Source organism: Pelophylax lessonae, assembly GCF_965119305.1.
Source record: "Pelophylax lessonae genome assembly, chromosome: 12".
Classification (NCBI taxonomy): Eukaryota; Metazoa; Chordata; class Amphibia; order Anura; family Ranidae; genus Pelophylax; species Pelophylax lessonae.
Genome location: NC_138779.1, coordinates 215,697,836 through 215,769,924, shown reverse-complemented (window position 1 = coordinate 215,769,924; position 72,089 = coordinate 215,697,836). Strand labels below are relative to the sequence as shown.

Below are 72,089 nucleotides of genomic sequence, written 5' to 3'. Positions count from 1 at the left end.
GCACAGGGATGGTGGGAACCCCTCATAATGGGCACAGCAGGTGTACAGACCCAGGAACTCAGCACAGGGATGGTGGGAACCCCTCATAATGGGCAAAGCAGGTGTACAGACCCGGGAACTCAGCACAGGGATGGTGGGAACCCCTAATAATGGGCACAGCAGGTGTACAGACCCGGGAACTCAGCACAGGGATGGTGGGAACCCCTCATAATGGGCACAGCAGGTGTACAGACCCGGGAACTCAGCACAGGAATGGTGGGAACCCCTCATAATGGGCACAGCAGGTGTACAAACCCAGGAACTCAGCACAGGGATGGTGGGAACCCCTCATAATGGGCACAGCAGGTGTACAGACCCAGGAACTCAGCACAGGGATGGTGGGAACCCCTCATAATGGGCAAAGCAGGTGTACAGACCCGGGAACTCAGCACAGGGATGGTGGGAACCCCTAATAATGGGCACAGCAGGTGTACAGACCCGGGAACTCAGCACAGGGATGGTGGGAACCCCTAATAATGGGCACAGCAGGTGTACAGACCCGGGAACTCAGCACAGGGATGGTGGGAACCCCTCATAATGGGCACAGCAGGTGTACAGACCCAGGAACTAAGCTCAGGGATGGTGGGATACCCTCATAATGGGCACAGCAGGTGTACAGACCCAGGAACTCAGCTCAGGGATGATGGGATACCCTCATAATGGGCACAGCAGGTGTACAGACCCGGAAAATCAGTGCACAGATGGAGGGAACCCCTTATTTTGGACACAGTGGATGGGTTGACCTGGGAACTCAGCAGAGGAAAGGTGGGACTCCTTTATTATGGGGACAGCAGGTGTACAGACCCAGAAATGGAGTCCATGGATGGTGGGAACCCCTCATAATGGGCACAGCAGGTGTACAGATTCAGGAACTGAGCCCAGGCATGGTGGGAACCCCTCATAAGTACACAGTAGGCATGCAGACGTAGAAACTCAGCACAGGAATGGTGGGAACCCCTCATAGTGGGCACAGTGGGTGTACAGACCCGGGGACTCAGCACAGGGATGGTGGGAACCCCTCTTAATGGGCACAGCAGGTGTACAGACCCAGGAACTCAGCATAGGGATGGTGGGAACCCACTCATAATGGGCACAGAAGGTGTACAGACCCGGGAACTCAGCACAGGGATGGTGGGAACCCCTCATAATGGGCACAGCAGGTGTACAGACCCCAGAAATCAGCACATGGATAGTGGGAACCCCTCATAATGGCCACAGTAGCTATACAGACCTTGACAACTCAGCCTTGGGATGATGGGAACCCAGATGCCTAATGTAGAGATCTCACCAATATAGTCTCCGAGAGATGGAAGAGACTGTCTGCGGATTTAAATCTCTACCGTACACTAAATTACGGCAATATCAAAATTGGGTAAAGTGAGCCTCTAATATCAAAGCAAACCTATCCCTACTATTTACAGTACATCTAGAAATAGATTTAAATTTAATTACTATAGTATGTAGTGTTTATTTCTAGTCAGCAGGTGGAGCTATAGTGTCCTTTTCACATGTTTACAGGCCCTCCTCAGTCCTTTGATGTAAAAAAAAAACCTCTGAATGAGGCAGTGACTCCTCCCCATCTCTCCTCCTTTTTGCTGCAAGGATCCACCTGAGGTTTCAATAAGAGACAGGCTGTCTGAAAGGAGGCGATTACTGCTGTGCTGTTTCTTTAACTATACTATAACCACTTCCGGACCGCCTGCCGCATACATACTGCGACAGGGCAGCCAGGCTGTGCAAAATCACGTCCATGTATGTGATTTTGTGCTCGAGATTTTGGGGCACGCATGCACTGCTTGAAACAGCGGACACAGCGAAAGCCGATCCTTCGACGGAATGGATGATAAGTGGAGGAAGGTGGGGGGGAGGGGTAATAAATGGGGGAATGTGGAGGGAGAGAAGGGGTGATAGTGGGGGAAGGTGGGGGGAGAGAAGGGGTGATAAGTGGAGGAAGGTGGGGGGAGGGGTAATAAATGGAGGAATGTGGAGGGAGAGAAGGGGTGATAAGTGAGTGAAGGTGGAGGGAGAGAAGGGGTGATAAGTGGGGGAAGGTGGGGGGAGAGAAGGGGTGATAAGTGGAGGAAGGTGGGGGGAGGGGTAATCAATGGGGGAATGTGGAGGGAGAGAAGGAGTGATAAGTGGGGGAAGGTGGAGGGAGAGAAGGGTTGATAAGTGGGGGAAGGTGGAGGGAGAGAAGGGGTAATCAATGGGGGAATGTGGAGGGAGAGAAGGGGTGATAAGTAAGTGAAGGTGGAGGGAGAGAAGGGGTGATAAGTGAGTGAAGATGGAGGGAGAGAAGGGGTGATAAGTGGGGGAAGGTGGAGGGAGAGAATGGGTGATAAGTGGGGGAAGGTGGAGGGAGAGAAGGGGTGATAAGTGGAGGAAGGTGGGGGGAGGGGTAATCAATGGGGGAATGTGGAGGGAGAGAAGGGGTGATAAGTGGGGGAAGGTGGAGGGAGAGAAGGGGTGATAAGTGGGGGAAGGTGGAGGGAGAGAAGGGGTGATAAGTGGGGGAAGGTGGAGGGAGAGAAGGGGTGATAAGTGGGGGAAGGTGGAGGGAGAGAAGGGGTGATAAGTGGGGGAAGGTGGAGGGAGAGAAGGGGTGATAAGTAAGTGAAGGTGGAGGGAGAGAAGGGGTGATAAATGGGGGAAGGTGGAGGGAGAGAAGGGGTGATAAGTGGGGGAAGGCAGGGAAAGGGGTTGATAAGCGTCCTTTGTGTTCCCGATTCTCTCAGTAGAAGATGGAAAATCTGACTTATGGGGACACTTGGCTTTTTGCATTCACAGAACTTTCACATCTCTACCGGGGTGACTCGAGGATATCATTGCGTCCCAGAAGTCCCGGCCAAGTCATTTCATAAATAACATCGGAACTCTGGGAAGTATTTCCAGGATTTTCTACAACAAAGCCAAGAGGATTCTGGGAACGCGCAGCCCATCCAGTCTCACGCCTCCCATTTGTACCAGAGATTTATTGCCGATTCTTCCATATTACTTCTAATAGACCACTCCACCCAAAAGTGATAATTTGGTTATAAGTGGAGCTCATTGGGCTGAGTCCATCCCTGCAACATTGATATCTTCCTGTCATCAATTCTGACTCTTGGGTGTATCGGGTGTTATCTAGCCCTTTCTTCCCCAGCCTGGCAATCCCTGGCTCCGCTCCTTTTCTTTCATTGGATTTCAGTGCTTTCAATCATGGAGGCTCAGCATCTCATGTGGGCGTTACCTAGGATGGTGTGCTCCAGACTGACACCCACCCACCAAGGCTTTTTTACATTTGCATAGCTCCTCCCTCAGGACTGAGGGCTCTGCAGAGGATGTATTAAGCACCCTTCCGGCCCCTCCCATCTGCCTGCATTGCATAGAGAAGCACAGAGAAGAGAGAGGAAAGAGAAGGAGAAGCAGCAGGTTGAACTCATCACTCTTCTCCTTATCCTTGTTGTTCTGCAGGAGAGCTGATTGGCTCCTAGGTACCCATCAGTACAGCTTGGTCCCCCCCCCTGCCCCGCCCCCAACTAATGATTAGACAGTGAAGGAGAAGCAGCAGGCTGAACTCATCACTCTCCTCCTCCTCCTTGTTGTTGGAACATGTGGTCTGCAGGACACCTGATTGGCTCCTAGCTGCCCATCCCTCTTCCAGTCTAAGCTCTACTGTACAGCAGAATACAAATGGCTGAGACCAAAGCAGATTACATGAACCTAAAACCCCCTTTAATTCATTTTAAAGCATTAAGTGTCGAACATTTTATAACTGACCGGCGTTCTGTTTAAAAAATTTGAGGGCGCCGCAAGACCCGGGCCGGCGTCCAAAAATAGCATTTGTTATTTATTAAATTTATTTTTTAGCTTTAGTAGCTTTAGATGTTTTTTTTTTATTAATTCCGGTTATGGAGTCGGGAATTTTGTGTTCGCAGATCTTTTATATAATAATATTCTGTATATAAATATTCTGTGTCTAAATCCGGGACACGTCGTATCTCTGAAATGCGGCCGTTATTTTGGCGAAGTGTTATTTGGACGTACGGGGCGAAGGTTTCCCATGTATTCAAAAAGTTTTGTTTTTCATTTCTCTAGCGCCGGCCGCTGACGTCCTCCTTTTGTAAGACGCCGCAGTGTCATGTGTTTGGATTCACGCTGACGGGGAAAATGGACCGACGCCAGGCGGACGGAATCCAGGACAAAAAAAAAGCTAAAGATTACCTTTAATGGGCAAAAAAAAAAAAAAAGGCTAGCTGCATCATCAGAGAAGGCAGCCAGCAGAACATTTTTTTATTTTTTATTTTGGATAGAATGCGGAAGGGTTGGAATCTCAAGTTTTTAAAGCTGTCTTTGTTCCCACTGAGAAGATTTTTCCTCGCATCCTGTCCCAGTGACACCATTCCCTCTTTCTCTGTGCCCCAAGTGAAGAGATTTCCCCCACTTCCTGGGTGACCACTAGAGGGAGCATGCACATTATCTGTGCCCCAAGTGAAGGGATTTCCCCCACTTCCTGGGTGACCACTAGAGGGAGCATGCACATTATCTGTGCCCCAAGTGAAGGGATTTCCCCCACTTCCTGGGTGACCACTAGAGGGAGCATGCACATTATCTGTGCCCCAAGTGAAGGGATTTCCCCCACTTCCTGGGTGACCACTAGAGGGAGCAGGCACATTATCTGTGCCCAAAGTAAAGATATTTCCCCCAATTCCTGGGTGACCATTAGAGGGAGCAGGCACATTTCTCTGTATCAGAGATACAGTAGCCAGAATAAGTGACAGCTGGCAAAATTAAAAGGTGAAAATATTCAGGATCTGTGGCTTAGTCAGTTAAACACAGGCTGACAACCAGCATGCAGGCAAGAAAAATAATGCAATCTTTTCTAGGCCAATTGATCATATTATCTGGCATATAGTTGGCCACTAGAGGGAGCATGCACATTATCTGTACCCCAAGTAAAGTTATTTCCCGCACTTCCCGGATGACCACTAGAGGGAGCATGCAAATTTCTCGGTATCAGAGATATAGTAGCCAGAATAAGTGACAGCTGGCAATATTAAAAGGTGAAAATATTCAGGATCTGTGGCTTAGTCCGTTAAACACAGACTGACAACGAGCATGCAGACAAGAAAAATAATGCAATCCATTCTTAGGACTTTTCTTTGATCATAACACCTGGCATATAGTTGGCCACTAGAGGGAGCATGCACATTATCTGTGCCCCAAGTAAAGAGATTTCCCCCACTTACTGGGTGACCACTAGAGGGAGCATGCACATTATCTGTGCCCCAAGTTAAGAGATTTCCCCCACTTCCTGGGTGACCACTAGAGGGAGCATGCACATTTCTCTGTATCAGAGATACAGTAGCCAGAATAAGTGACAGCTGGCAAAATTTAAAGGTGAAAATATTTAGGATCTGTGGCTTAGTCAGTTAAACACAGGCTGACAACCAGCATGCAGGCAAGAAAAATAATGCAATTTATTCTTAGGACTTTTCTTAGATCATATTACCTGGCCTATAGTTGGCCACTAGAGGGAGCATGTTCATTATCTGTGCCCCAAGTAAAATTATTCCCCCCACTTCCTGGGTGACCACTAGAGGGAGCATGCACATTATCTGTGCCCCAAGTGAAGGGATTTCCCCCACTTCCTGGGTGACCACTAGAGGGAGCATGCACATTATCTGTGCCCCAAGTGAAGGGATTTCCCCCACTTCCTGGGTGACCACTAGAGGGGGCATGCACATTATCTGTGCCCCAAGTGAAGGGTTTTACCCCACTTCCTGGGTGACCACTAGAGGGAGCATGCACATTATCTGTGCCCCAAGTGAAGAGATTTCCCCCACTTCCTGGGTGACCACTAGAGGGAGCATGCACATTATCTGTGCCCCAAGTGAAGGGATTTCCCCCACTTCCTGGGTGACCACTAGAGGGAGCATGCACATTATCTGTGCCCCAAGTGAAGAGATTTCCCTCACTTCCTGGATGACCACTAGAGGGAGTATGCACATTTCTCTGTATCAGAGATACAGTAGTCAGAATAAGTGACAGCTGGCAAAATTTAAAGGTGAAAATATTTAGGATCTGTGGCTTAGTCAGTTAAACACAGGCTGACAACCAGCATGCAGGCAAGAAAAATAATGCAATTTATTCTTAGGACTTTTCTTAGATCATATTACCTGGCATATAGTTGGCCACTAGAGGGAGCATGTTCATTATCTGTGCCCCAAGTAAAATTATTCCCCCCCACTTCCTGGGTGACCACTAGAGGGAGCATGCACATTATCTGTGCCCCAAGTGAAGGGATTTCCCCCACTTCCTGGGTGACCACTAGAGGGAGCATGCACATTATCTGTGCCCCAAGTGAAGGGTTTTACCCCACTTCCTGGGTGACCACTAGAGGGAGCATGCACATTATCTGTGCCCCAAGTGAAGAAATTTCCCCCACTTCCTGGGTGACCACTAGAGGGAGCATGCACATTATCTGTGCCCCAAGTGAAGAGATTTCCCTCACTTCCTGGATGACCACTAGAGGGAGTATGCACATTTCTCTGTATCAGAGATACAGTAGTCAGAATAAGTGACAGCTGGCAAAATTTAAAGGTGAAAATATTTAGGATCTGTGGCTTAGTCAGTTAAACACAGGCTGACAACCAGCATGCAGGCAAGAAAAATAATGCAATTTATTCTTAGGACTTTTCTTAGATCATATTACCTGGCATATAGTTGGCCACTAGAGGGAGCATGTTCATTATCTGTGCCCCAAGTAAAATTATTCCCCCCACTTCCTGGGTGACCACTAGAGGGAGCATGCACATTATCTGTGCCCCAAGTGAAGAGATTTCCCTCACTTCCTGGATGACCACTAGAGGGAGTATGCACATTATCTGTGCCCCAAGTGAAGGGTTTTACCCCACTTCCTGGGTGACCACTAGAGGGAGCATGCACATTATCTGTGCCCCAAGTGAAGAGATTTCCCCCACTTCCTGGGTGACCACTAGAGGGAGCATGCACATTATCTGTGCCCCAAGTGAAGGGATTACCCCCACTTCCTGGGTGACCACTAGAGGGAGCATGCACATTATCTGTGCCCCAAGTAAAGAGATTTCCCCCCACTTCCTGGATGACCACTAGAGGGAGCAAGCACATTTTTGTATCAGATACAGTAACCATAATAATTAACAGCAAACAAAATTGAAATGTCAAAATATTTTGGAGATGTGGTTTAGTTAGTTATACACAGGCTGCCAGCAAGCATGCAGGCATGAAAAAATGCTATCTATTTTAGGCAAATAGGACCTTTTTTGATCATATTACCTGGCATATAGTTGGCCACTAGAGGGAGCATGCACATTTCTCTGTAGAAAATACAGAAACCAGAATAAGTAAGAACAAGCAGTATTTAAATGTCAAAATGTTCTAGACCTGTTGCTCAGTCAGGTATGCACAGGCTGCCTGCAAGCATGCAGGAATGAAAAAAAATGCAATCTATTCTAGGCCAATAGGATGTTTTTTTTAATAGTATTATCTTGTATGTAGATGGCCACTAGAGGGAGCATGCACATTTCTCTGTATCAAATGTAGTAACCAGAATAAGTAACAGCAAGCAGAATGTAAATGTGAAACTACTACAGACCCGTGGCTTAGTCAGTTTAACACAGGCTGACAACCAGCATGCTGGCAGGGAAAAAAAAATGAATCTATTCTAGGCCAATAGGACTTTTTTTTTTTTTTTAAATAATGTTACCTTGTAAAAAGATGGCCACTAGAGGGAGCATGCACATTTCTCTGTATCAAATGTAGTAACCAGAATAAGTAACAGCAAGCAGAATCTAAATGTGAACATATTCTAGACCTATGGCTTAGTTAGTTAAATACAGGCTGACAACCAGCATGCCGGCATGAAAAATAATGGAATTTATTCTAGGCCAATAGGAAGCATGCACATTTCTCTTTGGCAAATGCAGTAACCAGAATAAGGAACAGCAAGAAAAATTAGGGAGATGTGGTTTAGTATCAGTTGGACACAGTGTCAGACCTGTGTAACAAAATAATGCAATCTAATCTAGGCCAATAGAATGTTTTTCACTCACATTACCTTGTATGTATGTATATAGATATGTGGCTTAGTCAGTTACACACAGGTTGCCTTCAAGCATGCAGACATCAGAAAGAATGCAATTTATTGTAGACCAATAGGACTTTTTTCTTATATTACCTTCCATACAGATGGCCATTGGAGGGAGAATAGACATTTCTCTCTATCAAATACAGTAAGCAGAATAAGTAAAAGCAAGAAGAATCTAATTGTAAAACTGTTCTAGACCTGTAGCTTAGTCAGTTACACACAGGCTGCCTGCAAGCATGCCGGCATGAAAAAAAATGGAATCTATTCTAGGCCAATAGGATGGTTTTCAATCAAATTAAATTGTATGTATGTATATGGACTTGTGGCTTAGTCAGTTATACACAGGTTGCCTGCAAGCAGGCTGACATCAGAAAGAATGCAATTTATTGTAGACCAATAGGACTTTTTTCTTATATTACCTTGCATACAGATGGCCATTGGAGGGAGAATATACATTTCTCTCTTGTCAAATACAGTAAGCAGAATAAGTAAAAGCAAGAAGAATCTAATTGTGAAACTATTCTAGACCTGTAGCTTAGTCAGTCACACACAGGCTGCCTGTAAGCATGCTGGCATGAAAAAAAATGGAGTCTATTCTAGGCCAATAGGATGGTTTTCAATCAAATTAAATTGTATGTACTGTACGTATATGGACTTGTGGCTTAGTCAGTTATACACAGGTTGCCTGCAAGCATGCTGACATCAAAAAGAATGCAACTTATTCTACACCCATGGACTTTTTTCACTTGCAATCTTTTTAGGCCAATAGAACTTTTTCCAGTAACCAAAATAAGTAACCATAAACAAAATTATAACTCAAACATATTCTGAAAAAAAAAAAAAGTAAATGTTACAATATTACAACAATGTACCGAAAATAACTCAGTCTTTAATTACTGCTGCCAGCATTCCAGTGATGAGACGCCTCCTATTTGAAGGCTGCTATTTCACCAGGTCATAGACCTTGTTGAGCCCCCAATATTCCACTCGTCTTCTCACACGCTGCAGGGGGGGTTGTAGAGTCTCCGCAGCGCCAAGTCCGTTAAGCGCCTCCTCCGTGGCCTCAGGGACCCGTGGCTGGGAAAGGCTGCTGATGGAACTCCAAGATACTGGAAGTATGTGGAGGGTGGCTGGCGGGGGAGGGGGTGGGGAACCTTTTTTTAATTTCTTCGAACCAATAAAATGTTAATTCTGCACAGCTGCTGAGAATCAGCCTTTCTTTCTGTAACGCATTCTCCTCCACTACAAAAATAAACACACATACAAATATTTGTCTTTAAAATAAATGTTTTTTTTTTTAATCCCACGCAATATAAATTTGGATCCCACTTTCGGTCCTTGCCCCTCGTTTTAATGACGAAGTGCAATGCAGTTAGAACTTATTCTGAGTAATTGTTGGGTTAACCAATTAAGGACCAGGCGTTTTCTGGCAATTTTTGTTTACAAGTGAAAATCTGTATTTTTTCCTAGAAAGTTACTTATAACTCCCAAACAGTATTTATTTATCAGAGACCCTAGAGAATAAAATGGCATTTGTTGCAATTTTTTTTATGTCACAGCGGTTTTTCAAAAGCAATTTTGTTTGCAAAAAATAGACATTAATGAATTTTAAAGCAAAAAAAAAAACACAATATGTAACCCAAGTTTTTGGTAAAATATAAAAGATGATGTTACGCCGACTAAATAGACACCTAACATGTCACACTTTAAAATTGCGCACACTAGTGTAATGGTGACAAAATATGATACTTTAAAATCTCCAAAGGCACTTTAAACATTTTTACAGGTTACCTGTACCTGTGTTTGGGGGGGGGGGGGGGAGTAAAACAACCCCTTACACTGCTTCTAAAAGCAACCAAGCAGTTAATCAGTCGCTCAGATCGCTTTCTTGAGAAAGAATCGCCAGCAATAAATAGAAAAATGTCAGCGTTATGGCTGATAGCTTCAGCTATAACTCCAGTAAACCAGTTCAAAATATATATATATACGTAAACAGGGGAGGACTGGGCCAGGGGGGCAGGGGGACAATTGCCCCCTGGGCCGCTCTGATGTCCTGCAAAAAGGCTGCACTGCTTCTGCCACAGACACGCCTAAAGGATTCCTGGTGAAGAGAAGTAAAAATTTTCTACCACTGACCTACTGAGTGTGGGTTGAAGACAAGGACAGAGTGCAGGCCCCCCGCCCCCCCCCCCACCCCCAGCATGAATGGTGTAAACTGTGTCTGAGCAGAGGCCAGTTCCATGCCCCACTGGAGACTCTCCTCCCAGGCCAGTCCCAGCTCCCCCCAACTGCCCCCTGCTGGCCAGGTTGGGAACCAGGATTCAGCCGGTGAGTAGAGAGTACCTGGATCAGGGCTTCAGCCTGGAATGGGGGTCAGGAGGAGGACGGGAAGAGGGAGAATGGGAGGGAGGGCCGAGTCACTGCACCATGGGCCTCTGGTTTGTACTTGCCCCCTGGGCTGAAATTTGCTAGTCTGCCCCTGTACGTAAACTGAAGTTTTCACTTTTTAGTTTCCATCCCTCCTTCATCAACAGGCTAATATGTATTCTGCTACATATTTTTGGTATAAAAGAAATCCCAATAAGCGTATATTGATTGGTTTACTGTCTATAAACTATGGGATATATACTAAAATTTTTATCAATTTTTTTTTTTTTTTACTATTAATGTTTGCACACATCTCAGGTGGGATTTTGTCCCACTCCTCTTTGCAGATCCTCTCCAAGTCTTTAAGGTTTCGAGGCTGAGATTTGGCAACTCGAACCTTCAGCTCCCTCCACATATTTTCTATGGGATTAGGGTCTGGAGACTGGCTAGGCCACTCCAGGATCTTAATGTGTTTCTTCTTGAGCCCCTCCTTTGTTGCCTTGGTTGTGTGTTTTGGGGTCATTGTCATGCTGGAATACCCATTCACGACCCATTTTCAGTGCCCTGGCTGAGGGAAGGAGGTTCTCACCCAAGATTTGATAGTACATGACCCCGTCCATCGTCCCTTTGATTCCATGAAGTTGTCCTGTCCCCTTAGCAGAAAAACACTCTCAAAGCATAATTCTTCCACCTCCATGTTTGATGGTGGGGGGTGGTGTTTATGGGGTCATAGGCAGCATTCCTCCTCCTCCAAATAATTTATTACAATGTTTAATTGTTGTTTTTTTTTTTTTTTTACAATTTAATTTTTTTACAGGACAGGAAAGCCTGCAGCGTTGGGGGGGGGGGGGGGGGGAGCGGGCGGCACAGTGAAAGGGGAGCACACAGGGAGAGGGGGGATCAGAAGCAGGCAGAACAGGGAGGGTGATCGGTGTCAGAGAAGCAATAACAGGAATAATGCCCTGTGTCTGTGTCTCTCCCTGCAGTAGCTGAAAGCTGGCAGGAGTGGGAGAAACTGGCTTTCAGCTGCTGCAGGGAGCCACACAGGGATTCCTTCTGTAATTGCCCCACTGCCCAACCGCACCGATTCTCCGTGCTGTTGGGGCCCCTGTGTGCACGGGGGCTCCCTACAGGAGGACTGGTGGCCCCCCCCACCCTATTAGCGGCCCTGCCTATAACGCATGGATCAGGGTGCAATAGCAACTTTCAAGGCTTACTATTTGCACACCACCTTTTCCAAAGCTGTAGCAGCAGCTGAAAATGATGAAGTTACCCTTCGTGGTTTTTGGAAAGCTTGCAACATTTTACACTGCATAAAAAAAAACATTGCATCAGCTTGGGAGAAAGTAACAGAAAAGTGTATGCAGGGTATATGGAAAAAATGCTTAAAGAGTTTTGTGAACAATAGTGAAGGGTTTGATGAAACAGATGTTAAAGTTATAAATGAAAAAAGTGTGCAACTTGCTAACATGCTTAAATTAGATATTAAAGAATATTAAAAAATGTGTGGAATTTGTTGAGGGAGAGCTAAGTAATGGACCAGAAGGATTTGCCCCCTTAATGACCAGGCCATTTTTTGCGATTTGGCATTGTGTTATTTTAACGGACAATTGCGCGGTCATGCGACACTGAACCCAAATAAAATTGAAGTCCTTTTTTCCCCACAAACAGAGCTTTCTTTTGGTGGTATTTGATCACCTCTGCGATTTTTATTTTTTGCGCTATAAACAAAAATAGAGCGACAATTCTGAAAAAAAAAAAAAAATATATATATATATATATATATATATATTTTTTTTTTTCACATTCTGCTATATAACATTCTCAAAAAAAAATGTAAAAATCAAAAATCGCAATAAGCGTATTTCGATTGGTTTGCTATAAACAAAAAAAGAGCGACAATTCTGAAAAAAAATATATATATTTTTCACATTCTGCTATATAACATTCCCAAAAAAATAAAAAAATAAAAATAAAAAAAATTATTATTTTTTTACCATTTTAGGCCAATTTGTTTTCTGCTACATATTTTTGGTAAAAAAAATAAAAAAATCTCAATAAGCGTATTTCGATTGGTTTGCTATAAACAAAAAAAGAGCGACAATTCTGAAAAAAAAAATATATATATATTTTTCAGATTCTGCTATATAACATTCCCAAAAAAATAAAAATAAAAAAAAATCTAAGTTTTTTACCATTTTAGGCCAATTTGTTTTCTGCTACATATTTTTGGTAAAAAAACTGCAATAAGCGTATTTTGATTGGTTTGCGCAAAAGTTATCGCGTCTACTAACTACGGGAAAGATTTATGTCATTTTTATTATTTTTTTATTTTTATTTTTACTAGTAGTGGCGATCTGCGATTTTTAGTGGGACTGCGACATTGGGGCGGACAGATCGGACCCCTAATTGACATTTTTGACACTTTTGGGGGGACCCATGACATTACTGCAGTAATCAGTGCTAAAAATAAAAATCTACATTTTTTTTTATCATTTTAGGCCAATTTGTTTTCTGCTACATATTTTTGGCGTGTTCTCAAATGTGAATGCAGCTTTATTACAATGAGAGGGGGTGGACCCAAATGTTGAAAAGTTCTCTAAAGTGGAACGGCAGATGAAGGAACTTTTGCGATGTTATCGTGAAATTTATGACAAAAAAAAGGAAATTACAAAGCAAAGCACCTTAACAGAATTCTTCTTGCAAGCTACCCCTAGCAGTTCTATAATTTCCTTGTCTTCTCCCTCATCTACAACTCCAATGATGACCCTGCTGGTAACTCCAATGATGACACTGTCCATCCTGCTGGTAACTCCAATGATGACACTGTCCATCCTGCTGGTAACTCCAATGATGACCCTGCTGGTAACTCCAATGATGACCCTGCTGGTAACTCCAATGATGACACTGTCGACCCTGAAGCACTATCACCCTTTGAAGCATTTGATGACTAAAATGTTACTCTAAATGTCTACTGCAGGGGCGTAACTACAGGGGTTGCAGGGGTCGCAATTGCAACCGGGCCCCACGCTCCAGGGGGCCTGTGCGGCTCCCCTGTACACCTGGATAGGAGGGGCGGCGGGGACAGCATGTAGAGAAATCACTGTCCTCCTTCTTCCTCCTGTAGCTGCAGGAGGAAAATGGAGGAGATTGGTTCCTCTGTATGCTGCCCCCGCCACTCCTCCTATCCAGTTCACTTGTGTTCTGCTGTCTCTGGGCCCCTGTGTGCTCCCCTGGTGCCCCCCCTCTACTGTGCTGTCCCCCCCCCCCCCCCCACTGTGCTGCCGGCTTCCTTCCTCCCCTCTCCTGCCGGATGCTGCATTACAATAGAGAACCAGGAAGGGGTCAGTAAATATGTAATTTACCAGCTCCTTCCTTTTCTGAATGGACAGAGTCATAGTCAGTGAAATTGTAAAAAAAAAAAAAATAAAATGATAAAAAATAATACAATTAAAATACCAAAAAATAAAACTACTGACACCAGTGGGTGAACTTCCAGGATCGCAAAGGTCACACTTGTGACCAGGCCCTGGCATTCCCCCACCGTGGGGAGGCCCCAAGATGGCAGGAAGGGGGCCCACTGCAGAACTTGTGAAAGGGACCCGCTGCGGGACCGCAATAAAGGGCCCGCTAAGAGAGTAAAGGGCCCCAGGATCCGTGGGAAGAGCCCCAGGCTTGAAGGGAAGGGCCCCGGCCAGGGGTCCGGATGGCCCTTCATGGTTTCTTGCACCGGAACCCTGAAGGTTCTAGTTACGCCTCTAGTCTACTGTACAGTATATGTTTACTTTTTTGGGCACTACATCATTATATCCTGTGCAATACAGCAATGTACAGGATTTTTGTTGTTTATATTTTTGTTCTGTACTTATGCAAATAAAACAACTTTAGTTGGAGTTTTGTGTTCAGACTTTTTTTCCCCAGAATACAGTACAGTAATTAAGAATGCTTAAAATATTGATTACTTGTGGCTCCTCGTTTAACGACCTGGTCGCTGGAACGGAACCTGGTCGTTAAACACTTAAGGACCGCCCGCCGCAGTCTTACTGCGGCAGGCAGCCCCTCCTGCGCGAACCGACGTAACTGTACATCGGTCGTGCGCCTGCTGCTAGGGGGTGAGCATGGGCCGCCGGGGAGGCACGCTCCCGCCCCCCTACTCGGCAGCAGGGACTCCAATGCAGGGGCTGGCGGCTCAAATTAGCCGCCGGCCACCCGTGATCGTTCCCTGCTGAGAGAGAGGTACGGTCAGCTGTTGTAAACATAGCTGACCGTTCTTCCCCCTGGAATGATCACAGATCTCCTGTGATCCTTCTATATAGGATCACAGGTCTCTATGATCATTTCAAAAGCCCAACCCCCATACAGTTAGAAACACACCCCTAGGCTGACATTTAACCCCTGATCACCCACTGTGTTAACCCCTTCCCTGCCAGTGTCATTATTACAGTGACAGTGCATATTTTTAGCACTGATTACTGTAGTAATGTCACTGGTCCCCCCAAAAAATGTAATAATGTCAGTTAGGGGTCCGATCTGTCCGCCGCAATGTCACAGTCCCGCTAAAAATCGCAGATCGCCGTCATTACTAGTAAAAAACAATAAAAATGACATAAATCTTTCCCGCAGTTAGTAGACGTGATAACTATTGTGCAAACCAATCAAAATACGCTTATTGCGATTTTTTTTTTTTTTTTTACCAAAAATATGTAGCAGAAAACAAATCGGCCTAAAATGATGAAAAAATTTTTTTGGAATGTTATATAGCAGAAAGTGAAAAATATTGTTTTTTTTTCAGAAGTGTCGCTCTTTTTTTGTTTATAGCGCAAAAAATAAAAATCGCACAGGTGATCAAATACCACCAAAAGAAAGCTCTATTAGTGGGGGGAAAAAAAAGACATCAATTGTATTTGGGTAAAGCGTCGCACCATGCACCATGTGCAATGGAGGCAGCCATGGAAGTCTCCTCTTTCAGTAATGTTTCACCTGTTGCTGTTTTAGAGCAGCCTTCACTGTCCTCAGCTGAAAGCCCTGTCCTGGTGGAGGAGAAGATACCTGTTGGAGGTGAAATGCATTAGAGTCAGTGGCATCATAATGGTATTAAAGGGCCCCGGACAATGCAGTGCACTGGGGCCCCACCTACACAATCACCCATGAGAATAAAAATGCAAATTATCCATAAGGCGATATTTATTGGTACAGCAGTGCCAGGCTAATGACAGCTTCCAAGTTCGGCGGCGGGAGTCAGACTCAACTGTCCTGTGTGTGCCTGTTCCCGTAGAGGCGGACAGGCATTCTTGCAGTTGTGGGCTCCCCCTCCACGGCCCAAGTGGCCTGACAGCAGCACAGGGCCGACAGGCGCTTGCCACCTGCTAAGTTCGGCGGCGGGATGCACAAATGGGAATCGGGACTAAAGCTTGGCTGGGGCTGGGCAAGTGGGGCCCCCGGGCAACTGCCCAGCGTGCCCATTCAGTAAGATGGCCCTGATTAGGGTCCTTTCACACGGGCTCTCCGCCCGCTGTGTTGTAAACACAGCAGACCGTTTTTCTCTCTGGAATCAATGCAGAGCTTCTGTGTTCCTCCTGTTTAGAGACACAGGTCTCTGTATTGATGTCACAAGCCCCCCCCCCCACAGTTAGAAAACACTCCCCTAAGCTCGCTTTGATCTTTGATCGCCCCAGGTGTGAACCCCTCCCCTGCCAGTGGTCTCGACAGCGCGCGCGCCGCTGGAGCCGCACTCCCGCTGTGTGGCGGGCTGCGGAAGGAGCGGCAGCAATTGCGCCAGCCTCCCGCAATCGGCAGAGAAACTGACACACAGGCAGAGAGAGATCAGGAGTTTCATCTAAGCTCACCGATCTCTCTGTGCCTGTCACAGAGCCCTTCCCCCCCACAGTCAGTAAGCACCAACTGGCATACAATAACCACTTTGATCACCCCTAGTGTTAACCCCTTCCCTGCCAGTGTCATTATACATTTATACAGTAACAGTGGATATTATTTAGCACTGATTACTGTATTAAGGACACTGGTCCCAAAAAGTGTAAAAAATGTCAGTTAGGGGTCCGATCTGTCCGCCGCAATGTCGCAGTCCAGCTGAAAATCACTGATCGCCGCCAATACTAATAAAAACAAAAAATATAAATAAATAAAAAGTCCAAAAATCTATCCCGTAGTTTGTAAACGCTATAACTTTTGTGCAAACTAATTAAAATACGCTTTTTGGGATTTTTTCACCTAAAATATGTAGCAGAATACAAATTGGCCTAAACTGATGAAAAAATGTGATTTTTAACATTTTTTTTATTGGAAATGTTTTATAGCAGAAAGAAAAAAATATGGTGTTTTTTTTTTTCAAAATTGTCGCTCTTTTTTTGTTTATAGTGCAAAATCTAAAAACCGCAGAGGAGTTTAAATACCACCAAAAGAAAGCTCTAGTTTGTAGATGCGATAACTTTTGCGCAAACCAATCAATATATGCTTATCGAGATTTATTTATTTTTTTACCAAAAATATGTAGCAGATAACAAATTGGCCTAAAATGATGAAAAAATTAGATTTCATTTTTTTTTAATTGGGAATGTTATATAGCAGGAAGTGAAATATATATATATATATATATATATATATATATATATATATATATATATATATATATATATATTTTTTTTTTTTTTTTTTTTCAGAATTGTTGCTCTTTTTTCGTTATAGCACAAAAAAAAAGAAAAAAAAAAGCCTGCAGAGGTGATAAAATACCACCAAAAGAAAGCTCTATTTGTGGGGAAAAAAGGACATTACAGTAAACCCCCGTTATATCGCGGTTCAGTTTTCGCGGTCTCGGTATTTTGCATTTTTTTTTTTCTGTAAGACCTATTACTATTGTTTTATTAATTTAATCATTGTTAATTCAATATTTTTGTGTTTTCCATTGCTCTTGCTCTCAGTATCTTTTATGTGTTTAAGACCCCATTCACACTACCGTGACTTGTCCGGCGACTTGGCCGCCGGACAAGTCACGGTCCATGCAGTGGTACGGGACCCGTTCTAATAGGAGCGACTCAAGTCACTCCGACTTAGAAAATAGTTCCTGTACTACTTTGGGGTGACTTGGTAGCGACTTGCATTGACATTCATTATATGAAGTCCGTGCAAGTCGCGCTGAAGTCGCGGTGCACGTGATTTCACAGGTCGCCCCCGAAGTCGTGGCGCGTTAGTGTGAACCAGCACTAAATGTGTTTCTATTGTTTTAAAAGTGTGTTTAAAGACCTTAAAATGCTTTTAAGAGTACAGTGAAAGTTATAAAAACATGCCTAGGGTGTATTTAAATAGGGTCATTCTATTTAGCGGATTTTCACTTATTGCGGGTGGGTCTGGAACATAACCCCAGCGATGGAGGGGGGTTTACTGTAGTTGTATTTGGGTACAGCGTCGCACGACCGCACAATTTTTCGTTCAAGTAATGCAGTGCCAAATCGCAAAAAAATGGCCTGGTCATTAAGGGGGTAAAACCTTCCGAGGCTGAAGTGGTTAAAAAAAGCTAATTTAGTTTATTTACTGAATAAGCTGTACTTTTATTTCAAGCATAATTATTTTAGATTCACTGCATTTCATCTTCCCAGTTTGCCAAACAAACTTTCAATTTCTAGACCTACTCAACACTGATTTAATATTATTATTTTTATTATATATATTATTTTAACTTTTCCAAAAATTTATTTTTTCCAGACAAAAAACAGGGGAATTTTTTATTTTTTTTCCCATGGCTTTGAAATTTTCTGAAATTTTACATCTCTAGGCATGAGTCCTAAAGTGGAACATATATTCTTTAATAAAGAACATGAATTTTTACCTCTCTCTTATGGGTAAAGTTCTGCAAAAAGTCTACCGACCAGAAACATGGAAATCTCTCATCTGCAATCTGATCATATTACGGAAAGTTTGCATTATATCTTATTACTGTAAATGTAAGGGAAGTGAAATTGTAATAGCAATAGGTTAATGTAATATTTTGGCATGTTAACATTAATGTTGCAGTAATTGGAAACTTTGTAACAACATTGTCAAAGAAATAATCATTCTCATAAATGACAATCACATATCTCAGGTTGCTCAACCAACCGCCTTCCAATTTCAGGAACAAGGAAAGGATGTGTAGAAAGAGGTCCACTGGTTTCAAACATCTAATTCTCTTGGGAAACGAAGACTTTTCCCATCTCACTAACTGAAATAAAAACTGAAGGATGTGTTGTAAGAGTAGAAGATGACCCTTTCTAAATACTTCATTTTCAGGAAATACCTGTAAGTCCTAACGGGAACTGTAAAGCCTTCTTAGAATGGAAGGTAAGGCTGTTGTTCATCATCAATGCAGTGTACGGAAGCCATGGCTGCTATGGTGTAGGAGCCAGTGGTGGCTGGTGCTCCATGGGTTGGGGTTGAGGGTGGCGGCAGACGGACCTGACCACAGACCACAACCGCACCACACACCATACCCCCTCCCGGTCACCGGCTCACTCACCCCGTGTTGCCCCTGGACTGACATGTGGAGGAGGTGGCTTCCCCCTCCGTGTCCCCCTTCATTGGTCGGGCTTCCCCTGCGTCTCTTCCCTCCTCCTCCTTTGTCAATAGTATGGCTTCTCCTTTCGGCCAATTGGGAAACGGGTCTCAGGACCCCCTTCCTTATTGGCCAGGAGGAGAATCCGTGTGACAATAGCAAATATTCATTCTCTATTGTCACACAACTGGGTGGGCTCAGGGCGCAGTGCTCTGCACCCCGAGCCCACCCTTTTTTGAAGCCTATTAGAGCCTCTGGCTCTAATCACGTGCTTAAAAAAAAAAAAAATCCCCCATCGGAATCCATGCATCCGATGACCTGCATGTAGATTAGGGGGCCGGACGCATGGATTGGGGAGGGCACCCCTGTGCCCCTAATGGACAGGCTGCCACTGGTAGGAGCCCAACAACCACACCGGTTTACCCATACATCTTATGGTGAGACACAGTGGCGGCTGGTGCTCAGTAATTCAGGGGGGGGGGGGGGTGGCAAACCAATGCGCACCCCCCGGTGAGTCAGTCAGCTGGCAGGCGACACGTTCCTCCCCCCCAACAGTCTGTCTCCTTACCTCCTCCTTCCTCCTGTCTGAGCTGGGGAGTGCTTGATGGCTGAGCCGCTGTCCTTCTCCTCCAGCCGGGTTTCTTCTGCCTCTTCCTGGCCAGTAAGATCGCTTCTCCTTTTGGGAAATCGGGAAAGGGGTCTCACAACCCTCTTCTTGATTGGCTGGGAGGAGAGTCAGTGTGACAATAGCAAATATTAATTCGCTATTGTCACAAAACTGGGTGGGCTCAGGGCCCAGTGCTCTGTGCCCCAAGCGCACCTTTTTTTGAAGCCTATAAGAGCCTCTGGCTCTAATCACGGGCTTCAAAAAAAAAAAAAAAAAACCCATTGGAATCCATGCTTTCGGTGCCCTGCATGTAGATTAGGGGGCCTGATGCATGGATAGGGGGGGTGGTGCCCCTGCGCCCCTAATGGACGGGCCACCAATGGTGGGAGCCCAACAACACCGCTTTACCCATACATCTTATGGTGAGACAATTGGCTACATGCCATGAAGATACAGTATTATGGCAGTTGTTCATTGTGGACAGGGCTGCTGTTAGAAATCAAAGGGCCCCATACAGCCTACCTGACAGGGCTGACCTCTGAAAATATCAAATTATATTTTCACTAAAATGCCACAGCCACGGTGCTATGCTTCACAGCCACAGCAGAAATTATACCCCCATCCAACAAGACCCATTTAATTGAATAGAGCTGCTCTATAAGCAGGGGCAGACTGGCAACTTTCGGCCCAGGGGGCAAGTACAGACCAGAGGCCCATGGTGCAGTGACTCGGCCCCCCTCCCACTTTTCCTCACCCCCCCTCCCACTCTCTCATTCCTCCTCCTGACCCCCATTCCAAGCTGAAGCCCTGCTCCAGATACTCTCTACTTATCGGCTGAATCCGGGTTCCTGACCTGGCCAGCAGTGGGAGGTTGGGGGGAGCTGGGACAGCTTGGTTGGGGCTGGCCGAGCACAGGGATGGTGGGAACCCCTCATAATAGGCACAGAAGGTGTACAGACCCGGGAACTCAGCACAGGGATGGTGGGAACCCCTCATAATGGGCACAGCAGGTGTATAGACCCGGGAACTCAGCACAGGGATGGTGAGAACCCCTCATAATGGGCACAGCAGGTGTATAGACCCGGGAACTCAGCACAGGGATGGTGGGAACCCCTCATAATGGGAACAGCAGGTGTACAGACCGAGGAACTCAGCACGGGGATGGTGGGAACCCCTCATAATGGGTACAGCAGGTGTACAGACCCGGGAACTCAGCACAGGGATGGTGGGAACCCCTCATAATGGGCACAGAAGTTGTACAGACCCGGGAACTTAGCACAGGGATGGTGGGAACCCCTCATAATGGGCACAGCAGGTGTACAGACCCGGGAAATTACCTTTAGTGTAAGGAACATTCTTTACACTGACCTCTAAAAAAAAATGATTTACTTAAGACATGGTTATCCTAAATATAATGCAGAAGCACATCAATAATCTGGTTTGGAAGTGATTGAATTGTTAGTGGAGTAGTGAAGTATCCCTTTAAATCAGTAGCAGAAATACCATAGAGGAAATAAGAGAGATTCTTTCCTAATTTTTTTGAAATGTTTAATTCAGTCTATCAGACTTATTTCCACATAAGAGTCAATACATAGTCTATGTACATCACATTATAATCTGTACAATAGGGGGATCATTTCCTATAGGAGTCATGGTTCTCCACTCCTCGGAGAGTGTTCACTTCAAACAACCAATCGTGTATCGGAAATGGTAAAAAAAAAAATAGGAGCTTGAACATGATTGAATGTTTAAAGAAGCATGTAGCTTAAAACAAGTTAGCAACACAGTTACCAAAAAGAGTTAAACAACAGTTAAAATAAAACACTTACATTGTGTATTTTTCCTATATTTCTCAAGACAAAATAGTTTGTCATTTATTCCAGCAATAAAAGATTGAGACTGGCCACAGATGTTACAATCTGATCGTAAAGACATCTATAGAACCACCAACTGCTCACCTGCTTGATTTGATATCAATAGAACGCAGTGTTTAAGTAGACCCACACACTGCATAGTTGGTGGTAAACGCCAAAGAGATTTTACAGAGATTCTACGATCACATTGTAACAAGTCTGGACAGATTGACATGTAGGATATTTACAAAGCGAACACTAAGGGGTCCATTTATAAAATAAATCATTGGACTGATGTGCAAGCATTTACCATGAAGATTTCTAGCCATATTGTGCTCAATACAATGATTTCCTATGATCTTTAGCTCCATCTAGTGGCCAAAATGTGATTATTTTTTTTCTGAAATACCTCATTAAAGATAATACAGTAAAAACTTGGATTGCGAGCATAATTCGTTCTGGAAACATGCTTGTAATCCAAAGCACTCTTATATAAAAGCGAATTTCCCCATAAGAAATAATGGAAAATCAGATGATTCGTTCCACAAGTCCTTCAGTTTATAGTCTATATACAAAGATTATAGCAATGTGATAAGTTGTGTAACCATAAAATGTCCATCCACAATATGCAGCCTTCCCAAGGGAATTAGAAGCAAAATCTAGCAGAGCTACAGAATATAAGAGAGATGAGAGGAGCCTCTAAGTGTAGCAATATGGTTACATTTAATGAAGGTTCAACATTTAGCATCTCACATGGTTGATGATTAAAATAGGCACACCTAAGTATGCAGGCATCCGGGGTAAAGCTGTCCACATAGACCATCTTCTGAACCATCGACTCTCACCACTGTTAGTCTGCAATCGTGACCGGGAAGAATAGCCTGCAGTAGAGTGATCTGAAAGTGAGGCTTTGAATCACTCGTGGAGTGCAGCGGGGAAGGGATGATGAAGATGGCTGTGCAGAGGACGGTCTATGTGGACAGCTTTACCCCGGATGCCTGCATACTTAGATGTGCCTGTTTTAATCATCAACCATGTGAGTTTCTAAATATTGAACCTTCATTAAATGTAACCATATTGCTACACTTTAGAGGCTCCTCTCTTCTTTTTTATACATGACGCTACTTGTATATCAAGACATCGCTTGTATAGCAAGTCAAAATTTATTTAAAAAATGTGCTTGTCATGCAAAGCGCTCTCAAACCAAGTTACTCTCAAACCAAGGTTTTACTGTACTTGATTATGGCCACTAGATGGAACTGTTGGCCCTAGTGAGTCTCAATCTCCCCCATCCGTTACTAAGTATAAATATTTTCCCCAAAAGTCTCCCTTCATTGTAACCAATTCTTCCCTTTTTCAAAATGAATTAGGTTAAAGGAGTAAAGAGGAACAAGATACATTTGTTCTAAAAAGTATATTTTTAATACATTAAGAAAAGGAAATAAACAAAAACAAAGCAATGCTTTTAGTTTTCCACAAACGAAGGCGATATATAATCTATGAAACCGAGTGTTCTAAATGCTAAAGAGAAGAGAAAACAATTAAATAAATAAGTAAAATAAACCAAAAAGTCTTGACATGGTTATGTTTTATTTAGTTTGATTTAAAGAGAACCTGTCAGCATGGCTATTACCTGGCGAAGATGAGCATTGGCTAAGGCTGTGGTGGCTTCTAGGGGCTAGAGGCTGTGCTGGTTTTGCTAGTTCCAGGATACTAAAGGTCATTGGATTTCTGGGGTACTATTGCTATGAGAGTTCTAGGGTGTTTAAGGTTATGCTAATTCCAAGGTACTAAAGGCTGAACTGCCTCGAGTATGCTACATGCTGTGCTAGTTCCAGGCTACTAAAGGCCACGTAAGTTCTAGGGGGTAAAGGCTATGCTAGTTCAAAGGTGCTTAAGGCTGTGCTAGTTCTAGGGTGCTAAAGGTTGAGCTAATTGGGAAGTCCTAAAGGCTGCACTGGTTCTAGGATGCTAAAGGCTTTGCTAGTTCCAGGCCACTAAAGGCTCAAGGAACTCCCAGCAACCTAGTAAGTTCTGTCCTCCTCCTTGCCAGGTGGGTTCTAGCGGGTCAAGGCTATACTAGTTCTAGGATGCTTAAGTCTGTGCTAGTTCTAGGGTGCTAAAGGTCATGCTAATTCTGAGGTACTAAAGGCTGTGCTGGTTCTAGAAAGCTAAAGGCTGGGCTAGTTCCGGGTTACTAAAGACCCTGTGGGTTCTAGAGGGTCAAGGTTATACTAGTTCTAGGGTTCTTAAGCTGTGCTAGTTCTAGGGTGCTAAAAGCTGTGCTTGTTCCATGGTACTAAATGCCATGTGGGTTCTAGGGCGTCAAGGCTTTACTAGTTCTTGGGTTCTTAAGGCTGTACTAAAGGCTGTGCTGGTTCTAGGATGCTAAAGACTGTGCTAGTTCCAGGGTACTAAAGGCCATGTGGGTTCTAGGGAGTCAAGGCTATACTAGTTCTTGGGTGCTTAAGACTGTACTAAAGGCTGTGCTGGTTCTAGGATGCTAAACACTGTGTTAGTTCCAGGGTACTAAATGCCATGTGGGTTCTAGGGGGTCAAGGCTATACTATTTTTTGGGGAGCTTAAGGCTGTGCTAGTTCTAGTGTGCTAAAAGCTGTGCAATTCCAAGGTACTAAACGCTGTGCTGGCTCTAGGATGCTAAAGCCTGTGCTAGTTCCAGGTTACTAAAGGCCATGTGGCTTCTAGGGGGTCAAGGCTATGCTAATTCAAAGGTGCTTATGGCTGGGCTTGTTCTAGGGTGCTAAAAGCTGGGGTTTTCCTGAGGTACTAAAGGCTGTGTTTATTCCACAATGCTAAAGGCTGTTCTAGTTCCAGGTTAGTAAACACTCCCTGCTAGTTCTGAGGTACTAAATATTATGCTAGTTGCAGGGCCTAGAAGCTGTGTTAGTTCCAAGGTTCTAAAGGCTGTGCTAGTTCCAGTCTACTAAAGGCTATGCTAGTTTGTTTTAAGGACTAAATGCTGTTTTAGCTTTAGCCTGTGGTAGTTTCAGGAGGCTAAAGTCTGCAGTAATTTTAGAAGGCTAAAGGCTATGCTAGTCCACAGTCATAGTACATCAAGGAAGCTCTGTCCCATAACTAGCGCTGCTCCAGTGGAAGCCTCCAACCCAAGATGATCACTACAGCTGTGTAGACAGGTTCTCTTTATTTGTTACTTGGCCATTGGACTGGCAACTGAGTCCTGTCTTCGCCTCTCATTAACAGTTGCTGTGCATTCCTCTTCGTCTTTTGCACGTAAGGCAGTTGTCAATAAAGGGATAAGAAGGTCAGTTGTGTTGTCCTCTCCCTTGTGTAGACATGCCATGTAGTGCAATAGGCTCTCACAGTGCCCCCTCCGCTATGCAGATCAATTCAAAACTACACAGCTGCCGCCATGATTCAGTACCTGTGGAGCACTTGGTGAGATGACATGTCAATGCATAGACTTTGGGCCAAGTTCTCCTGGAGACCCTTTAACCTGATTGTTTTCTTCTGGCTCTAATTCACAACTGGATGGAGGACTAACTAGATATTGTAAAAAAATGTGACTGTGCTGGAAGAGTACGGACATTGAAATGGGTTTTCGATCTGTCCACCTTTAAAAAAAAAATTGGTTTTATCTTCAGGTAGTTAAAGAATGAACGCATTTATGAAGGTCGTGTTTAGTGGTGGTGAGATTTATATACAGTGCTGAAGTCTCTCAGTCCCCAGGGGGGACATTTCTGGATGTCTCTGTACAAAGTTTGGATCTTTATCCCGCCGCTTCCTCTTGTGTCCACATCAACTTTGGGAGGTGTCAGGCATCGATGCCTGAAATATTCACCACGTGGCTCTTGTCGGAGGTCCCCTTCCTATAAAGATAAAAAAATTATGTAAGTGTGGAGAATTGGGCAGCCGCTGTATGTAAACCCTAATAATGGACTTCTCCTGTTTAGTCCCTTTTGGTCCATTAAATTTACCCTTGAGGCCCCTTGAACATGGGTCTTCTGTCATCCAGGCCCCAGATGACAGAGCCACAGCCTGCCTTAAACTTTATCAGACTGCCTGCAGTGGTGCTGGATGCTGCATCGGGTGCACTAATGTGCCAGGAGGAACATACTGCATCTGGGCAGGGTACCCCATGTGCAAGGGTCTTGAAAGTGTTGTGGTATATCTGTTTAATAAGTACAAAAAAAACCTGCCAGAAATCCAGAGATCTTATAACTTCCTGTGATGCAGTGTCAAAAGTTATATTGTTCCCAGTTATCTTTGAGGCCTACAGAATACCCCCCCCCCTCCTCCCCACCAATGCTATGGAGAAGAAGGTAGGGGGGTCTTCTTTTGACTTAGGTGACCTCGCTGCTCCTCCAATGGCACATGTGTCAAACACAAGGCCCGCAGGCCGAAGCTGACTCATCAGGGCAATTTTTGTGACCCTCGTATCTCTCCTGCAGCTGCGCCACTCCCCTAGTCTCAGCAATTGGTACTAAAGAGGATGACAGAAGTCCTCCACCAGATCCATCAGCAGTAGGCAACAGAGAGGAGGACATAACTCCTCCTCCAGAGCCTGCGCTTCTCTATGCAGCCACAGAGAGGCTTGTCTCTACCCCCACCACCCTCTCAGCAGTTGGTAGCAGAGAGGAGAACAGAACTCCTCCACCAGATCCTGTGCTATTTCATGCAGCCATGAAGAGGCTCGCCTCTGCATCCCCCCCCCATCTCAGCAGTTGGCAGATGAGGACAGAACTCCTCCAGATCCTGCGTTTCTCCATGCTGCAGTGGAGAGGTTTGCTTCAAACCCCCTGTTTCAGCAGTCCACAGAAGGGAGGAGGACAGAACTCCTCCTACAGATCATGGGCCTCTCTGTGCAGCTGCAGAATCCCCTCGTCTACACCTCCCCTGTTCTCAGCATTCAGCAGGCTCCAGCCCTCCTCTAGTCTACCTCCAGATTTTGCACTTTCTGCTTCCCAACTCTGCCCTCAGATTCTTCCTGGCAGAAGCACTAGGTAAGGGGGTGGGGGTGCAATGTGATGTAAGGGAGGGTGGGGAACTCTTGACTTTTGATGATGGGGGGGGGGTGGTGGTGCTCTGGGTATCTAGTCTTACAACTGGCACTTTAAGGGCAACCATAATGCTGATGCGGCCCATGTTTAAATTGAGTTTGACACCCCAGGCGTACAGGTATAACTCCGACACTGAATTCTGAATGATCTCAGAAGCTTCTTAAATGGTTGCCAATGACACAAGTTCAGAGACTGAAGCCACAAGCTCAAATTCCGCGTCTACCGAGTCTAACGCTGGCAGTGAAGACTGTACAACACAATTTAGAATTTTGCAGTCAATCATCCCTTATGGGTCGTCACAAATTGAAGGGACCTTCCTCTAAACCAGGTTTTCTCAACCAAGGTTCCGTGGAACCCTAAGGTTCCTCCTGAGGTATCCCTTATGGGTCATCACAAATTGAAGGGACCTTCCTCTAAACCAGGGTTTCTCAACCAAGGTTCCGTGGAACCCTAAGGTTCCTCCTGAGGTATCCCTTATGGGTCATCACAAATTGAAGGGACCTTCCTCTAAACCAGGGTTTCTCAACCAAGGTTCCGTGGAACCCTAAGGTTCCTCCTGAGGTATCCCTTATGGGTCATCACAAATTGAAGGGACCTTCCTCTAAACCAGGGTTTCTCAATCAAGGTTCCTTGGAACCATAAGGTTCCTCCTGAGGTATCCCTTATGGGTCATCACAAATTGAAGGGACCTTCCTCTATACCAGGGTTTCTCAACCAAGGTTCCGTGGAACCCTAAGGTTCCTCCTGAGGTTGCTAGGAGTTTCTTGAGAAATGGGCAATTTCTGCCTCTCAGATAAGTTCCAATGACACCATTGTTCCTTTTAGCTATCTGTAAGGGGGTAATTCTTCCCAATGATGACACGAGTAAGGAGCATTCTTCCCACTGACTGTCACACTAATGTGTCATGAGTTGTAGATTTTCTAATTTTAGCAGGGGTTCCCCGAGACCAGAAATGTATTTTAAGGGGTCCTCTGTGTTTAAAAGCTTGAGAAAGGCTGCTCTACACATTGCTTATTTGCTGTAGACATGGAACTGTCCATGGTGCTGAGAGTAGGTGTGCAGCAGGTGGTGAAGATGATGGAAGGAAACTTACTTGAGGTCGTCTTCCAGCTTGACCCTCGGCACCGATCTACCCAGTACATTGGTGGACAGGAACATGAGGAAACCACGGCGTCTCGTTCTGTAACAAGTCAGGTCAACGGCCAGCAGAGTCCCCAATATTATAAGCAAGATGATCCCAGCGATGACACCAGCTCCAACACCACGAGGAGCGTCTAAAGAGACACACAGAGGTCAGTTTGAAACCCTGCATTTCTTTAAGTGATTTGCAGTTATTAAATTTCTTATTAAAAAGATTTAGGCCCCGTTCACATACGAGCGACGCTACTTCCAGGGGCGACCTCCGAGGTCGCGGTGCGAGCAGCGCGCCGCGACCTCGGAGCGGCCGCCACGGACTTCATAACATTGAAGTCTATGGCGGTCGCCTCCGGGTCGCCCCAAAGAAGCTCTGGACCCTTTTTCTAAGTCAGAGCGACTTGTGTCGCTCCTATTAGAACGGGTCCGCAGCTTCCCTATGGAAGGCGACCTGGTCGCCTTAGTGTGAACGGGGGCTTATTTTCATTTATTATATTTAGTTTATTAAAAAAACAAACAAACAAAAAAAACATTAGATACAAAGTTAAAACTTTAAAACATGATCATATAAGAGCCGGTTCACACTGGGGCGACTGTGGGTCGCCGTGGGTCGTCTGCCATAGATTAGCACGGGACCTGTTCTAATAGGAGCGACACAAGTCGCTCCGACTTAGAAAAAGGGTCCTGTACTACTTTGGGGCGACCTGGAGCGACCTGCATTGACTTCAATGATATGAAGGGGGGGGGGGGATTTACTAAAACTGGAGCATGCAAAATCTGGTGCAGCTCTGCATAGAATCCAATCAGCTTCCATCTATGGGAATAAAAGGGGAATGCTACATAAGTAACCGGTATACTTGGAAGGTGTCTAATCGAGGTGTAATGTACACAGAATAAGCGTACCGATAACTTGCAGGGTCAGGGTTGTGCTTTCTTGTCCTAAGCTGTTGGTGGCGTAGCAGGTGTAGTTCCCTTCATCGTCCTTGGCCAGGTCGGTGATGGAGAGCTGAAGACCATTGGAGCTTAAGATGTATTTCTGTCCATCATGGCTGACCACCTCTTCTCCCCTGCAGGCAGCAAGGCTAAAATTAGCTTTGTATTCAAATTGCTGACCAATCTGTCCTTCAATAGGATAGATAGATAGATAGATAGATAGATAGATAGATAGATAGATAGATAGATAGATAGATAGATAGATAGATAGATAGATAGATAGATAGATAGATAGATAGATAGATAGATAGATAGATAGATAGATAGATAGATAGATAGATAGATAGATAGATAGATAGATAGATAGATAGATAGATTAGATTATTTGGCTTCCACATGCATGTATCCAAGTCTGTTTATAGTTTATATATGATTAGAAATTAGATTGTAAGCTCTTCAGAGACTGATGTGACTGGCTCTGTGATCTCTGTACAGCGCTGCGGTATATGTCAGAGCTATATAAATGTATAATACTAAATGTGCGTGACTGCAGGGAGACATTAGAGTGTAAGCTCCTCTGGTGCAGAGACTGATGTGACTGGTTCAGTGTTCTCTGTACTGCACTGCAGTATATGTCAGAGCTATATAAATGTATAATAATAATAGTGTGTGACTGTGGGGGGATATTAGAGTGTAAGCTTCTCTGGTACAGAGACTGATGTGACTGGCTCAGTGTTCTCTGTACAGCTCTGCGGTATATGTCAGAGCTATAAAAATAAATGTATAACAGTAATATTATGTGTCTGTACCAGAAGAGCTTACACTCTAATGTCCCTCCAGAGACACATAATATTACTGTTATACATTTGTTTTTATATCTCTGACATATACCGCATTGCTGTACAGAGAACACTCAGCCAGTCACATCAGTCTCTGTACCAGAGGAGCTTGCACTCTAATGTTCCTCCACAGATACTGATGTGACTGGCTCAGTGATCTCTGTACAGCACTGCGGTATATGTCAGCGCTATATAAATGTATAATAATAATAGTGTGTGACTGTGGGGTGACATTAGAGTGTAAGCTCCTCTGGTACAGAGACTGATGTGATTGGCTCAGTGTTCTCTGTACAGCACTGCGGTATATGTCAGAGCTATAAAAGTAAATGTATAACAGTAATATTATGTGTCTGTGGTGGGGACATTAGAGTGTAAGCTCCTCTGCTGCATTGATTTGTATATAGAACATTGGTCCTATGCTCTTTATACACCACAGTGGAATAAACCATTGTTATGCCAACAAATTAAAAAAAATTGCCATGGAAAGGCTGGAATGTGTTGGTCTGTCTCCATCGGCACCCGTCTATACATGGGAACTTGAAGGGTATTTACTTTTTCCAGACGATCTCGGGCTTGGGGTGTCCGGTCACAGAGCAGGTGAATGAGGCGTTGGATTTGGAAGTGATTTTGGGAAAGGGTTCCTCAAAGCTGACTATCGGAGCCGCTGAGGAAGAATAAGAGAAAACCACGGTTAAAGCCAGAACTAACGGATTATATGGTCAAATTTTAGGTGGAAGAAAAGTCAGAGCCTTACCATTAACAGTGACGGTGACGTTCTTGTACTCGATCTCATTGCGTTCCCGGATGTAAGCTTGGCAATAGTACATCCCAGCATCTGACAGCTGGATCTTGTCAATGGTCAGGGTCCCATCACGGGTCGCAGAGAGATGACCTAAGCAAAAAAAAAAAAAGTCACAATTTTTAATGTATATATAATAATTAATAATTATTATAATAATAATAATTTATTATTAATGTATATATAATTATTTATTACAGACTGGATACACACTTGGTAAAGCTGAGCTCCAGGCAGATATAATAAATACAAATCATTATTATTTATGAATAAATCTTTTTTTTTTTTTTAATTAATCAGTATAAATATCTGAATTTGACTTGAGGGTCTCTTTATATCACAGAATTTTCACATAAGGTTCAAACATTTTTGTAATTGGATTCAGTTGAAAAAAATGTGCAAATTCTGGGTGAAAGTTGTGTAACTCTTGGGTGAAAACATTTATAAAAATAGATCCCTTAGGGGTCTACAGTGAACCCCCGTTATATCGCGGTTCCGTTTTCGCGGTCCTGGTATTTCGCGTTTTTTTCTGTAAGACCTATTAATATTACTGTATTATATTAATAATTATGAATTAAATATTTTTGTGTTTTCTATTCCCCTTCTCTCTCTCTTAATATCTTTTATGTGTTTAAATGAGTTTCTATTGTTTTAAAAGTGTGTTTAAAAACCACATTCACACCTGAGCGTAGCGTTTTTTCGCGCGTTTTTACCGCGATTTTTACCGCGATTTACAGGCGTTTTTTCAGGCATTTTTTGTGCAGGCGTTTTTAGATTGAATAGAAACCAGTGGAAAACGCCTGTAATCTGCCCAAAAAGAAGCTCATGTACTTTTTTGAGCGTTGGGCGTTTTGCTTACAGCGTCAAAACGCTCAGATGTGAACAGGGGCCATTGAAATGAATAGGATTTGTCTTGTTGGGCGTTTTGAGAGCTGATCCTAGAGCAGAAAAACTCCCCAAAAACGCCCCAAAACGCCTACATGTGAACGAAAAATGCTTTTAAAAGTACTGTAAAAGTTATAAAAACATGCCTAGGGTGATTTAAATAGGGTATTTCTATTTTGCGGATTTTCACTTATCGCAGGGTGGGTCTAGAAGGTAACCCCTGCGATGGAGGTGGGTTTACTGTAGTTATAAAACATTCATTGCACGAATGTCAGAAGCAATTTAAATGAGATGTCCTGTATTTTGTATGCTTGTATCATCTCCATCTAGTGGCCAAAATTCAGTATAGTTTTCTCAGAAAACTATATTACATTTTGACCGCTAGATGGCGCTGATGTGGCCAAAATGCAGTATAGTTTTCTCAGAAAACTATATTACATTTTGACCACTAGATGGCACTGATGTGGCCAAAATGCAGTATAGTTTTCTCAAAAAACTATATTATTATTATTATTATTTCAGATACTTATATAGCGATGTCAATTTACGCAGCGCTTTACATATACATTGTACATTCACATCAGTCCCTACCCTTAAGGAGCTTACAATCTAAGGTCGCTAACTCACACAGTAGGGCCAATTTTTTTTTTTATACAGGATCCAATTAACCTACCAGAATGTCTTTGGAGTGTGGGAGGAAACCAGAGTACCCGGAGGAAACCCACGCAGGCACAGGGAGAACATGCAAACTCCAGGCAGGTAGTGTCGTGGTTGGGATTCGAACCAGCAACCCTCTTGTATTGCATTCTGACCACTAGATTGAGCTGATGATACATACATTAACCCCTTGCTGCCCAGCCTCAGCATCCCTTTAACTGAGCTATTACACCCCGGGTGAGCAGCAAAGTCTGCCTGATTACATGACCACTGTGATCCACCATCCCAGTGGTCTCATGATCGGGAGCACTATTGGTTGCAGAAACTGTTCACCCTGCAGGTAAATGTGCAGCATTTATGCTCTGTCCCTTTAAGTGGATATTTTCACTGGGTCAGAATATCAGACTGACCTGGTAAGATTGGGACGGGCATGTCATTGCGGAACCAGGTGATCTGAGGTGTAGGGATGCCTTCCACAGCGCACGGCAGCTTAGCGACTGAGTCGGCGGCAAATTCTTTCTTAAGCGACACATCCTTCACAAAAGTTGGTTTCTCTGTATAAAAATACAATGAAAAGAGTGAAATATGAGTCAGCATAATCAATGTAACATCTACAGACAATGCAGAATGTAAAAATAGGTCTCAGGTCACATGTAGATTGAAAAAAGAGATCTCAGGTCACATGTAGAATAATAGCTAAGGTCTCAAATCACATGCAGATTGAAAACCGAGGTCTCAGGTCACATGTAGAGGTCTCGGGTCACATGTAGAGGTCTCAGGTCACATTGAGATTGAAAATAAAGAGGCCTCAGGTCACATGTACTGTATGTAGCTCCTAGTTAGGTTGGTAGGATGTAGGTACATTTTTTTTGGCTCCTCTGTTATTAGTGGGGCAGTTGTCGATTGCTTCTGGCTGTTCTGGCTTTCACAGGCTGCGGGTTTGATTGATCTCCCCTGCCTTCCAGAGGCTTCTGGAACATAGAGGCTTGAGCAAGGCAAATCTCAGCCTGAATATTTATTGTGCTTCAGCCACCCAGAAGGTGGTTGGAGCAACAGGTTTCTTTCTCTTGCCCTTGTTGGAGGGAATCCACCTATCTGGGTGGGGGGGAGTCCACCCCCACCTACAGCTAACCTGAGCTCAGCCTTTTTTAATAGAGGTCCCAGCTTTGGAAGAGCTGGGGGGGGGGGGGGGGTTATTTCCCAAGATCTCTGTTTGGAGCTAGTGGGGGATTCCTTACTTCGGAGTCTGGCCTGTTGAGCTTATTGAAGTGTGTCTGGGGATACTGGGGGGGGCGCCCAGTGATCCTGTGGCACTATGAGTTCTGACCTGAGACCATGGTTCTGGTAACTGTGTGCGGTATCCCTTGGGGGACAAGCCAGTAGTATTCCTGTCAAGGATAGCGCCCATTTGTACCTGTTCTTGCATTGAGACTTTCAGAAGGACTTAGCAAGGTGGAGTGTCCTTCTGTAAAGAATTAGGAAATCTGGAGTATCCCAAGAATCCTAAAAGACATCCCCCCAGCTGATTATTGAGCAAGAGTGAGTGGAATGATTCTTGTGCCTGGCTGCCTCTGAACTGACTCTGGGGAAGAATCAGTTAAATCAAAGCAGTTCCCATGGGGGTAGTGCTACATGTAGATTGAAAGCAGGGGTCTATTGTCACATGTAGAGGTCTTAGCTCACTCATAGAGGTCTCTGGTCATATGTAGAGGTCTCATCTCACACATAGAGGTCTCATCTACCACATAGAGGTCTCATTTACCACATAGAGGTCTCAGGTCACACATATAGGTCTCATCTACCACATAGAGGTCTCATCTACCACATAGAGGTCTCTGGACACATGTAGTGGTCTCATCTCCCATATAGAGGTCTCTTCTAACACATAGAGGTCTTATCTACCACATAGAGATCTCAGGTCACATATAGAGGTCTCATCTCACACAAAGAGGTCTCTGGTCACATGTAGAGGTCTCATCTCACACATAGAGGTTTCTGGTCACATGAAAAGGCCTTAGCTCACTTATAGAGGTCTCTGGTCACATCTAGAGGTCTCAGGTCACGTATAGAGGTCTTACGTCACATGTAGAGGTCTCATCTGACACATAGAGGTCTCAGGTCACGTGTAGAGGTCTCTGCTCACTCATATAGGTCTCAGGTCACATAAAGAGGTATTATCTCAAACATAGAGGTCTCAGGTCACATGTGGAGGTCTCATCTCACATGCAGAGGTCTAATGTCACATATAGAGGTCTCATCTCACACATAGAGATTTCTGGTCACACGTAAAGGTCTCAGCTCGCTTATAGAGGTCTCTGGTCAAATCTAGAGGTCTCTGGTCACATCTAGATATCTCAGGTTACATGTAGAGGTCTCATCTCACACATATAGGTTTCTGGTCACATGTAGAAGTTTCATCTCATACATAGAGGTTTCTGGTCACATGCAACGGCCTCAGCTCACTTATAGAGGTCTCTGGTCACATCTAGAGGTCTCAGGTCACGTGTAGAGGTCTCTGATTACATGTGGAGGTCTCATCTGACACATAGAGGTATTGGGTCACGTGTAGAGGTCTCTGCTCACTCATATAGGTCTCAGGTCACATAAAGAGGTATTATCTCACACATAGAGATCTCAGGTCACATGTACATGTCTCATCCCAAACATAGAGGTCTCAGGTCACATATAGAGGTCTTATCTCATATATAGAGGTCTTAGCTCACTCGTAGAGGTCTCAGGCTACATGTAGAGGCCTTCTGGTAACACATAGAGGTCTCAGCTTACTCATAGAGGCCTCTGGTCACATGTAGAGGTCTCAGGTCACATGTAGAGGTCTCAGGTCACATCTATGTTACCACCCAAATTAGGATATGCACCAGATACAATAATGAATAAAATGAGATTTTTTTTTTTTTTTGTTGTATCACTTTGTAATAAAGGAGGCAACAAAACAAAAATGGTTTTCATTTTTCTTTGCCCACCTGCAGTGTATCACCTGTAATTTACTGTATGTTTGATGCAGGCAGTGGATACTATAAAGCAAAATGTAAAAATTGGCAACCCCCCCCCCCCAAAAAAAGTGCCCCTTTTCCCACTACTGCCAGTCCTCTGGTATGAACTGCCCCACAGTGGGGTAGAACTTACGAATGATTTTGATTTTGATCTCGGAATTTGTTGTCTCTCCGGACTCCGACTCGGCTTGACATTTGATAATACGGTCAGGTTCAACCTTGGATGCCGTTACTTGCAGCGTTATAGTTGTCTCATCGATGTGTTCTTTTTTGTACCGCTTTGGTTGATCTTCGATCTCCTCATCATCGTCACCGCTAAGCCATTTCATCGTTGCCTCCACCGATGCTGTGGAAAAAAAAAGTTATCGAAATCTGAACAGGACAACTTTAAATTTCCCGACTGCAAACCTGTAGAAAAGTGCGGTTCCCGATCATGTGATCACCACGAAGGCCATTCATGATAATCTCATGAGGTCGTTTACCGACACTGCTAGATGTGATCTGGGCACTTAGGCTTCAATAAGATTTGGCCATGAAATGGTTAAACCAAATGTTAGCAGACTTTTAGCAAGCTTTGACACATTTTTTTTAATTGGATTAAATTGGAAACAATTTGTAAATCCTGGGAAAAAGTTGTGTGACTCTTGGGGGAAAACATTTATAAATAGATTTCTGTAGGGGGTCTAGTTATTTAACATTTGTTGCACGAAGTTCAGAAGCATTTGTGCAAGCTGAATGAAATGTCCTGTATTTTGTGTACAAGGTTAATTTAGCCTCTATCATCAGCTCCATCTAGTGGCCAAAATGCAGTACAGTTTTCTCAGAGAACAATATTGCATTGTGGCCACTAGATGGAGCTGCTGATGATACAGGCATTAACTCCATCTTGCCCAGTGTTGTCATTCCTTTAACCGGGGCTGTCCCTCCCATTGGGTACACTGGACCCAGGCAGCACTTGGAGAGGGGCAGCAAATTGACTTCCAAGATTTTGTTTCCAGCAGTTTTGTGTGTCATCAGTTTGCGGCACGTTACGGGCGGCATTTCCTCATCTCATACTGCTGCCCGTAGTGCAAACTGATGAGTATGAGGAGGCGGAGTGTCTCACGTGATCGTGGTGTGCGCAATGAAGTCAGACATCAGCGCACTCCATCTAATGCAGGGCAGGCTGGATCTTCTAGGGTGGGGGCGCGCAAGATGGGTGTTTGGTGGACTGTTCCGGTGGTGAGTTATGGAAGAAGATAACAGTATATATAATATTTTCCAAATGTTATATTTATATAAAATAATGGATGGGCCTTTTGTTGGGTGTCATTTTTTTAATTTAGGGGGGGGAGGCAGCATTTTCTTTTTGGCCCCAGGCAGCACAATGTCTTGTTCCAGCCCTGCATTTAACTGAGCTATTATGCTCCCAAGAGGGGCAGGAAGGTCTGTTCCGATCACATTGTCTAGTTCAGGGGTCTCCATATGTTCTGAGGGGGGAGATTTTTGCTGGCACATAACGCTCCGGGGGGGGGGCACGATTTAGTATGTTCACCCTGTCTAGGTGACTTTATCCCAGCACTGCCATCTAGTGGCCAACGTGCAGTATACTTTTCTCATTGAGATATTTCGGAAAATGATTCTGCGTTTCAACCACTAGATGGAGCTGAAGATACAAGCATTAACCCCTTCTCGCCCAGCCTTGGCATCCCTTTAAGTATAATGTACGTTGGATGAATTTTTCTTACATTTGCATATAAAGCTCTGATCCTTTCCCAGAAAGATCTCTCCATTGGATGGAATGATTTCCACTCGGGGTTTGGCACAATACCCTGGAAGACACAAAAATAATAAATATCTTGAAACAGTCTCACAATAAGGACCATATGAAGTTCAGAGGGGGGAAAAAAAAAACAACAGTAATTCTTTGTAACCTTTATGAGCCTTGACCTGGCCACCTGACAACTCTGGCATCCAGAGTCGCCCAATGGAATTGAAATGCAAAATTGAAACTCACCCCTCGGCATGACCCAATAATTTTTCATTCTCATAAATACTAGAAAAAACGCTGTGATGTGACCTAAAGCTTAGGCCAATGCTTACATGTTACCCGGCCAGCGGGAGCCTTGTGGACCATACAAGTCATTAAAGACTGCACAGCCCAATTTATGTTTCAGATTTGCAGGTACCTTTAAAATGCGATTGAAACGCTGTAGCGGAATTTTCATTAAGAGTAGGGATGAGGGAAGCGACTTCCCCGGTGAACCTGATTTTGCCGCAAAAATGGCAGTTTTTCATTCAACTAAAATTTTAAGGGGAAACTCAGTTTCACTCATTGAACTGCTTAGGTGAAATTTGCTGGAATAAAAGTTCTACCTTTTTTGTGAACGTGACATTCACTGAACATTCCTTGCAACTGTATCTTCCTTTGATTGTGGGCTCGTTCACAAGTGAGGTTGGGGGGGGGGGGGCTGTAAAACCCTGTGGTTGAGCTGTGCTTTTACTGCCCCCCCCCCCCCCCAATGACTACCCACTTTAGCTAAAGAAGCAGTGTCGTGGATGTAAAGCTTTGTGGCTGCGGCAGGAACTATACCCCCTGTTGCTTTTGGCGGGGGTGGCGCCTGCTGAACATGACACATACAAGTGAATAGGGCTACTCTGCAAGTGCCCTGCAATGGCGTGAAGGGTCGGCACAAGGGGTGGGCAGGAGGGACGGCTGCCCTGGGCATGGTGGTATCATGTGAGGCTGTGGGGCACAGTATCATGTGAGGTGAGGGGGCACCAGAAGGGGTATTTGTGTTGAAAGGGGCAGCTGTGGGGTAAGAATTTTGGGGGGTATGTGCTAGGAGCTGTGATTTAGGGGTGATTTGTGTTGGGAGGGGGATGGGAGAAGTGGATTTGTGCTAAGAGGGTCAATTTGGGGAGATTGTGCTAGAAGACGGTGACATGGTAGAGGAGATTTGTGTTTTAATTTTTTCATCATTTTAGACCAATTTTTATTCTGCTACATAAGTTATTAGCAAAATTGATTGCATCTACAAACTAGGGGAAAGATTTATGTTATTTTTTTTTACTAGTAATGGTGGAACTAGTAATGGAGGACTGCGACATTGCAGCGGACAGATCGGACCCCTAACTGACATTTTTGACACTTTTTTGGGGGGGGGGGGGGACCAATGACATTACTACAGTTATCAGTGCTACAAAATATGCACTCTTACTGTCATAATAACATTGGCAGGGAAGGGGGGTTAACCCAGGGGTGATCAAAGGGTTAAGCGTGGGCCTAGGGGAGTGATTCTAACTGTGGGGGGCGTGGCTTGTGAAATGACCATAGAGACATGTGATCCTATATAGAAGGATCACAGGCGCTCTGTGATCATTTCAGAGAGAAGAACGGTCAGATGTGTTTACAACAGCTGACCGTCCTTCTCTCTCAGCGGGGAGAGATCGCGGGTGGCCGGCGGCAATCGCGGCCATCGGCCCCGTGCATCGGTATCCCCGCTGCCTAGTGGGCACGGGAGCGTGCCGCTGCCGGCGTGCGCTCACCCCCAGCACCGCGCTCACAACCGGTTTGTGCAGGAAAGCCAGCCTGCCTCAGAAAAACTGCAACGGGCGGTTGGCAAGTGGTTAAAGTATATATGATACAAAGTGTAGATAGATATATATCAATAAAAACAGAGGAATGGAATCTGAACTAGAGCAATAAAAAGCTTTAAAAAATCCATTCTTCTCTTCTTATTCAGCCCCGAAGAAGGGGGACTCTTCCAACCCCCCAAAACGGATTTCCCGGTGAATGGAATCCCTATGTTGAGTCTATTCTCCAACTCTTCTGTACGGACTCTTTAAGGGTTTGCAGAGCAAGAAACGGACCAGAGGAAGCATTTAAGGAAACTCGTTGCATCAAAAGTAGGTTAACTACTGTAGGAAATACTTTCAGGAATTCTTTCCTCTTTTTTAATTTTGGATGGCGGCCAGTACAAGCCTCGATCGGCGTATTGTGCTGCTTGTCCTGCCGCCACTCTTATTCTGTCCCTCCACGTGGGCCGAGCGTCTGATGATGTTTTCATTCATTGAGGCTGATTTACTAAAGCACCGGAGAAAGTTCACCTCGTTCAGCTGGGTTGGACAAGCGGCCAGTTGCGAGCAAATTAAAATCTTATTTTTCTATCATTCTCCCCTGTACGTGGTTGGGTGTTCATGGCCAACCCAACATCTTGCTAAGTAAAAATTCAACACTATTTAAGTAAATGAACACCATTGCCTGCAAGTTTATAAAATTGATGATAGTCTGTAATTTGACTCCTAAATATGTTTTAATTTGCTGGTGGTCGCAGGGGTGCCATGGAGACTTCAAAAGCTTTTACATCAAAATCTATAGTTCTTGGTGGCCAGCCGGTCCAACCAGAACTGATATTCAGCTTTTCAGATGCTGGGGATTTCAACCTTCAGACAGTTTCTCCTATTTATGAGTTCCCAGAGCTGCACACCTAATATGCCTATTGTGAGGAGTTCCCACCATCCCTGTACTGTGTTTCCGGATCTGTACACCTGCTGTGCCCATTATGAGGAGTTCCCACCATCCCTGTGCTGAGTTCTCAAGTCTGTACACCTGCTGTGCCCATTATGAGGGGTTCCCACCATGTCCCCAACACTGCCACCATCCATGTAATGAGTTCTCAGGTCTGTACATCTGCTGTGCCCATTATGAGGGGTTCCCACCATCCATTTAATGAGTTCCCAGGTCTGTACACCTGCTGTGCCCATTATGAGGAGTTCCCACCATCCCTGTGCTGAGCTCCTGTGTCTGCAAAACCTGCTGTACCCATTATGAGGGGTTCCCACCATCCATGTAATGGGTTCCTGGGTCTGTACACCTGCTGTGCCCATTATGAGGGCTTCCCATCATCCCTGTGCTGAGTTCCCAGGTCTGCATACCTTCAGTGCCCAATTTGAGGGGTTCCCAAAATCCCTGTGCTGGGTCTGCACACCTTGTGTACCCATTGTGAGGAGTTCCCACCATCCCTGTGGTGAGTTTCCAGATCTGTATACCTTCAGTGCCCATTATGAGGGGTTCCCACCATCCCTGTGGTAAATTCCCAGGTCTGTATGCCTTCAGTGCCCATAATGAACGGTTCCCACCATTCCAGTGCTGAGTTCCCAGGTCTGTACACCTAGTGCACCCATTATGAGGGGTTCCCACCATACCTGCAGTGAGTTCCCAGGTCTGTATTCCTTCAGTGCCCATAATGAAGGGTTCCCACCTTTCCAGTGCTGAGTTTCCAGGTCTGCACACCTAGTGAACCCATTATAAGGGGTTCCTACCATCCCTGTGCTAAGTTCATAGGTGTGTACATCTTCGGTGCCCATTATGAGGGGTTCCCACCATCCCTGTGCTGAATTCCCAGGTCTGCATACTTCTAGTGCCCATTATGAGTGGTTCCCACCATCCCTGTGCTGAATTCCCAGGTCTGTACACCTCCTGTGCCCATTATGAGGGGTCCTCACCACCCATGTGCTGAGTCTCTAGGTCTGTATAACTTTAGTGCCCTTATGAGGGGTTCCCACTATCCCTGCGTTCAGTTCCAAAGTTTTTTTCACCCACTGTGGCCATCATGATGGGTTCCCACCATCCCTGTAAAGGCAACTTACAACTGAAATATCACTTTTGGGTGAACTGACACTTTAAATAGATAACCCAGAATCATTGGATCACAAATCAAAATGTAATATAATAATGATAAAAAAAATTAAAAAAAAGGAAAAATATGAAAGAGATCCAAAATGTGCAGTTTTAAATTATACACCATACAGATGTAATTTTGTATGAAAATATATAATTGTATGTTTCATCAACAGCTAACTAGAATGATATGCTGTAACCCATAGCAACCGAAAAAAAATAATTAGCATCCAATTGCATAAATAAAATTGAAACCACAGCAAACCACTGAACAAATAAATACCAAATCACTATCAACCTACCCCAATTATAGAATAAAACACATTAGGAACCAACCACATGCTTGCTAACCTTTGCCTGAGAAATACCTGAAAACTGAAAAACTTAGTGGATTTGGTATTAACTGACAAATTGACAAGATGTAAATTTTGAAGACTGGCAAAAGAAATCTAAATGTGCAGAAGAAAGGTAACAACTGTTAAATCAATATCATAGAGACATTTTTATATCAGAGATATTGCCATGTATAATAATTCCACAAAGTATTTATCTGACTGGTGAAATATTACTACATATAGTAATCCCACAAAACTCCAAATTGAAGATTAGCAAAATTACATTTTTAATTGTGAGCAAAAGTAAGAAAGAGAAAAAAAAATTGGAAAATAAATATAAAAAAGATAGAAAAATGTATTGGACAGGTGAGATGTTAGAGATATTGCTACATATAATAATTTACCAATATTCCAAACTGACAAACTAACAACAGATGACGATGTGAAGACTTGTACAATTAAAATTTTTAAGTTTAAAACTTCAAAAGTTTAAAAGAAAGAAAGAAAGAAAGAAAGAAAGAAAAAGAAAGAAAGAAAGAAAGAAAGAAAGAAAGAAAGAAAGAAAGAAAGAAAGAAAGAAAGAAAGAAAAAGAAAGAAAGAAAGAAAAGGAGGGAGAGAGAAAGAAAAGGAGGGAGAAAAAAAGAAAGAAAGAAAGAAAGAAAGAAAGAAAGAAAGAAAGAAAGAAAGAAAGAAAGAAAGAAAGAAAGAAAGAAAGAAAGAAAGAAAGAAAGAAAGAAAGAAAAGGAAAATTAATTTAGTGAAGAAGATGGAAAAATGTACCCGACAGTCAAGATAGAAGATATTTTGCTACATATAAAAATTCAACAAAACTCCAAATTGTCAAAACTAACAACAGACTGCGTTTCGAAGACTCACAAAATTTTAGAATTAAAATTGCGCACACAAAAAAAAAAAGAAAAGAAAGAGTGGAAACTGAATTGAATAAAAAGATAGAAATATTTATCTGAGAAATTAATGATATTTCTACATACAATTATTCCACAAAATTCAAAATTGACAAAACTAACAATGGACTACATTTCGAAAACTCGCAAAATTAAAATGTTAAATTGCGTGCCAAACAAAATCAAGGAACAAAAAAGTGGAAAATGAATAAAAAGATAGAAATATTTATCTGAGAAATTAAAATATTGCTACATACAATCATTCCAAAAATTTCCAAATCGACAAAACTAACAATGGACTATGTTTCAAAAACTCGCAAAATTCAAATTTTAAATTTTGTGCCAAACAAAATCAAGGAAAAAAAGTGGAAAATGAATAAAAAGACAGAAATATTTATCTGAGAAATTAAAATATTGCTACATACAATCATTCCACAAAATTCCAAATTGACAAAATTAACAATGGACTACGCTTCAAAAACTCTTTTTGAATTGCAAGCCATAAAAAAAGCAAGGAAAAAAAAGTGAAAAATGAATAAAAAGATAGAAATATTTATCTGAGAAATTAGAGGTATTGCTACATACAATAATTTCACAAAATTCCACATTGACAAAACTAACAACGGACTGCGATTCGAAAACTCACAAAATTAAAATTCTAAATTTTGTGCCAAACAAAATCAAGGAAAAAAGTGGAAAATTAATTAAAAGATAGAAATATTTATCTGAGAAATTAAAATATTGCTTCATAAAATCATTCCACAAAATTCTAAATTGACAAAATTAACCACAGACTGTGCTTCGAAAACTTGCAAAATTAAAATTTTGAATTGCAAGCCATAAAAAAGCAAGGAAAAAAAAGTGAAAAATTAATAAAAAGACAGAAATATTTATCAGAGAAATTAAAATATTGCTACATACAATAATTCCACAAAATTCCAAATTGACAAAACTAACAACGGACTGCATTTCGAAAACTTGCAAAATTAAAATTTTAAATTGCAAGCCATAAAAAAGCAAGGAAAAAAAAAGTGGAAAATGAATAAAAAGATAGAAATATTTATCGAAGAAATTAAAATATTGCTACATACAATCATTTCATAAAATTCCAAAATTGACAAAACTGACAGGCAGAATGTTGAAAATGAAAAATTTGAATTGTATGTAGAAAAATAAAGGAAAAAAAATAAAAATGAATTAATTAAGACAATTTAAATGCATAAAAAAAAAACAGCTTTGGTCATAAGAAAGCATTGAGGAAAGCAGAAGATACAACTCCTAATTGATCAGAATATGAGCTAAGCTCACCTGAGGTTGCAAGGAAGAGCAGTAAGATGATGGAGCACCCTGGTGGGGACATGTTGAGTATCTTCTAGAGCTGCTGCTGGTGACTGTGGTGCATGGGGTCACCCCTATAGAATTTATACCCTGGTGTCCAGGACTCTGCCCTCTGCCCCCCACACTGCCCACTGGCCCCCTCCCCACCCAACATCACGTCCATCTCTCTGCTCACCTCACTGCCTTGTCATCTGTGAGTCTGCGAGGCGCCAGGGATGAGGACAACCGACTCCTGAGACCATAGGGGAGAGGAAAGGAGGGGGAGGGAAGAAGAGATGTCTGTCCTGGCAAGGAAGGAAAGGGTGCTTACATAGGACTCCAACTCCAAATGCAGAGACAGCAAGAAATGTAGAGACAGAAAGCTGACTCCCACTAGGCTGAGCAGTCTGCAATAGACTTGTCCTAACAATTCCCACCACCCCCACGTCCACTAACAGTGCGACTGATCTGAGAACACCAAGAGTCTCTATAGGATTCATGGCAAGAATGCCCCTTACATTGGTGGTCAGTGGGAAGAATGCCCTTTACATTGGTGGTCAGTGGGAAGAATGCCCCTTACATTGGTGGTCAGTGGGAAGAATGCCCCTTACATTGGTGGTCAGTGGGAAGAATGCCCCTTACATTGGAGGTCAGTGGGAAGAATGCCCCTTACATTGGTGGTCAGTGGGAAGAATGCCCTTTACATTGGTGGTCAGTGGGAAGAATGCCCCTTACATTGGTGGTCAGTGGGAAGAATGCCCCTTACATTGGTGGTCAGTGGGAAGATTGTTTCTTACATTAGGGATAAGTGAGAAGAATGTCCCTTACACTGGAGGTCAGTGGGAAGAATGCTTCTTACATTGGTGGTCAGTAGGAAGAATGTCCCTTACATTGGTGGTCGGTGGGAAGAATGTCCCTTACATTGGTGGTCGGTGGGAAGAATGTCCCTTACATTGGTGGTCGGTGGGAAAAAAATGCACCTGTGCTTTAGCGTACCGCAGCGCACGGATGTACATACTTTAACCACTTGCCAACCACTCACGTTGAGGGTACTGCGGCAAAGTGGCTCGTTATCGTCCAGCGAAGTAGACCTATGTCGCTGGACTCCTCCCCCCATGGGCGGCGCGCGCGGGCCGCCAGAGGCTCGCTCCCACTGTATTCAGTCACAGCGGGAGTCGGGCCAGGGGAGGAGCGGCGGTGATCACCGCCGCTCTTCCCCGATCATCGGGGATCGAGTCTGGAGATCCGCCCGCTTGTGTAAACAAAGCAGGCGGATCTCCTAAGTGACAAACAGTGACAGATTGCAGGATTCAGCATAGCTGAACATGCGATGTGTCCCTGTGTCACACAATCCCCTCCCCCCACACACGTTAGTAAGCACCAGGCATGAATTAACCCCTTGATCACCAATAAAAGTTAGCCCCTTCCCTGCCAGTGTCATTTTTACAGTAACAGTGCATATTTATAGCACTGATTACTGTAATAATGTCACTGGCACCCCCAAAAGTGTCAAAAATGTCAGTCAAGGGTCCGATCTGTCCGCCGCAATGTCGCAGCCCCGCAAAAAAAAAAACGCAGATCGCCGCCATTACTAGTTAAATAAAAAAAAACAATAAAAATTACATAAATTTCCCGTAGTTAGTAACTGCGATAACTTTTGCGCAAACCAATCAAAATACGCTTATTGCGATTTTTTTACCAAAAATATGTAGCAGAAAACAAATTGGCCTAAAATGTTAAAAAATTTAGATTTTTACATTTTTTTGGGGGGGAATTTCTTATAAAAAAAATGTGAAAAATATTGTTATTTTTTCAAAATTGTCGCTCTTTTCTTGTATATAGCGCAAAAAGTAAAAATCGCACAGGTGATCAAATACCACCAAAAGAAAGCTCTATTTGTGGGGAAAAAAAGAACATAAATTTAATTTGGGTACAGTATGGCACGACCGCGCAATTGGCCGTTAAAATAACACAGTGCCGAATCACAAAATATTGCCTAGTCAGGAATGGGGTAAAATCTTCCGGTCTTAAAGTGGTTAAAAATACGCTCATTGAGAATTTTTATTGTCAAAGACATGAAGCTAAATACATTTTGGCCTAAATATATGACAAAAATTGAATATATTGGATATTTTTTAACTGTCAATGTAGAAAAATTGTTATTTTTTCAAAATTGTCACATTTTTTTATTAATATCGCAAAAAATAAAAAGCGCAGAGGTGATCAAATACCACCAAAAGAAAGCTCTGTTTGTGGGAAAAAAAGGACGTAAATGTTGTTTGGGTACGACGTTGCATGACCGCGCAATTGTCAGTTAAAGTCGCACAGTGCAGTCGCATCGCAAAAAGTGGCCTGGACGTAGGACAGCAAAATCCTCCAGTGGTAAAGTGGTTAAACCCGGTGCTCGGGGCGTTGTCAACAATAGCGCAACTGAGGCAGGTGGAGAGCCCATTCAAAATGAACAAGACCACATTATTGCGAGGCACTTCAGCGCACGAAAATGCATACGCAGTCATGGGCCCTTGGCCCATACATCTTTTGCAGCATAGGACAGGAATTAAAATCAATTTGTCACAGCTAAATATGACAAGGGCGGTAAAAGACAACACCAAATTTTAGCAGGGGCGGCAGCTTAAGAAGAGAACGTGCAGATGTGGACGCTAGATAGGAGGCCCCTCCCATCAGTCGCCTAAACCGTCGCCATGTTTTTATTTCAGCAGTCGCCGTGCCCTCTCCGCTGCTCCTTCTGTCTGCCGGCTAATGACATTGTGACGTTTTTCGATGCTCTTGATTGTCTTTGATGCGGCCCACGAGGCCCGGGCCATTGTTCTTGACCTCCGCCCGTGTCTTCGCTCCCGCTGCCTAATTTGCTGTTGATCTTTCATCACCCTCCACTGATAAGGGCACTCCAAATGGGCTGGCTCCGGATGCCAGCTGCACCCAGGGAGAAGGATAATAGGATTTTGTGACGTTAGCGGCCCCTCCAGTGTCGTGCGGGAATGCCAGCACTGGGGGGGGCCAAGTGAGGAGCAAAAAACACGGCCCACGTGCCGCTTGTCAGCAATAAGTCCAAAAGGTTGTGCGTAAAACCACCTCGGACTTGCTGAATAATTTACAGCTGAGTTTTTAAAGGATTTTTTTGTTTTGTTGAACAGACAATTGCCTGTCTGTGCTATATATACCATTGTGTGCCAAAATAGAATCAGCAGTCCTAACAAATGTACAATGTCATGAACGAGACATACGAATAAAGTTTTAATCAATTTAAATATCGCTAGATATGCTGCTTTAGCACCTGGAAATATCTGACAATTAAATAAATACTCCTGTCTGACTGTAGCTCATGGGAGCAATTATCAGGTCCTTTTGGCCTGGTTTACACTTGCGGTTGGGGGTGGTGGTAAAAATAGATGCTTGGGATGCATTTTAAACCACCCTCTTATAAGGTGCAAAGGCAGCTGTACAGGGGTATAGGCATGCCACTGCCAAAATGCTTTTTGTTGAAGCAAAAATGATACCCCACCACCACTAAAAGCAACCTATTCAAGGGAATGGGGTGCCGTCCAATCTTACTGCAGGCAGCCTATCAAACTCTATATAAAAGGGCTGAGAGGTGTTGCAGTGTCATGGGGCTGGACAGTGATCCTAGCGGGATAAAAGTTTGGGGAAGCTTGTACATAAGTAGGAATGCCCGGAATGCATGTTCACAAAATGTGACGTGTTCAGTGTCATTCCTGGGGAGCAGGGCACCTTACACGGGAGCAGGGCACCTTACATGGGATCAGGACACATTACATGGAATCAGGGCACATTACATGGAATCAGGGCACCTTACATGGGAGCAGGTCACCTTACATGGGATCAGGACACATTACATGGAATCAGGGCACATTACAAGGAATCAGGACACATTACATGGGATCAGGGCACATTACATTGGATCAGGACACATTACATGGAATCAGGGCACATTACATGGGATCAGGACACATTACATGGGATCAGGGCACAATGCAAGGGAGCAGGGCACATTACATAGAAGCAAGGCACATTACTTGGGAGCAGGGCACATTACATGGAATCAGGGCACATTACATGGGATCAGGAAACATTACATGGGATCAGGGCACAATGCAAGGGAGCAGGGCACATTACATAGAAGCAAGGCACATTACATGGGAGCAGGGCACCTTACATGAGGGCAGGGCACATTACATGGGAGCAGGGCACATAACATGGGAGCAGGGCATATAACATAGGAGCAGGGCACATTACATGGGGACAGGGAATATTATATGGGGACAGGGAATATTATATGGGGACAGGGGACATTAAAAGGAATTAGGACACATTACATGAGGGCAGGGAACATTACATGGGAGCAGGGCACATTACGTGAGGGCAGGGCACATTACGCGAGGGCAGGGCACAATACATGGGATCAGGGCACATTACGTGAGGACAGGGCACATTACATTGGAGCAGGGCTTCGGAGCAGGGCATGTTGCATGGGAGCAGGGCACGTTACATGGGAGCAGGAAACATTGCATGATGGCAGGGGATGTTACACGGGAGCAGGGCACATCACATGAGAACAGAAAACATTACATGGGAACAGGGCACATTACATCGGAGCATGGCATCTTACAGTATATGGGAACAAGGCTCATTACATGGGAGCGGGGCATCTTGTTTGTGAACAGGGCACAATACATGGGAGCATGGCATCTTACAGTATATGAGAACAGGGCTCATTACATGGGAGCAGAGCACATTACATGGAAGCAGGGCATCTTATATGGGAACAGGGCACATTACATGGGAGCAGGGAACATTACAGTACATGGGAACAGAACACATTACATGGAAGCAGGGAACATTTTATGGGAACAGGACACATTACATGGGAGAAGGGCGTATTACATGAGAACAGGACACATAACATGGGAGAAGGGCATATTACATGAGAACAGAACACATTACATGGGAGAAGGGCACATTACATGGGAGAAGGGCACATTGCATGGGAACAAGGAACATTACATGGGAACGGGGAACATTACACGGGAACAGGACACATTACATGGGAGAAGGGTACATTACATGGGAACAGGACACATTACATGGAAGCAGGGCACATTACATGGAAGCAGGGCATTTTATATGGAAGCAGGGCACATTATATGGGAGCAGGGCACATTACATGGGAGCAGGGAACATTACATGAGAGCAGGGAACATTACACGGGAGCAGGGCACATTACACGGGAGAAGGGTACATTACATGGGATCAGGGCACATTACATCAGAGCAGGGCACATTACATGGGAGCAGGACACATTACATCAGAGCAGGGCACATTACATGGTAACAGGGAACATTACATGGGAACAGGACACATTACATGGAAGCAGGGCACATTACATGGAAGCAGGGCATTTTATATGGAAGCAGGGCACATTATATGGGAGCAGGGCACATTACATGGGAGCAGGGAACATTACATGTGAGCAGGGTACATTACATGGGAGCAGGGCACATTACATGGGAGCAGGGCACATTACATGGAAGAAGGGAACATTACATGAGAGCAGGGAACATTACATAGGAGCAGGGCACATTACATGGGAGCAGGGTACATTACATGGGAGCAGGGCACATTACATGGGAGCAGGGAACATTACATGAGAGCAGGGAACATTACATGGGAGCAGGGCCCATTACATGAAAGCAGGGCACATTACATGGGAGCAGGGCACATTACATGGGAGCAGGGCACATTACATGGGAGCAGGGCACATAACATCAGAGCAGGGTACATTACATGGGAGCAGGGCACATTACATGAAAGCAGGGCACATGTTTTGTGACCGGCCAAGATGGACCCTTGGGATGCCAGCACCCGGCAGGGATAGAATCATCAGGGAGACCTTGATGGTGCTTTTAGTTCATTTGGTCACAGAGAGGGGGTGGGATATGTCCTTCAGACTGTCTCTAGATCAATTTCCATACAGCCCAATTCGAACAGGCAGGGAACATGAGGAAAGGAGTCACTGCTCAGACTCCTCCAGATATCACCTATTGCTATTGAGCTCTGTGATTACCAAGTTTTATTTCAGCCAAGCAGGCAAACATGAAAAAGACCTAATAGCTCCACCCACTGGAAATGTGTGATATGACATTTTATTATGCAAATTGATACATTTACCTGACATAAAAAAAAAAGAAAATATTTTGTATAAAATAATTGTTAATGCTGAACATTAAAACACACACAAATACTAAAAACAAAATAAAAATGTATATACAAAGCCTCTGAACTGCACATTATCTTTGAGAGTTGCATATGACTTGCAAAAACATTCCAATGCTTCTTTATTTAGTAAATTGTCAGTTTATTCTTTTTATATTGGGTTAGAAATTTATAATAACAATAATAGATTTAGAAAGAAAATAATCCAAACTTTAAAAAGAAGTCATATCCTCCTTTAAGAGGAAGAGAGACATCTATGAAGCAAGATTCAAACACAAAATATTTATATTACCCAGATAATAGGGGACAAGAGGGACTAAATATAGATTGTTATGATTAGGATGGTCGTATGTAGAGCTGCCGTCTGCTTAGATGTTCTGTATTTAGAGCAGAGTCATTAATCAATGGACAACAGTTTTTTTTTTTATTCTAGAAAAAAAAAATCTTTCCTCTAACTCTAAGTAGTTATTATGTGGTGAAAGCAGGAGCTTTATGTAAAAAAAAAAAAAAAAAGTAGACTTGAAATCTATTTTTTTTGTATTTTTGGCATCATACCTCACTGTATACAGTGTTCTTAAAGTGGCGCTAAACTCAGGACCCTGCAGTCACTATATCTGGTCTCCCCAGGAGCCTGCATTCACTATATCTGATCTCCCCGGGAGCCTGCAGTCACTATATCTGATCTCCCTAGGACCCGGCATTCACTATATCTGGCCTCCCCAGGAGCCTGCAGTCACTATATCTGGTCTCCCCAGGAGCCTGCATTCACTATATCTGGTCTCCCCAGGAGCCTGCAGTCACTATATCTGGTCTCCCCGGGAGCCTGCAGTCACTATATCTGGTCTCCCCGGGAGCCTGCAGTCACTATATCTGGTCTCCCCAGGAGCCTGCAGTCACTATATCTGGTCTCCCCGGGAGCCTGCAGTCACTATATCTGGTCTCCCCAGGAGCCTGCATTCACTATATTTGGTCTCCTCAGGAGCCTGCATTAACTACAGTATATCTGGTCTCCCCAGGAGCCTGCATTAACTACAGTATATCTGGTCTCCCCAGGAGCCTGCAGTCACTATATCTGGTCTCCCCGGGAGCCTCCAGTCACTATATCTGGTCTCCCCAGGAGCCTGCATTCACTATATTTAGTCTCCCCAGGATCCTGCATTCACTATATCTGGTCTCCCCGGGAGCCTGCAGTCACTATATCTGGTCTCCCCAGGAGCCTGCATTCACTATATTTAGTCTCCCCAGGATCCTGCATTCACTATATCTGATCTCCCCAGGACCCTGCAATCACTATATCTGATCTCCCAGGGAGCCTGCAGTCACTATATCTGGTCTCCCCAGGAGCCTGCATTCACTATATCTGGTCTCCCCAGGAGCCTGCATTCACTATATCTGGTCTCCACAGTAGCCTGCAGTCACTATATCTGGTCTCCCCAGGAGCCTGCAGTCACTATATCTGATCTCCACAGGAGCCTGCAGTCACTATATCTGGTCTCCCCAGGAGCATGCAGTCACTATATCTGATCTCCCCAGGACTCTGCATTCACAATATCTGATCTCCCCAGGAGCCTGCAGTCACTATATCTGGTCTCCACAGTAGCCTGCAGTCACTATATCTGGTCTCCCCAGGAGCCTGCAGTCACTATATATGATCTCCACAGGAGCCTGCAGTCACTATATCTGGTCTCCCCAGGAGCCTGCAGTCACTATATCTGATCTCTCCAGGACTCTGCATTCACAATATCTGATCTCCCCAGGACCCGGCATTCACTATATCTGATCTCCCCAGGACTCTGCATTCACTATATCTGATCTCCCCAGGACTCTGCATTCACTATATCTGGTCTCCCCAGGAGCCTTCAGTCACTATATCTGATCTCCCCAGAAGCCTGCAGTCACTATATCTGATCTCCCCAGGAGACTGCAGTCACTATGTCTGCTCTCCCACAGTACACAGAACATGGAAATGCAATTATTTTATTAAAAATAAACTGCTAAATACCTTTTCTCATCAGCAGTTTATAGCAGTCTTGTGACTTCTATCAGTGTCTGGTAAAAGCTTGAAGGAGGAGTTTTCATTCTCCTCTGACTGTCCTGTGAGGCTGCAAGACCCCTGACTCTCTGTCTGGACAGTGCTGATTGGCCCTGTGCTGATCTCAAGAAATAAAAAATAAAAAAACCTTTAGCAATACACACCAAACTGAGAATGTGTAGAGTGACTCCAAATGCTCTGTTCTATCAGGAGATGGATTTGGGACAGGGGAAGAAGGGGAGGATCAGAGAAGGCAGGATCAAAAAGCCTTTTTACACAATATGCAGGAATAACCCCTTAAGGCTCCACAGTGAGTATAACAAGCATGCTTTACTGCATATACAGACTGATTTTACTGTTGTTGGTTTAGTAACACTTTAAGTGAATATTTTTTTAATATTAACCACTTCTGGACAGGAAGATTTCACCCCTTAATGACCAGGCCATATTTTGCAATTTGGCACCGCGTTACTTTAACTGACAATTGCGCGGTCGCTGTACCCAAATAAACCTTTTTGTCCTTTTTTCCCACAAATAGAGCTTTCTTTTGGTGGAATTTGATCACCTCTGCAATTTTTATTTGTTTTTTATAAATATATATATATATTTATGTATACATACATTTATGTATATATATATATATGTTTTTTTTTCCTCACTTTTAATGTGCCTTTGAACTTGAAAATATGACTGCTCCAGGAATAGTCAATTCCTTCCCTCTTTGTATGTCATAGCCCTCTTCTTACTGTCTGTGCTGGCCCAGCTCCATTGCCCCTTTTATGTAGCTGCCAGAGGAGGGGTGTAGGGGAATACTATAGAGGAGGGGTCTCAAAACTTTCTAAACAAAAGGCCCATTTTATTTTCCTTCAGACTGTAGGGAGGCAAGACTGTGGCCAGTGGGAAGAAGGCATTTTCCTGGCATCATTGGGAGTAAACATAACTACATTTGATATTAGGGGAAGGAATAGTGCCCCATCATTGGTGTCAGTAGGAGGAATAGTGCCCCATCATTGGTGTCAGTGGGAAGAATAGTGCCCCATCATTGGTGTCAGTGGGAGGAATAGTGCCCCATCATTGGTGTCAGTGGGAGGAATAGTGCCCCATCATTGGTGTCAGTGGGAGGAATAGTGCCCCATCATTGGTGTCAGTGGGAGGAATAGTGCCCCATCATTGGTATCAGTGGGAGGAATAGTGCCCCATCATTGGTATCAGTGGGAGGAATAGTGCCCCATCATTGGTATCAGTGGGAGGAATAGTGCCCCATCATTGGTGTCAGTGAGAGGAATAGTGCCCCATCATTGGTGTCAGTGGGAGGAATAGTGCCCCATCATTGGTGTCAGTGGGAGGAATAGTGTCCCATCATTGGTGTCAGTGGGAGGAATAGTGCCCCATCATTGGTGTCAGTGTGAGGAGTAGAATAATCTGATGACAGGGTCTCTTTATAAAAAAAAAAGTGTATGAAGTGAGGCACGGTGCCAAACATAGTGAGAAACAGATTTTTGGGTACACATACTTTAGCAAGCAGGAATCATAAAAGAAGTAGAACAGATGTTTTCAAAATGTAACCACTTCCAGCCCAAGGCTGTCATATGACGTCCTGGACTTTGAGTGGAGATATCTGGATGATGGGTGCAGCTGCAGGCTCACAGCAGTACCAGCCAGCAGTACCCACAGCAGCACCAGCCAACAGTACCCACCAGCAGTACCTACCAGCAGTACCCACAGCAGTACCAGCCAGCAGTACCCGCCAGCAGTACCAGCAAGCAGTACCCACAGCAGTACCTGCCAGTATTAGCCACAGCAATTCCAGCCAGCAGTACCAGCCAGCAGTACCCACAGCAGTACCCACCAGCAGTACCCACAGCAGTACCAGCCAGCAGTAGCCACCAGCAGTACCCACAGCAGCACCCGCCAGCAGTACCAGCCAGCAGTACCAGCCAGCAGTATCCATCAGTAGTACCTGCCAGCAGTACCCACCAGCAGTAACAGCCAGAAGTACCAGCCAGCAGTACCCACCTGGTCAGCAAGTGGTTAAGCTTCTCCACAACTTTATCCCTGACCTGTCTGGTGTGCTCCTTGGTCTTCATGATGCTGTTTGTTCACTAAGGTTCTCTAACAAACCTCTGAGGGCTTCACAGAACAGCTGTATTTATACTGAGATTAAATCACACACAGGTGGACTCTATGTACTAATTAGGTGACTTCTGAAGGCAATTGGTTCCGCTAGATATTAGTTAGGGGTATCAGAGTAAAGGAGGGTGAATACAAATGCAGCCACACTTTTCACAGATTTATTTGTAAAATATTTGGAAAACCATTTATCATTTTCCTTCCACTTCACAATTATGTGCCACTTTGTATCGGTCTATCACATAAAATCCCAATAAAATACATTTACATTTTTGGTTGTAACATGACAATATGTGGACAATTTCAAAGGGTGTGAATACTTTTTCATGGCACGGTAATTGCTCCTGCAAGCACCACGCTTGGTTTTGCGCATTTTACTGCAGCGTGCATGCTTGGCCGGGGCCATTGGCATTACAAAACCAAAGCTGGATTCCTCTATTTACAGCCAGTTTTATTTGCTGTAGTAAGTAAAGGGTTATGTGGTCTGCTGAGATCATTTACGTACATCTATGGAATAAGAAAACCCCTTCCCATTGTAAGTCCATTTCTTTCCGTTTAGGGAAAATGAGTGAATTTCCATCGTATTTACGCTCGCGGGGCGCATTTGGGGGGTCTTTCCTGAGTCTCCGATCGTCTCATTGTTCTTTTAGAATATAGAATCAAAATAGCTAAAAATAGCCGACCTTTAGTGAAAGCCTCTTCCCTCCCCCGAACCGTGGCCGAATAACCCCTGAGATAAAATAAGAATCTGCCAGCATTAAAATTAGCGCAAAAAAGTAAAACAAAAAACAAAGCAAAAAAAACATAATTAGTGCTTTCTATTCCCTTCTCTGTTTTTTTTTTTTTTTTTTTTAAGTTTCAGACTTATCCTTTTTCATTTCTTTTATGATTCTGTATCTTCAGTCATTTTCAGCAGTAGGTGGGTGGGGCCTAAAAATCAAAAATGACATTTAGACTTTCCTGAGGCTGCTGTGAGCTGCGCTGTGCACACGCTTATAATGTCAGTCATTCCATGGAATACTGCTGTGAGCTGCGCTGTGCACAAGCTTTAATTATAATCTCAGTCATGCCATGGAATATTGCTGTGAGCTGCGCTGTGCACAAGCTTTAATTATAATCTCAGTCATTCCATAGAATATTGCTGTGAGGTGCGCTGTGCACAAGCTTTGATTATAATCTCAGTCAGTCATTCCATGGAATATTGCTGTGAGCTGCACTGTGCACAAGCTTTAATTATAATCTCAGTCATTCCATGGAATACAGCTGTGAGCTGCGCTGTGCACAAGCTTTAATTATAATCTCAGTCAGTCATTCCATGGAATACTGCTGCTAGCTGCTCTGTGCACAAGCTTTAATTTAATTATAATCTCAGTCATGCCATGGAATATTGCTGTGAGCTGTGCTGTGCACAAGCTTTAGTTATAATCTCAGTCATTCCATGGAATATTGCTGTGAGCTGCGCTGTGCACAAGCTTTAATTATAATCTCAGTCATTCCATGGAATACTGCTGTGAGCTGCGCTGTGCACAAGCTTTAGTTATAATCTCAGTCATTCCATGGAATATTGCTGTGAGCTGCACTGTGCACAAGCTTTAATTATAATCTCAGTCATTCCATGGAATATTGCTGTGAGCTGCGCTGTGCACAAGCTTTAATTATAATCTCAGTCATTCCATGGAATACTGCTGTGAGCTGCGCTGTGCACAAGCTTTAATTATAATCTCAGTCATTCCATGGAATATTGCTGTGAGCTGTGCTGTGCACAAGCTTTAATTATAATCTCAGTCATTCCATGGAATACTGCTGTGAGCTGCGCTGTGCACAAGCTTTGATTATAATCTCAGTCAGTCATTCCATGGAATACTGCTGTGAGCTGCACTGTGCACAAGCTTTAATTATAATCTCAGTCATTCCATGGAATACTGCTGTGAGCTGCGCTGTGCACAAGCTTTAATTATAATCTCAGTCAGTCATTCCATGGAATATTGCTGCAAGCTGCACTGTGCACAAGCTTTAATTATCATCTCAGTCATTCTATGGAATACTGCTGTGAGCTGCACTGTGCACAAGCTTTAATTATAATCTCAATCATTCCATGGAATATTGCTGCGGAGTGCCAAGGCAAGGATGCCAAACTGTGCCCCGCCTTCGATTTAGGGTTAGGGTCAAGGCGCCCCCCCCCCCCATCCCTGCAATAAACTATTGTGCACAGGGCAACCATCCCTCCTGCCCACCCCTCGTCTCGGCCCTGTTGCTGTGAGCTGCACTGTGCACAAGCTTCAGTTATAATCTCAGTCATTCCATGGAAAACTGCTGTGAGCTGCACTGTGAACAAGCTTTAATTATAATCTCAGTCATTCCATGGAATATTGCTGTGAGCTGCACTGTGCACAAGCTTTAATTATAATCTCAGTCAATCATTCCATGGAATACTGCTGCGAGCTGCTCTGTGCACAAGCTTTAATTATAATCTCAGTCATTCCATGGAATATTGCTGTGAGCTGCACTGTGCACAAGCTTTAATTATAATCTCAGTCAGTCATTCCATGGAATACTGCTGTGAGCTGCGCTGTGAACAAGCTTTAATTATAATCTCAGTCATTCCATGGAATATTGCTGTGAGCTGCACTGTGCACAAGCTTTAATTATAATCTCAGTCAGTCATTCCATGGAATATTGCTGTGAGCTGCGCTGTGCACAAGCTTTAATTATAATCTCAGTCATTCCATGGAATACTGCTGTGAGCTGCACTGTGCACAAGCTTTAATTATAATCTCAGTCATTCCATGGAATATTGCTGTGAGCTGCACTGTGCACAAGCTTTAATCATAATCTCAGTCATTCCATGGAATATTGCTGCGAGCTGCACTGTGCACAAGCTTCAATTATAATCTCAGTCATTCTATGGAATACAGCTGTGCAGTGCTGGGACAAGGTCATCCAGCGCCCAGGGCAAGGATGCCAAACTGCGCCCCCCCTTCCCCTTCGGGTTAGGGTCAATGCACCCCCCCATCCCTGCAATAAACCATTGTGCCCAGGGCAATCTCCCCTCCTGCCCACCCCTCATTCCAGCCCAGCAGCTGCGAGCTGCACTGTGCACAAGCTTTAATTATAATCTCAGTAAATCCATAGAAAACTGCGAGCTGCAGTGTGCGCAAGCTTCATTTATAATCTCAGTCATTCCATGGAATATTGCTGTGAGCTGCACTGTGCATAAGCTTTAATTATAATCTCACTCATTCCATGGAATTCTGCTGCGCAGTGCCGAGACAAGTTCATCCAGTGCCCAGGGCAAGGATGCCAAACTGAGCCCCCCTTCCCCTTAGGGTTAGGGTCAAGGTGCCCCCCCATCCCTGCAATAAACCATTGTGCCCAGGGAAATCGCCCCCTCCTGCCCACACCTCGTCCCCGGCCCTACTGCTGCGAGCTGCACTGTGCACAAGCTTTAATTATAATCTCACTCACTCATTCCATGAAATACATTGCTGCATACCAGGATCAGGACAAGGGGTGGGCAGGAGGGGTGGCTGCCCTGGGCATTGTGGTATCATGTGAGGTGGGGGGATTTGTATTGAATGGGGGAATTTGTTCTAGAAGGAGAAATTTGTGGGGGGGGGGGGGGTTGCTAAGAATGATGATTTAGGGGGATTTGTGTTGGGAAGGGAGGATGGGGGAAGAGTTTTTGTGCTAGGAGGGGGGATTTGTGGTGGTGGTGGGGGGGGGGGGGAGATGTGTACTAGTAGGGGACATTTTAGAGATCGGATAGCAGTGGGTGTCAGTTGTCATCGCCTGCTCAGCGGAGATCAGTGGATCAATCCCCGCTGAGCAAAACAAAGTCCGCCGGGTGGAAGACCCGTGTGAAAGGGGCATAGACACACTCCTAAACCTTGTGGACAGCCTTCCCAGAAGAGCTGAAGCTGTTATAGCTGCAAAGGGTGGGCCAACTCAATATTGAACCCTACGGTCTAAGACTGGGATGCCATTAAAGTTCATGTGTGTGTAAAGCCAGGCGTCCCAATACTTTTGACAATATAGTGTATATACAGTATATATACTGTATATATATATATATATATATATATATATATACAGTATCTCACAAAAGTGAGTACACTACTCACATTTTTGTAAATATTTTATTATACTGTATATTTTCATACCATACGACGTACACTGCTGCATCAAATTGCTCTCCATGGCTGTCGTCCCAGAAGGAAGCTTCTTCTAAAGATGATGCACAAGAAAGCCTGTAAACAGTTTGCTGAAGACAAGCAGACTAAGGACATGGATTACTGGAACCATCTCCTGTGCTCTGATGAGACCAAGATAAACGTATTTGGTTCAGATGGTGTCAAGCGTGTGTGGCGGCAACCAGGAGAGGAGTACAAAGACAAGTGTGTCTTGTCTACAGTCAAACATGGTGGTGGGAGTGTCATGGTCTGGGGCTGCATGAGTGCTGCCGGCACTGGGGAGCTACAGTTCATTGAGGGAACCATGAATGCCAACATGTACTGTGACATACTGAAGCAGAGCATGATCCCCTCCCTTCAGAGACTGGGCCGCAGGGCAGTATTCCAACATGATAACGACCCCAAACACACCTCCAAGATGACCACTGCCTTGCTAAAGAAGCTGAGGGTAAAGGTGATGGACTGGCCAAGCATGTCTCCTGACCTAAACCCTATTGAGCATCTGTGGGGCATCCTCAAACGGAAGGTGGAGGAGCGCAAGGTCTCTAACATCCACCAGCTCCGTGATGCCATCATGGAGGAGTGGAAGAGGACTCCAGTGGCAACCTGTGAAGCTCTGGAGAACTGCATGCCCAAGAGGGTTAAAGCAGTGCTGGAAAATAATGGTGGCCACACAAAATATTGACACTTTGGGCCCAATTTGGACATTTTCACTTAGGGGTGTACTCACTTTTGTTGCCAGCGATTTAGAGCAGCAATTCTTTTTTTCAGATCCTCGGAGGGTTCTTTGCCATGAGGTGCCATGTTGAACTTCCAGTGACCAGTATGAGAGAGTGAGAGCGATAACACCAAATTTAACACACCTGCTCCCCATTTACACCTGAGACCTTGTAACACTAATGAGTCACATGACACTGGGGAGGGAAAATGGCTAATTGGGCCCAATTTGGACATTTTCACTTGGGGTGTACTCACTTTTGGTGCCAACGGTTTAGACATTGATGGCTGTGTGTTGAGTTATTTTGAGGGGACAGTAAATTTACACTGTTATACAAGCTGTACACTCACTACTTTACATTGTAGCAAAGTGTCATTTCTTCAGTGTTGTCACATGAAAAGATAGAATAAAATATTTACAAAAATGTGAGGGGTGTACTTAGTTTTGTGAGATAATGTGTATATATATATATATATATATTTTTATCCCTGAGTATATCTGAGTGTATAAAATGACACCAGGGAATGCAATTTAAAAACAGCAAGTCCTGGTGATTTTTCCAGAGAAGATTTGTATCTGCTGGGACTCTGTGTTCCTTTATAAATCGAACCGCCTTTTGGCGTTCCTTGGACTACAGAACGAAGACTTCGGCTCCAGCCAAAGACAAAGGCAGGTGTCATGCAGCATGGGCCGGGACCTGGCTGCACCCAGCCGTCTTGTAAACGTTGGTTCCGATGGAGTTTTTGTTGTGGAACGTCCTTTCCTCCCTCGTGGTGGATGTCCATGTGCTGAGGATGGGTCCCATCTGTCTGTCTCTGGCCTCTGGGTGTGTCGCAGGAACAGGACAGGATGTTTTCTGTTTTAACAATAGGCCAGCATCCCTGGTTGCCTAAATTATCAGCATTTGTTTGTGTATAACGTATATCTGTGTACAGAATCGGTCCGCCTATCTCCGCGCTCCATCTAGGTGCGGTTCTTGCAGGCAGGCAATTTGGAAAATTATGATGTAGACATTAAAAATCATAATCATTCATAGTACATACTCCCAGCGAGTTTGGGGTAGAGGAACTTGACTGGCATGCATAGAATCCCAAACTCAACCCGATAGAACACCTTTGGGATGATTTAGAGCGGAGACTGTGAGCCAGGCCTTCTCATCCAACATCAGTGCCTGACCTCACCAATGCGCTTCTGGAAGAATTGTGAAACTTTCTCATAGACACACTCCTAAACCTTGTGGAAAGCCTTCCCAGAAGAGTTGAAGCTGTTATAGCTGCAAAGGGTGGGCCAACTCAGTATTGAACTCTACAGACTAAGACTGGGATGTCATTGAAGCTCATGTGCGTGTAAAGGCAGGCGTCCCAATACTTTTGGTAATAAAGTGTATAAGTTCTCTGGAGTAACTTCCCAGGTAGAAGTGACCCCATATCTGGGGGTGTAGTAACCGTCAAGAGGGACAACAATAAATCTGTACTCTGTGCATTTATATGAGGATTTGTTACATTGTAAATTATATGTACACAATAAAATCTTGTCACATTTTACAACTATTGCTCTCATAAGGGTGCTCTCTGGAAAAGGCTGACAAGTCCCCTAAATGATAGCTTAGGCAGGAGACCGGTACTCTTTATAGAAACATTGGGGATCTATTAGGGAGGACTAAGGGAGCATTCTGGAAGAGGAGGACACAAGGTGGCACTTTGGCAGAGGAGGACACAAGCGGGGCATCCTGAAGGAGAAGAACGTAAGGGGGCACCCTGGAAGAGATGGATGTAAGGAGGCACCCTGGAGGAGATTAATGTAAGGGGGCACCCTGGTGGAGATGGACGTAAGGGGGCACCCTGGAGGAGATGGACGTAAGGGGGCACTCCTGAAGAGGAGGACACAAGGGGGCACTCTGGAAGAGGACGACGTAAGGGGGCACCCTGGACGAGAAGGACACAAGGGAGCACTGTGGAAGAGGAGGACACAAGGGGGCACTCTGGAAGAGGAGGACATAAGGGGACACTCTGGAAGGGGAGGACACAAGGGGGCACCTTGGGGAGGAGGACACAAGCGGGGCACCCTGGAAGAGGAGGACGTAATGGGGCACCCTGCAGGAGAAGGATGTAAGGGGGCACCCTGGAAGAGAAGGACGTAAGGGGGCACCCTGCAGGGGATGGACATAAGGGGGCACCCTGGAGAAGATGGACGTAAGGGGGCACCCTGGAAGAGAAGGATGTAAGGGGGCACCCTGGAGGAGATTGATGTAAGGGGGCACCCTGGAGGAGATGGACGTAAGGGGGCACCCTGGAAGAGAAGGATGTAAGGGGGCACCCTGGAGGAGATTGATGTAAGGGGGCACCCTGGAGGAGATGGACGTAAGGGGGCACCCTGGAAGAGAAGGATGTAAGGGGGCACCCTGGAGGAGATTGATGTAAGGGGGTACACTGGAGGAGATGGATGTAAGGGGTCACCCTGGAAGAGGAGGACCTTAGGAGGTACTCAGGAAAAAGAGGACACAAGGGGGCACTCTGGAACTGGAGGACACAAGGGAGCACTGTAGAAGAGGGAGACACAAGGTGGGCACTGTGGAAGAGGAGGACACAATAAAATCACATTTTAGAACTATTGCTCTCATAAGGGTGCTCTCTGGAAGAGGCTACCAAGTCCCCTAAATGATAGCTTAGGCAGGAGACCGGTACTCCCGGGGATGTAGAGGATGACACAAGGGGGCACTCTGGGAGAAGAGAACACAAGGGGGCACTTTGGGAGAGGAGGACACAAGCGGGGCACCCTGAAGAAGAAGAACGTAAGGGGACACCCTGGAAGAGAAGGACGTAAGGGGGCACCCTGGAAGAGAATAACGTAAGGGGGCACCCTGGAGGAGATGGACGTAAGGAGGCACCCTGGAGGAGATGGACGTAAGAGGCACCCTGGAGGAGATGGACGTAAGGGGGGCACCCTGGAGGAGATGAATGTAAGGGGGCACCCTGGTGGAGATGGACGTAAGGGGGCACCCTGGAGGAGATGGACGTAAGGGGGGCTCCCTGGAGGAGATGAATGTAAGGGGGCACCCTGGAGGAGATGGATGTAAGGGGGCACCCTGGTGGAGATGGACGTAAGGGGGCACCCTGGAGGAGATGGACGTAAGGGGGGCTCCCTGGAGGAGATGAATGTAAGGGGGCACCCTGGTGGAGATGGACGTAAGAGGCACCCTGGAGGAGATGGATGTAAGGGGGGCACCCTGGAGGAGATGAATGTAAGGGGGCACCCTGGTGGAGATGAACGTAAGGGGGCACCCTGGAGGAGATGGGCGTAAGGGGGGCACCCTGGAGGAGATGAATGTAAGGGGGCACCCTGGTGGAGATGGACGTAAGGGGGCACTCCTGCAGAGGAGGACACAAGGGGGCACTCTGGAAGAGGATGACGTAAGGGGGCACCCTGGAAGAGAAGGACACAAGGGAGCACTGTGGAAGAGGAGGACACAAGGGGGCACTCTGGAAGAGGAGGAAGTAAGGGGACACTCTGGAAGGGGAGGACACAAGGGGGCACTTTGAGGGAGGAGGACACAAGCGGGCACCCTGGAAGAGGAGGACGTAATGGGGCACCCTGCAGGAGAAGGATGTAAGGGGGCACCCTGGAAGAGAAGGGCGTAAGAGGGCACCCTGCAGGGGATGGACATAAGGGGGCACCCTGGAGAAGATGGACGTAAGGGGGCACCCTGGAGGAGATGGATGTAAGGGGGCACCCTGGAATAGGAGGACGTAAGGGGGCACTCTGGAAGATAAGGGGCCACTCTGGAAGAGGAGGACCTAAGGGGGCACTCTGGAAAAAGAGGACACAAGGGGGGCACTCTGGAAAAAGAGTACACAAGGGGGCACCCTGGAAGAGGAGGACACAAGGGGGCACTCTGGAAGAGGAGGACACAAGGGGGCACCCTGAAAGAGAGACTGGGGTGGGAGGGGTGGGGGGAGAATTGGTACTAGGGGTGTCATTCATTGTTGATGGTTTTCACATCCTTGTTGTCCTTCAGACTTTGAAATAGATGAAAGCTAAAGACGCAACCAAAGGGTTCAAGAAGAGTTTACAGAAGACGCAGAAGGGTAGACTGCGGGGGACACTTTTTCTTTTTTGAGTTCCTCATAAACATTTAAACCCAGAAAAAAAAAAATATACGTAATAGTTATTGTCTACTTTGTACTTCATTGTCGCCTCCTGATCAGTAAGGGGTCATCCTGAAAATCAAGTAAAACGTACATCCCGGAATAATAGTCTATGGGGTCATCCCAGATGTAATTTATACTGGTAACATAAGAAGAAATAAAAGATAAATCTAAATCTGACCTCCGCACCCCCTTTAGTCTTGCACATTTGTACCGGCACCTCTTCTGGACTGAAACCTCTTCCTCTGATTTCATTGCACACTGTGAGCTTCTCACAATGTGCATTAGAAGCTGCAGCAAGTCAGATAGAGCTCTCATTTCCTGCCTAGAGGACAATCAGCATCATCTAGCCCTCTCCTCCATAGCCTGGGCCACCCGTTTCAGTGGATTTTTAGCTATTTCAATCATGGAAGCTCAATTTGACATGTGGATGTTACTTACAATGTAAAGGCTCTTTCACGCTTGCAGTAGAGTGTGGTGCCCCCACGTTCAGATCACTTTTCAGAGGGCATTTGACGGGCGGTGAGGATGCTTTATAAAGCCTATTATTAACCCTAAAATGATGCACTACTCTGCTGCAATCACACAATCGGGAAACTCCCTTTAAGGATCACTCCGCATTTTAGGTTAGTTGCACATGTATGCATGCAAAATCCTGCCATTTCCTGGTATGAAGAGAAACATGTTGCCCCTAAGCATGTGCATGGCATTAATTGTTAATGGAAACCTCTTGTCCTGCATGTCAGTCCTGGGCACAGTCATAATGACCCCTCCCCTCCACCATGTTCAACAAGTCGCAGACCATCGGCCCACTGAAGAACTTCTTCACCAAAGGGTTTGTCGGGGTGTGTCTGGTGTTTGCCTGTCCACCTCTGGACACTATCAAGGTGAGACTGCTGGGTGGCAATACAGGGGTCTATAGAGAGAGGGGAGGAGGTCCTGTGTAATGTTGTGGGTAGTATGGGGGAGGGGGTCCTGTGTAATGATGGGGGTAGTATAGGGAGGTCCTCTGTAATGATGGGGCTAGTATAGGGGGGGGGGTCCTGTGTAATAATGGGGGTAGTATGGGGGAGGGGTCCTGTGTAATGATGGGGGTAGTATAGGCAGGTCCTCTGTAATGATGGGGCTAGTATGGGGGGGGGGTTCCTGTGTAATGATGGAAGTAGTAGGGGGGAGGCCCGGGGGTCCTGTGTATTAATGGGGGTAGTTTGGGGGAGGGGGTTCTGTGTAATTATGGGGGTAGTATGGGGGAGAGGGTCCTGTGTGATGATGGGGGCAGTGTGGGGGAGGGGGTCCTGTATAATGATAGGGGTAGTATGGGGGGGGGAGTCCTATGTAATGATGGGGGTAGTACGGGGGAGAGGAGACCTGTGTAATAATAAGGATAGTATGGAGGAGGGGGTCCTGTGTAATAATAAGGATAGTATGGAGGAGGGGGTCCTGTGTAATGATGAGGGGGGGAAGTATAGGGGAGGGGGATCCTGTGTAATGATGGGAGTATTTTGGGGTGGGGTCCTGTGTAATGATGGGGGTAGAATGGGGGAGGGGGGTCCTGCGTAATGATGGGAGTAGTATGGGGAGGGGGGTCCTGTGTAATGATAGGATAGTATGGGGGGGGGGGGTCCTGTGTAAAGATGGGGGTAGTATGGGGGAGGGGGCCCTGTGTAATGATGGGGCTAGCATGGGGGTTCCTATGTAAAGATGGAGATAGAATGGGGAGGGGAGTCCTGTGTAATGATGGGGGTAGTATGGGGGAGAGGGGTCCTGTGTAATAATGGGGATAGTATGGGGGAGGGTGTCCTGTGTAATGATGGGGATAGAATGGGGGAGGGGGGTCCTGCGTAATGATGATAGTAGTATGGGGAGGGGGGGGGGTCCTGTGTAATGATGGGGGTAGTATAAGGGAGGGGGTCCAGTGTAATAATGGGGGTAGTTTGGGGGAGGGGGTCCTGTGTAATGATGGGGGTAGAATGGGGGAGGGGGTCCTGTGTAATAATGGGGAACAGGGGTAATATAGGGCAGGGAGTCCTGTGTAATAATGGGGGTAGTATGGGGGAGGGGGTCCTGTGTAATTATGGGGGTAGTAAAGGGGAGGGAGTCCTGTGTAATGATAGGGATAGTATTGTTTGTTTTTTGGGATGTTAGGGTGTAGAGTGAAATAGCATGGGGGGGGGGGGGCAAGGAAATGTTTGCCCAGGGTCCACTTAATATTAAAGACGGCCCTGGCTCCGTTCTTCTGGAAAAAGAAGCAATGAAGGCATTATCGGGAGGGTGCAGTGATGAGTAATAATGTTACATTACCTAACATACATTTACTAACCAGGAACGAATGTACCTGATGATAGGTCCACTTTAAGGACCTATGGCAAGTATGAAGTTGAAGGCCCTTGATTGGTCATTTCTGTAATCCATGCTCAATGGTCAATATTGATAATAAGGTGTTTAGATATATTCTTGTATGATATTTCCCTTGTCTTATTATAGCTCTCTGTATACATTCCGAACATCCTCCATCCGCCCCTAGGGATGCACTTGTGGTTGATACGACTCTCTCTCCGGGTAAATAACACATAACAGATTGTTTGTATATTTCTCCCCCTCCTTGAATTGTATGGAAATTTTATTCCCATGTGCAGAGATGGATTCTGTGTCATTTCTTGGCCCCCTCTACAGGACACCCCCACCCCCTCCACACCCCCCAGTTTGTTCTCTATTCTTACCGACCTACAATAGTGTCCGTGGCTCGCCTTGCGCCAGGAACCTGAAAGGTGTTTTTTGCCGTAGCCGCTCTCTTGGCATGGACGGCGCTTATTGTCTCCGGCTACTTTTATGATGCATTTCAAACTTCCTGTCCCACTTTGTACTTGGGGGACCAACAACCCAGAAATAGCAAACAATACACATCCATCGAGATTGTATTTGTTGTATACGTGTAGCAGGAAATCTTCCTCTATTGTGACATAGAGAAGGTAAAAATATCTCAATAGGAGATACATCGAGGACTTTCTTATCCTCTTCAGGAATCTGAAGATGTGCGTGCAAACTTTATAATATGGGGGGAAAAAAAAGAAGGAGAAAACAGATATATGAATAATATATTTATAAAATGTGGCGTGGTGCCAGAAGCACATACAACCATAATGCTTGATAACGTTCATTGCATGCATAAAATGAATGTTTGCATAACAATGTGTATTCATTTTGTACAAATGTGGCAGAAAAAGTCAATAATATAAGGTGGTTGAAAGTGTCTCATTGATTTAAAACTGAAAATAGAACATTTGGCCACTAGATGGTGCAATTTATCACAGAGAATGATCCTAAGAGCCGGTTCACACTATTACGACTTGCCAGGCGACTTGGTCAGCCTGGCAAGTCGCGCACCGTCGGGTCCATTGAGTAGTACAGGACCGGTTCTAATAGGAGCGACACAAGTCGCTCCGACTTAGAGAAAGGGTCCTGTACTACTTTGGGGCGACCTGGAGGCGACTTGCATAGACATTCATTTTATGAAGTTCGTGCAAGTCGCGCCGAAGTTGCGGTGCACGCGACTTCACAGGTCGCCCCCGAAGACGGAGCGACCTAATGTGAACGGGGGCTTATTGCCATCTAGTGACTAAAGGCAGGATTGTTTTGCAACAATAGAGCAAAAGAAGAGTGGTTGAAAGTGTCTCATTGATTTAAAACTGAAAATAGAATATTTGGCCACTAGATGGTGCAATTTATCATAGTGAATGATCCTTATTGCCATCTAGTGATTTAAGGCAGGATTGCTTTGCAACAATAGAGAAAAAAAAAGGGGTTGAAAGTGTCTCATTGATTTAAAGCTGAAAATACCACATTTTGCCACTAGATGGTGCAATTTATCATAGTGAATGATCCTTATTGCCATCTAGTGACTAAAGGCAGTATTGTTTTGCAACAATAGAGTAAAAAAAACAATAGAAAAAAAAAAGTCTTTGAGTGTCTCATTGATTTAAAACTGAAAATACCACATTTGGCCACTAGATGCTGCATTTTTTCAAAGAGAATGATCCTTATTGCCATCTAGTCACTGAATGCAGTATTGTAGAGCAGTGGTTCTCAATTCCGGTCCTCGGGACCCACTAACAGGCCAGATTTTAAGTATTACCTTGGGGGATGCAGACTAGAATACCACAATCACTGAGCAGCAAATGAGATCACCTGTGATGTAATTTAGTTATCTTGCAAACCTGGCCTGTTGGTGGGTCCCGAGGACCGGAGTTGAGAACCACTGTTGTAGAGCAACAATAGAGCAAAAAAAGTGGTTGAAAGTGTCTCATTGATTTAAAACTGAAAATAGAACATTTGACCACTAGATGGTGCAATTTATCACAGAGAATGATCCTTATTGCCATCTAGTGACTAAAGGCAGGATTGTTTTGCAACACGAGAAAAAAAAAGTGGTTGAAAGTGTCTCATTGATTTAAAACTGAAATACCACATTTGGCCACTAGATGGTGGAATTTATCATAGAGAATGATCCTTATTGCCATCTAGTGACTGAATGCAGTATTGTTTTGCAAAAATAGAGCAAAGAAAAAAATGGTTGAAAGTGTCTCATTGATTTAAAACTGAAAATACCACATTTTGCCACTAAATAGTGCAATTTATCATAGAGAACGATCCTTATTGCCATCTAGTAACTGAGCGCCGGTTCACATTACCGCGACGCTACTTCGGGTGGCGACCTCCGAGGTCGCGGAGCATAACATTGAAGTCTATGGCGGTCGCCTCCTGGTCGCCCCAAAGAAGCTCCGGACCCTTTTTCTAGGTCGGAGCGACTTGTGTCGCTCCTATTATAACGGGTCTGCAGCTTCCCTATGGGAGGCGACCTGCGGTGACCTGTGAGGCGACCAGGTCGCCTCACAGGTCGCCCTAGTGTGAACCGAGCCTTAATGTAGTATTGTTTTGCAACAATAGAGCAAAAATAAAAAATAAAAAGTGGTTGAACGTGTCTCATTGATTTAAAATTTGAAATATCCCATTTTGCCACTTGATGGTGCAATTTATCATAGAGAATGATCCTTATTGCCATCTAGTGACTGAATGCAGTATTGTTTTGCAACAATAGAGCAAAAATAAAAAATAAAAAAAAAGTGGTTGAAAGTGTCTCATTGAATTAAAACTGAAAATACCACATTTGGCCACTAGGTGGTGCAATTAATCATAGAGAATGATCCTTATTGCCATCTAGTGACTAAAGGCAATATTGTTTTTCAACATTAGAGAAAAGAAATTAATAAGAAATTCCTATACCACTTAGCGCCATCTAGTTGTCAAATGTGATTTAGACCTTTTTAAAACAATGAAAAACATTTGCACAGGAATTTGCCTAATAACAGTAAAGCAGTATTAAACCCAAAAGCAAAAATTTATTATATTGCAGTTTACCAATTCTTAGATGTGACGGCTGCATTCGCTTTCTGTTTTTAAGCTTTCTTTCTTATATTTTTATCTGGTGATCCAGCCAGCAAGCCTGCTGTTTTTCAGAAGCCTAAGCTCTCCAGCAGAATGCATCATTTTACAGGGATGAGAGACAAACTCTTTACCATTGACAGGGGTACTTAAAATTATCAGCTTTTATTTTTTTGTGTTAAACCTTTATCCCAAAATAAAAAAAAACAAAACAAAAAAACAAAACAAAAACAAAACAGTTTGCTGTAACAGATTATAAAGTGTTATATTATTATTATTATTATTATTAATAGATAGGATTTATATAGTGCCAACAGTTTGCACAGCGCTTAACAAAATGAAGGCAGACATTACAGCTACAATACAATTTGGTACAACAGGAATCAGAGGGCCCTGCTCATGAGAGCTTACAATCTAAAAGGGAGGGTCAATTGATACAAAAGGTAATATGGAGTTTCAGTTTGTTAGAGTATTTAAATCTGCTAGTCCATCTACCCCCCCCCCCCCCTAACTGACAATGGTGCTGTCTGCTGTGCCCCCTGTGCTCCTTCATCCAGAGTGTGGGGGGGGTGCTATAATACATAAGGTGTGTTACTGGCCAGATCACCAGGTGCAAACAGAAGGACCTGATGCAGCCACCACATCTAATGCTAAGTGAGCTGCAATTTATTGCTCTTTTGGTTTTAGGTTTAATACAGCTTTAATCTTTTTGCCCCATTGGCACAGAACAAATATACATTCATTTTCACTGGATGAATTGCTATGTGAATTTTTTTTTTTAAATAGCCCCTTGTATGTCTGCAGTCCTTCACTACAATAATTATAATCTACAATATAAAAAATAAATAAAAATGTATTTAGTTTAAAAAATAAAGTATTTTAATAGGAGATACATCGACGACTTTCTCATCCCCTTCAGGAGTATGGACTAGAGATGTGTGTGCAAATATTATTGTATGGAAAAAGAAAAACAAAAATAAACAATTAAAATACTTTATTGTGTGTGCAAATATTATAGTATGGAAAAAGAAAAACAAAGATAAACAATTAAAATACTTTATTTAGTATAAAAAATAAAGTATTTTAATAGGAGATACATCGACGACTTTCTCATCCCCTTCAGGAGTATGGACTAGGGATGTGTGTGCAAATATTATAGTATGGAAATAGAAAAACAAGGATAAACAATTATTATATTTATAAAATGTGTTCTGACTGCTGTATCATGCAGAACCACAATGCTCAATAACGCATGTTACGTGCGCTGGAATGTTGCAGCGCCATTTATTTTAAATGGAACCCCAATGCACTAAGGCAACATCACTTTGATGAAAGAAAAAATAGGAAATTTGTCAAGTAAGCTGCTAATCAATTGGAGCTTTCCTGATACGGGAGATCCAAATTATCACTCTATTTTAAAATAACAATCAATATGTTCGCTGTCATGTCTTCGGTGTAGGGAAGACAATAAGTCAGTCTTTTTTTTTTTTTTTAAATAGTGCCAGGGAGCTGTTAACACAATGCACACTAAAAATTGCATCATAGTAAACCAAAAACACTTTTAAACTTCACAGCAGCAGTGTATTAACGTATTAAAAGCAAAAAAATATTTATATCATAAAATATATTAATAAAAAAACAATAATAATTATATATATATATATATATATATATATATATATATATATATATATATATATATATATACATATATATATAAATAAAATAATAAAAAAATGTATATATATATATATATATATATATATATATATATATATAATTATTATTGTTTTTTTATTAATATATTTTATGATATAAATATTTTTTTGCTTTTAATACGTTAATACACTGCTGCTGTGAAGTTTAAAAGTGTTTTTGGTTTACTATGATGCAATTTTTAGTGTGCATTGTGTTAACAGCTCCCTGGCACTATTTAAAAAAAAAAAAAAATATATATATATATATATATATATATATATATATATATATAGTGAACAGGGATTGCTGCACATAAAAAAATAATATAAGAAGATCAAAAAATTACAAGCATCACATAGTGTCCATTTACATATATGGTCAATGGGAGGCACTGTGAGCTACTACCAATGTGCAGTTCCCCTAACCTGACTGAATATGAATTTTTTTTTTTTAATTATAATTTTTCTATTTTATATATATATATATATAGATAGATAGATAGATAGATAGATAGATAGATAGATAGATAGATAGATAGATAGATAGATAGATAGATAGATATGTAAAAATTAATTCTATAAACAATAAATAAATCATATATTATTATTTTATTATTATAAAGTTAATAATAATAAGCAGTATCCGGTCCGTATCAAATGTGACTGCACGTCGTATCATATATATACTGTGTGTGTGTGTGTATATATATATATATATATATATATATGTATATATATATATATATTTTTTTTTTATCGTAAAAACTATAATGATAATAAATATTATTAACAATAATAATAGTATATATATATACACACACACACAAACACACACACACTTAACTTAAAATTTTGGGACACGCACATGAACTGTAGGCCCCTTTCACACTTATGCGACCTAAAAGTCGTGCGATTTTGCCTCAATTTTGACTGGACTTGAAGCTATGCCTATGTCTTTGGACCTCAAAACGCATTAAAATCATCCCGAAGTAGTGAAGGGACTCCTTTGAAGTCGTACAGATATGAACGATACTCATCGGAAATCGTGGAGTACGACTTGTCATTCGACTTTGCAGTTCCAAATCGCACGACAAGTCACACAAGTGTGAAAAGGGCCTTAATGGCATCCCAGTCTTAGTCTGTAGGGTTCTATATTGAGTTGGCCCACCCTTTGCAGCTATAACAGCTTCAACTCTTCTGGGAAGGCTGTCCACAAGGTTTAGGAGTGTGTCTATGGGAATGTTTGACCATTCTTCCAGAAGCGCATTTGTGAGGTCAGGCACTGATGTTGGGTGAGAAGGCCTGGCTCGTAGTCTGCACTCTAATTCATCCCAAAGGTGTTCTATTGGGTTGAGGTCAGGACTCTGTGCAGGCCAGTCATGTTCCTCCACCCCAAACTTGCTCATCCATGTCTTTATGGACCTTGCTTTGTGCACTGGTTTGCAGTCATGTTGGAACAGGAAGGGGCCATCCCAAAACTGTTCCCACAATGTTGGGAGCATGAAATTGTCCAAAATGTCTTGGTATGCTGACGCCTTAAGAGTTTCCTTCACTGGAACAAAGGGGCCAAGCCCAACCCCTGAAAAACAACCCCACACCTTAATCCCCCCTCCACCAAATGATTTGGACCAGTGCACAAAGCATTATACTTATAACACTACTTATTACAATTGTAAAATTGTAATAAAATATATATAAATGTCCAGTTACATTTTAGAGGAACCAGATACTGCTTATAAATATTGGTTGCCTTTCCAGAGCTAACTATAGTAGTGTACAGGATAATGACATAGACAATGAGGGGAACATTCAAAAAAATATTTGCATAGCAATTCGCCTGCTATAGGTAGAAGATTTAATCTGTGCGAATAGAGCAAAGAAAAAAAAGAAAAAAAAAAAAAAAAGAAAGAATGTTATTATCCAATTTCCTGTGCTGGTCAAATGCTTTTCATCAAAACATAAAATACCACATTCAGCCACTAGATGGTGTAAAATATGATAGGGAGTTCCTATGACCCTTAGTCCAGGGGCGTACCGTGGCTGGCCAGAACGGCACCCGCCAGGGGCGCAGGCCGAGGGGGGGGGGGGGCGCAAAATCACTGGCAGTGTAGTGTAGCAGACGCAGTGACTTACCGCTCCTCCGTTCAGCCTGTGCCCCCGGGGGCCGGCGCCCCGCGCTACAATCCCAGAGCTCTGTTTGTGTCCAGGTCACAGGGCTCCGCCCACATGACCTCATCAGTCGGCTCCTAGGCAGCTCCAGGCTGGTGGATGAATGCACTCTCTCTGCAGTGACGGAAGACCTGTCCTGGCTGGCCTCTCAGGTACCAGAAGCATTCTCTCCCTGTAACCCCCTCTCCCCCTGTCACCCCCCTCTCTCCCTGTCACCCCCCTCTCCCTCTGTCATCCCCCTCTCTTTCTGTCACCCCACTCTCTCTCCCTGTCACACCCCTCTC

The 72,089-nt window shown here is 44.1% G+C and overlaps 1 protein-coding gene across 2 annotated transcripts; it reads right to left on the bottom strand.

Moving 5' to 3' along the window:
• Positions 1-24,561: 24,561 nt before the first annotated feature.
• LOC309568033 (neural cell adhesion molecule 2-like) lies at positions 24,562-43,271 on the bottom strand. 2 transcript variants are annotated; one of them, XM_082273611.1, is made up of 9 exons: positions 43,230-43,271; positions 36,541-36,624; positions 34,947-35,159; positions 32,213-32,356; positions 30,216-30,353; positions 30,014-30,125; positions 28,593-28,756; positions 27,649-27,829; positions 24,562-25,363 (listed from the first exon to the last, which is right to left on the bottom strand). In XM_082273611.1, the coding sequence occupies exons 3-9, from the start codon at positions 35,140-35,142 to the stop codon at positions 25,309-25,311; spliced, it is 990 nt and encodes a 329-aa protein (XP_082129737.1). In that variant the 5' UTR covers positions 35,143-35,159; positions 36,541-36,624; positions 43,230-43,271; the 3' UTR covers positions 24,562-25,308. The 2 variants fall into 2 exon arrangements, with proteins under 2 accessions (XP_082129737.1, XP_082129736.1); XM_082273610.1 differs by lacking the exon at positions 43,230-43,271 and adding an exon at positions 43,025-43,100.
• Between the last annotated feature and the right edge of the window lie 28,818 nt (positions 43,272-72,089).

Bases quoted from the DNA above. Each gene is read 5' to 3' on its own strand.
- LOC309568033 (XM_082273610.1), bottom strand. From the start codon at position 43,076: ATGTCCCCACCAGGGTGCTCCATCATCTTACTGCTCTTCCTTGCAACC. The intron at 36,625-43,024 runs GTGAGCTTAGCT...TGTGTCTTCCAG, and splicing joins GCTCTTCCTTGCAACCTCAG to GGTATTGTGCCAAACCCCGA. The intron at 25,364-27,648 runs GTAAGTTTCCTT...TTATCTTTATAG, and splicing joins AAGCTGGAAGACGACCTCAA to GAAGGGGACCTCCGACAAGA.